Source organism: Ictidomys tridecemlineatus, chromosome 10 (genome assembly GCF_052094955.1).
Source record: "Ictidomys tridecemlineatus isolate mIctTri1 chromosome 10, mIctTri1.hap1, whole genome shotgun sequence".
NCBI classification, from domain to species: Eukaryota; Metazoa; Chordata; class Mammalia; order Rodentia; family Sciuridae; genus Ictidomys; species Ictidomys tridecemlineatus.
This window is the reverse complement of record NC_135486.1, coordinates 114,684,698-114,756,786: the sequence shown is the minus strand read 5'-3', so window position 1 is coordinate 114,756,786 and position 72,089 is coordinate 114,684,698. Positions and strand designations below refer to the sequence as shown.

Genomic DNA, 72,089 nt, shown 5'->3' with positions numbered 1-72,089 from the left:
TCACTCTTCCTGCTAAGGATTGCTTTAGCTATTCTGGGTCTCTTATTTTTCCAGATGAATTTCATGATTGCTTTTTCTATTTCTTTGAGGAATACCATTGTGATTTTGATTGGAATTGCCTTAAATCTGAATAGTGCTTTTGGTGGTATGGTCATTTTGATAATATTAATTCTGCCTATCCAAGAGCAAGGTAGATATTTCTATCTTCTAAGGTCTTCTGTGATTTTCTTTCTTTAGGGTTCTGTAGTTTTTATTTGTGTAGATCTTCTACCTCTTTCTTTTATTTGATTCCCAAGTATCTTAATTTTTTTTTGAAATTATTGTAAATGGGTAGTTTTCTTTCTCAGAAGTTTTGTCACTGATATATACAAATGCTTCTGATTTATGGGTGTTGATTTTATATCCTGCTACTTTCCTGAATTCATTTACTAGTTCTAGAAGCTTTATGATGGAGCATTTTGGGTCTTCTAGGTATAGAATCATATCGTGAGCAGATAGTGCTAATTAAGTTCTTCTTTTCCTATACATATCCCTTTACTTTCTTTTGACTCTCTAATTGCTGTGGTCAGTGTTTTAAGAACTATGTTGAATATAACTGGTGAAAGAGTTCATCCCTGTCTTGTTCCAGTTTTTGGAGGGAATGCTTTTAATTTTTCTCCATTTAGGATGATGTTGGCCTGAGGCTTAGCATAGATAGCCTTTATGATGTTGAGATATGTTCTTGTTATCCCTAGTTTTTCTACTGTTTTGAACATGAAGTGATGCTGTATTTTGTCAAATGCTTTTTCTGCACATATTGAAATGATCATATGATTTTAATCCTTGAGTCTATTGTGGTCATGATTATATTTATTTATTTCCATACGTTGAATGAACCTTGCATCCCTGGGATGAATCCACTTGATCATGGTGCACAATCTTTTTGACATGTTTTTGCATTCAATTTGCCAGAATTTTATTGAGAATTTTTGCATCTATGTTCGTTAAAAACATAGATGCAAAAATTGATAGATGCAAACATAGATGCAAAAGATATTGCTGTCTTTGCCTGGTTTTGGTATTAGGGTTATATTGGCCTCAGAAATGGGTTTGGAAGTGCTGCAATGATAGTCTTTCTAAATATGGTGCTGGAACAACTGGACAGTCACAGGTCAACAAAATGAGACAAAACAGAACCTCATCTTGTTTAACAATGAACACGACATAGATCATAGATTTAAATGCAAGCATAAAAGTACAAATTTTAGAAGAGAAACAAGAAAAACAGAAGTCAGAAGTAAAGAATTTTCAGATATTATGCTTAAACCACAAAGTAATATTAATATATTAGTCTCCTCCAAATAAAACAATATTTGCTTTTATGAAGACCCTGTTAAATGGAAAAGACAAGATACACATAAGGACTCTGAAAGACTAGTAAGACAGAGCCTTGGGGAACACTTTGTCTGGACTAAGATGACAGTTACATGAATCTATCCACAGTAGCAAATTTGCAGACATACATAGGCACACATGCAGGAGGCACACAAAAAAAAAAAAAACTGGTGAAATCTAAATACGTTCTGTGAATTGTATCAATGTCAATTTCTAGTTACTATAATGAGAGAAATAGACTATATCCATAGATAAGCAATGTGCTAATAATTGCTGGAATGCAGGAGAAATTGTATATAAAACCTTTCTATACATTTTTTGGAGAAATTCTCTTTGAAGGTATAATCATTTTAAGACATAAATTTAATTTAAAAAATTATTTTAAAAAAATAATGCTTACAGCTGATTTGTGAAAACAAACCATCACTGTTTTGATCATCTCTGTATCTGCAATAACCAACACAGACTGTGGATCATCACACAACCGGTAATCAGAAAGACAAGCTGATTAAAGCTAATAAGCCAGATTCTGCAGTTAGAGCTACCCCCAGGAATCCAGACTGATGATCCTTAATCCATATGCCTAACTGTATAATGCACAGTGATACTAGATACAAGGTCAAATTAGGGTATGATACACAGTGAGATTCTGGCCATAAAAACTACTCTGATTTTCATAAAATGAAGGTCATATAGCTGAAGTAGGGAAGAGATATTTAAAGACAAAAAAAAATTCTTCATAAGGAGAGCCTGGTCAGATAAGTCTAAATGGTGCATATGTATTTTCTATTCCATTCGCAACAATTTTTGTATTTTAAAATATTTCATTATCAGTGGAGTTTTTAATTTGCATTTCTAATTGCTAGAGTTGTTGAACAGTTTTTCATACATTAATTGATCATTTGTATTTCTTCTTTTGAGAAGATCTGTTGAGTTCCTTTGCCATGTTATGGATTGAGATATTTGTGGGGTTTTTTTGTTGTTTGTTTGTTTGTTTGTTTTGATGTTAAGCTTATTGAGTTTGTTGTATATCCTGGAAATTAACACTATAAATGATGCAGGTGGCAAAGATTTTCTCCTCTACTCTACATTCTCGGTACATGTTCTTGATTAATCTTTTGCTGTGAAAGAGTATTGTATTAGTGAAAATTTGAAGGCAAGTAAATTATTAAGTTCTTACAAGGGCTTCAGATGCTGGGGTTGTATCAGGGGATATTCACCCTGTATGCTCTTTCCCTTCATCCACATGCCCTTTATGATCCATGCCAGATAGGCAGGATGCTGTGGCCAGCCCTGCAGTTCTTGAGGACTTGATGAGAGAAGATGAAGAGGTAGGAAGTGACAAACCTTCTCCTACTTGCTTATAGCATACAAGAACTACAATTATACCTCTGGAGCTGCTTTCACCAAACAGCATTAAGGAAAAAGCTGCTGAAATTAGCTGAATTCACTCTACCAGATCCTGAAGTACATAAGCCCATTGGGAACACAGTGGTTTTAATGTACTGGACATCCATTCTTCCTAGTCAATAGAATGATGTTGGCAAACAAATCCTGGTATACACTTCTGCTAAAAACACCTACAATTAAAAACAAATTAATCGCCCCCAAGACTTTACACTTGTAGATAAAATTAAAATAAAACAGAGGACAAATCATTTCCCAATTGGTTTATTTCCATCTCTCATCTTTTCTTTCAAATGCACATGATAAACCCCAAATTTATATAAAGGTTTTTGATTTTTAATCAAATTGACTATCTTGAAAGGAGATAAAGCCAGGCATGATGCATATATTAGAAGGGTTTGGAGTTATGCCTCCTATGCATTATTAAATGTTTTGTAAGGAAGAAAAATTGGAAAAGGGAGGATTGACTGGGCACTGGATGAAAGTTGTGACCAGGAGTTTCTGGGTCTTCGTAGACTGAGAAAAGTCAGGAGTGTGGCATTCTTGGCTTTGAGTCCTGATACCAGCTGACATATGGGACCCTTAGCAGGAGTAGGAGCCTCCAAAAGCTTTATGATAATTAGTCACCAGTCATACATCTGGACTGGCATTGTCCTCATGCAGTAGGGTGCCTTATGCCAACAAGTCTACCTGAGGAAACTTTCCAGAATACTCACTCACACATTTTTCCATATTTTCATGATATTGGGTTCATATTTCCAAAAATCCTGGAAAAAGGGAAAAAAGAAATTATATTGTTATTTTGAACATATTGAATTCTGATTCTAGTTGGTTTCAATCCTTTGGCATCAGACTTATTGTCAAATGCTGGAAAATCAGTCTGAAGCACCTATTTTAAGAAATTTGAAGGCAAAGAAGTGAAAATATAGAAAATATGTGAAATATTTGAAAAGGAGGTTTAGAGTGTATCTTGAATTTTCTTGAATTATTGGACATATTGAAGGAATATATATATATATATATATATATATATATATATATATATATATATATATATATATATATTCTATGTCACTCAGGTTGTCCTTGAATTTGTTATTCTCCTGCCTTAGACTTCAGAGTAGTTGGGACTGCAGGTATTTGCCACTGTTTGGCTAGTTATCTTTGAGTATGAATATCTGGGTTTCTGTAGCATTATTGTGTGAGTTTTTTGTTTCTGTAATTCTGCCAACTTTTGAGTTCTTCCCTCCACGTGAATGTGAGAAAACTAAAACTGAGGGAAAGTGAGTGAATTTCCTAGGGATATTCACAATGACACTTCACTTGTTTATTTTTCAGATTTTTTCACTTATCTTATGAATCCCCTACAATACTGGTAAAATTAGCAAGTTAAAGGCACAAGGGAATTTAATTTTACAAAGTCTATGTGATTGTTTTAGTTCATATTTTCACTGCTATGACCAAAAGAACTGAAAAGAACAATGTAGGGAAGGTAAAATTTATTTGGCTCACTGTTTCAGAGGTCTCATTTCGAAGACACTTGATTCTTTTGTTCTGGTCTAACATGTGGCAGAACAACATGGCAGAAAACTGTGATGGAAGAAAGCAGCTCAGGGCACAGCACCAGGGAGCAGACTGAGAACCCCACTCACCAAGGACAAAATATAAGCTCCAAAGGCAAGGCCTAGTGACCCACCTCCTCTAGCCACACCCTACCTGCTTGCAGTTATAACAGTTAATGCACTGATTACGATAAGGCTCTCATAAGACAATTACTTTATTTCTGAATTTTTTTGCAGTGTCTCACACATGAGCTTTTGGGGGACACCTCATATTTAAAACATAACAGTGGTCCTCAAACATGTTGTCGAGTGAGAACAAATGAGTGATGAATGACAAAATGGAGTCACCTTCAAGTTTTCTAGCTCAGTTTAGAAAAGAAGGGGAAATAGCACCAATACACACAGGAGTCAGCAAATTAAATACTTGCTCTAAGTTTTTGATTTCACACTTAATAATAAATATTCCTATTGGTAAGTTTCAGAGGTGATATTTTCAAGCTGCAAAGGGAGTCCCCAATAATGTGGATCTTAGCACATATCTAGTAAGTAGTTGACTGGGGAAGTATGAAAAAGAAATGATTGGTATTACAGAGGGAACAGCAGTATAGAATTCTTAGGTGGGTGTTAGGTCTTAAAATTATAGAATTAGAATGTGCTTTTTAAAAAGTCTCAGATTTTTGGGAGAGGAAATCTGAGCAGAGAGCAGCTTTTCTTCTATCTTCTGAAATAGATCTCATTAATTTTGCTTCAGGAGTCAGGCCCTGAGTCAAGCACCTAACTGGGTTAACCACAAAGTCTTGGTTAAAATTCACATTCCTTATGAAATATGTTACATTCAATTCAGTGAACTTATATTTAAAAAAAATTAAAATCATTCAATTTCTGCTGATTTTATATAAGCGATTCTGCCTTTGTTGAAAAACAAAACTCATTTTGTGCACCAATGGTAAAGAATAGAAGACATAGAGAAAAACCTATGTAAATACAGTTATTTTATACTAGAAAAAGGCTCCTAAACTTACATTGGAGGAAAGATAGCATCTTCAACAAATGGTGCTGGGAGAGCTGGAAATCCACATGTAACAAATGAAATTAAATCTCTATTGACTCAAAGCAGATCATGGACCCAAATTACTCCAGAGACCCTGCACCTAATAGAGGAAAAAGTATGTCCAAATCTTCATCATGTCAGATTAAGCCCCAACTTCCTTAACAAGAGTCCTAAACCACAAGAAATAAAATCAAAGATTAATAAATGGGATGGTCTCAAAGTAAAATGCTTCTTCTCAGCAAAACAAACAATAAATGAGGTGAACAAACAGCCTATATTTTGTGAGCAAATTTTTGCCACACACATATCATAGTACTAATCACCAGGATATATAAAGAACTCAAAACACTAAACATCAACAAACAAAGAAATAACCCAATCAATAAATGGGCTAAGAAGCTGAACAGACATTTCTCAGAAGAAGCTATATAGTTGATCAACAAATATATGAAAAATGTTCAACTTCTTTAGTAATCAGAGAAATGCAAATTAAAACTACTCTGAGATTTTATCTCATGACAGTGAATATGGCAGTTATCAAGAATACAGGCAACAATAAATATTGGCAAGGATATAGGGGAAAATGCACACTCATACATTGCTGGTGGGACTGCAAATTGGTGCAACCAATCAAGAAAGCAGTATGGAGATTCCTCAGAAAACTTGGAATGGAACCACAATTGGACTCAGATATACCACTCCCTGACCTCTACCCAAAGGACTTAAAATCAACATAATATAGTAATGCAGCCACATCAATGTTAGTAGCAGCTCAATTCACAATAGCTAAATTTTGGAAGCAACTTAGATGCCTTTAAATAGATGAATGAAAAAAGAAACTGTGGTAAATATATAAATAGAATATTACATAGCATTAAAAGAATAATATCATGGCATTTGCAAGCAATTGGATGGAGTTAGAGAATATCATGCTAAGTGAAGTAAGCCTATGCCAAAATCCAAAGGTTGAATATTCTCTCTGATAATTGGATGCTCATCCAAGACAGGGAGTGTGGAGACAATGAAAAATGGAGAAACTTTGATTGGGCAAAGGATAGGCAGGAAGGGCAGGGTGTGGAGGTCAGGAAATATGGTAGAATGAGATGAACATCATTACCCTAGATACCCTAGATACAACAATCACCTTGCAGTAGTGCAGAAAGTTCCAAAGGGAGGCAGAGGTGTTGGCCCAGGCATTCTCATCTTATTAAATAGCCCATGTGAAGATGTTCTGTATCTATAAAATGAAAGAGAAACCCAGATCACCGTGACTACAATACTATAGATAAGGGACTGGCCAATCTCTGACTGAGAAACTGGACCAGGCAGTGAGGGACATACATGTAGGTGACACATAATAATGAAAACTCCATCGGCATATTCTCTCCTTTCCAACTCCAGTTATCACTCCCTCCCAACCCCCAAACCAGATTAATTAGCTAAAAAAAGTTTAGTCTTCATGGCCCAAATTCTTAGGTTCGTATTTGGTAAACATTCCCATAAGTTAAAATTTCTGTGCTCCTGAGAGGTTCAGGCTGAAATTCTGCCAGGGCATTTTGTTTGCTATGTCTCTTTGGTCTCTTGACTCTTCCTTAATGTGCAGATTTCTAGTCTAGGTAAAAAAAAAGGTGGGGAGGGCTGATGTTTTGACATGATTTTGATGATGAAATTTTGGGTAACCAAGTCCACTCAATTACAGGGAATCCACTGGGAAAATATGGTGACATTTTTTTCTTGCAATTTGTTCACAAAATATTTATGCTTTTTCTTCTCACTATGCCATGTCCCTGGTTCAGCATCCAGCACTACTTTAAACCTGACTTCACATGGGAACTTGAAACAGTCATAGTACTCTTATTTGTATTGAATAAAAAAATGTGTCATTTTAAAAAAAAATGAGACTCCATTAGATTAACACAAATGTGAAATCTGTTGAGTGACACCCAAATCTGTTGTCAGATAATAAGATTGACTTTAGCCATAAGGAAGGATGATTTACCTTACATCCTTTAAGTGCTACTTTGAGAAATGAATGACTGAAAAATCATCTCCAGACCACTCCTCTCCTTATTGAGTGTGTTTCTCCAGCTGGAGATGGTCAAATGGCTCACAAACCCAGACATGCTCATGTTCACCAAAGTGGTCAATCACCAAGCAATTTGTTTATTGCCTCCATACATGAGTATTTAGAGCAGAGGATACCATACATTAACTCTCTTTGTAAGAAAATCTATGAAGGCTGGTACCCTCTTGGGCTGAATAGTCAGCAACTCAGATGTGTCAAGTTGAACAGCCCCATTCCTGGGTATTCTGGATCCTAAAACCCCTGACTTTCCACAGCATTACTCAAATATGAGAGAATAGAAAAAGAATAAAAGGTGAAGAAGATATTTCTGCCAGCTTCTTTAATCATGAAACATCCAGTTCTCTATAGGTGGCCCCATAGTGGCAGAGAAGGAGAATGTGGCAAGTTAAATGGCTAAATAGATCTGCATTTCTATTTACTACATGGAAGAACCTTCCAAAGTTCAGGTACAGTCCTGTTGACACAACAGAAAATACGCAACATAAATTAAGAACCAATGATGAGTTCCAAACAGTTGCAATAAAAACTTGATGCTACATCTTTAGAGGAGAATGTTGAAGGCAGTAGGTTTCTTACACTTCTGTACAAATCATGTAACTAAATACACGAAAATTAAGCTACATCAATTTATTAGAAAATGTTATTGAAGAGAGGATTATGTCACCATAACACCCTGAATTAACACCTTTACTTTCAGAGAATTGAAACTGAATCTACATTTTTCTTTTTCATGCTATTGTGATTCTCTACTCTTAAGAGTGAAATTCAGACTGACGTCCAATATAACTGGCATGGAATCTCTCCTACACACACATCAAAGTAATGTCTCTCCCTCTACTTCAAGATATCATGATCTAATTATTAAGAGCATTTTTCTACTAGATGATATTTATTCATGTTTTCATGCTGCAGAACAGAGAAAAAAAACTATAAAATCAAATTGGCTTTGGGGTGTTTTTAAGGCTTCTTGCAGATTTCATATTGGGGAAAATACATCTCTTTACTGATGTTAATCAATATAAAGCAAGTATAAGATTTCTTAAAATTTCTGTTAGGTGTCCTCTGCTCTAAATACTCATCCTTTGGAAAGAAACAGTATTGTGTATTGCATAGTGTAAGAATTGTAGTAGTTGTAGGAGGGAGGGAGTGCCAGGAGTGGTTCACAGAAAACAGGAATTTGTGCAGTTAGCCTCCTGGGGAGTCTCAGGTGTAATTGGTTCATTGTATAAACAGTACTGGGGGCAGGAGGAGTAAGGAATCACCACATTCCCAGGAGCTATTTTTTTCCTTTTACATTTGTTTTGCAGAAGAAGAAAACCCAGAGGATGAAGGCAAAACCCAAGCAAACTGGTTGTCCCCGAAATTCCCAAAGCTCCAAAGGGTGAATTTTCCACTGTGCATGGTAATAACTCATTCATTAGTTGTAAATGTTTAATTCTGGTTCATTACACTAGGTGCAAACTCAGAGCCAATCAGATTATCCCCAGGAACAAACCTCACCACCAATCCCTCTACCCACAGAAATATGGATTTAGAGGTGGGTAGGAGCTCAAGCAGTCAACCTAAGATAAAGAGAAACTTTATAAGTGTTTATAGCAATTTCAATGACATCATCTTTTTGATCTTCCAAACATAAGGGAAACAGGAACCTGATTAGGCCTCCAACTCCAGGGTTCCAGAGGAGAGGAGCCTAGACAGCAATTAGCAGTGAAATTCAGACAGAAGTCCAATATAACCTGTATGGACTTCTGTCTGAATTTCACTCCTAATTACTGTCTAGCCTACTCTCCTCTGGAGTTGGGGGCCTTATCAGGTTGGTGCTTCTAATGTTGCTCCTCATAGGTAGAGGAGCACAAGGCTGATAGCTAGGAGGACTCAGGTCTCTATGGAAGAATTTGGGATCAGATCCATCACCACTTTCCTTCAACACTTCTGTCTTCTGAATTTTCCTTTCAGCTCTGGGGGATGCTGTTTGGAGAAATGTGCCTGCAGAGCATCCCTTCTGTGCCAAGCTGTGCAATGCCAGTTTATGTGCTGGGAAATAAGGTGGGGCAAGAATTTCAGCCAGAGGAAAGGCCACTCTCTGCATTTCCTGATATTGGAGGGTCAGGTGCCCTCTTTACAGTTGGCAAAAAAATCATTCACTGTCTTACTTGGACCTTTTATAATAGGATCTTCAAGAAGTTACCTTTGGTAAATGCAGTGACTCTGGGGTCAACAGCTGTTCAATGAGTAACTAAAATCAGGATAAAGCTTGGTGTTCTGCCTTCATTGGTTATCACTTACTAACTTAACATTTTTGACTGCGCAGCTCTGCACATAGACATGTTAATCATTTAAGGAGTGCTCATCTAAAAACTGGAAATACCACATTTAGTAACCCAAATTTACCTAATCTATCTGATACCCCCTTGAAAACTGAGGCAAAATGGAGGGCACATTCTATCATCAGCTTTTACAGTACCTTGTTTCAGAGACCTGGTGTGATGGCTAGAAGTTTTCAGTCATTGTTCAATTCCTTCCAGAAATGACAGAGCATTATAGACAGATCACAATGAGGAGACTCTTCCCTCAATAGGAGCAATCATTTTATGGGACCTATAATGCCCCTTCTAGTATTTCAGGTCTTGTATATGAACATACTGTGCAGTAAGTTAAATTTACCAACTTCAAGAGATAAGGACTTCTCATAGTGCTAGAACTGATATAATGATCCACCAGACTACAGTTTGGCCAAGACTACTCAAAAATGCATACTTTTTCCCCACTTCTGCAATTCTTCTATTTAAACTTTCAGGTCATGTCAGCACCCTGAAGATATGCCTAAAACATGTATTCCCATTGTGGCTGGCATTAAATTTCTTTTCTTGATTTTCACAATTACCATTTGGGTTTGTTTTGGAAGGTACATAGCCAGACCTGGCTTTTGTACCTTGCCTGTAACTCCTGTAATACTTTTAGTTTATATATTGTGGGAAATCAATAAATCACTGTGTAACTGGTAATGTCATAGGTTATTTGATATCATAAGAAACCAAAGCAAAGCCACTAGCATTAAAACTCCTTATTTTGTCTCTGCAAAATAGCTGCTGTTGTTAAAAACAGACTTTCATCAAAATAAAATGTTTCATCAAACATTCTTAAATCTTTTCCCACACAGTTTTGTCTGCCTAGTATGATTTTGTGCCTCATAAAAGATTCCTGCTTAGCCTACAAAACAAATCTCTTATAGCATCTATTTGGTACATAGAGTCTTTCCTTATTTATCTCAAACAGTAGAACAATTTATATTCTGCCTTTAATCCCCAAGACTCTGGAGGCTGAGGCAGGAGGATTGCACATTCAAACCAGCCTCAGAAATTCAGTGAGGTCCTAAGCAATATAGATAGAATCTGTCTCAAAATAAAACATATAAAGGGAAGAGTAATAGAATGAATCACACATTATTACTCTATGCAAATGATTACACAACCCATGTATCTCTACATAGTGTACAGCAAGTAGATTCATTCTGCGATCCTTCTTACCTCATATCCCCTCCCCTCCCTTCACTCCTTTCTGCCTAATCCAAAGTAATTCTATTATTCCCTAACACCAGAACTTTATTGTGTATTTGCATTCGCATATCGGAGAAAACATTCACCCTTTGGTTTTTCTGGGATTGGCTTAGCACAATATTTTCCAGCTCCATTCATTTACTGAAAAATGTCATAATTTCATTCCCTTAGGCGGAGTAATATTCCGTTGTGTATATATATATAACACATTTTCTTCATCCATTTGTCTGTTGAAGGGCACCAAGTTGGTTCACTGTTTAGCTATAAATCTCTGCTCTAAGTACTTGGTTAAGTAGAAACTCAGCCCCAGATATCATGATGATTTGAGAAAGGCACACATAAACAGGCAATTTCAGGATGCCAAATAAAGTAATCATAGTGGAATGAGAAACAGCATCCTAGCAATCTTGAATGGTGGATCTTCTTTCTTGCCACGGGATGATCCATCCCATTGTTTTTCGTCAGCACATGTGACATCTCTTTGAGAAGCCTGTTCTTACTTTCACTGGCAAGTATATTACTCATGGTCTTGGTTTATGTTTCACATTGAAAAAATCAGAGGTCATAATCTTAAATATGCAAAAATAAAAAGGAAAGAAATGAAAGAAAGGAGAAAGATGATTTTGTGTAACTCAGTTCTCAAATGCCCTTTCTTCAAAGTAGGGACTATATTCATCATGTCAGTTTTGGGGGGCAGGCAGTATCTAAGCTTTGTGGCTGGGAGATGAAATGGCCAAATCCTCTGGCCTTTGTGTTTGTGTTGGTGAGGAGAGAATCAGGTCTAGGGACATTCCCTCTTGGCACAGGAGAAAGTACGTACCTCACCCCAGTTTCACTGCAGGGTGACTGGGCTGCAGGCCTGCATGTGTAATGCATGGCTCAGATCAGGATTTAGGATTTAGGATCTGAGCCATGCATCACACAAAAGCCAGGCAGAACCTTGGCCTTCATAAAGTTTAACTTTTCCTGGGGGAAATAGACACTAAACAGCAACAACAAAAATTCCACTAATACAGATTTTGAATTACAAATTGGGATAAATTCTGTGAAGTAGAAGAATTCTTTACTGAAGCTTGCAGCGGGATTTGATTCATTCATTGTTTTTCTTTTTCCTCAAATCACTCCTCCTTTGAAAAATATAAAAACAACAGAATCAATGGGACTAGAGGCATGGAAACTGTGAGGCATTGGTTGTGCCTGGATCTCTTTCCTCACAAGGGAGAAATTGACCTAAAAGGTCCAAAATCCTTGTTATCTCAATATCAAGACCCACTCAGCACTACATGCCTATCTCATGCTTGGCATGAAACACACACCTCTCTCATTATTCTAATTATCTTCTATGTTATAGTCCCCAAATTTCTCCAGTTCATGCAGAAACCAAGGGATCCTATGATCAGGATGCATAAAAGGTGAAATAATCTGGAACTGAAAGATGACACACCTGCCACAGATGTCCTGAGCTATAAAATCTATGGTCTCTCAATTGGGAGTGCAATAAAAAGGCACCACATACAGGAATCAATAACTCAGGAAAGAATAGCTATCATTTATTTACTTATCTATATTTTTTATTTGGTCTTTTTAGATATACATGACTGTAGAGTGTGTTTTGACATTACACATACATGAAGTGTAATTTTTTAATTACAATAACATTCTTGTGGTTGTACATGATGTGGAGTTTAATTGGTCTTGTATTAATATATGAACATAGGAAGGTGATATTCAATTGGTTCTAATGTCTTTCCTAGTGTTCTTTTTTGTTCTAATAACTTCTGCTTCATTAACTGGCACAATCCATCCAACAACTCTATGAGATTTTTGTGGTTATAGTCATTATTTTATGAATGAGTAAACTAAATCTCACAATGTTTAACTCACCCACCCATGGTTACCTAGCTAATTACTACCAGAGTCACTGTTATAATTTAAATCATCTAACTCTAGTGCCCAGGGTCTTAAACTTGCAACTTGGGCTCACCCTTACCTTCTGCCACACAGGATGAGTTAAGGGAATGGAATTTGGCCCAGATCTTCTGAAAGTGTTGTGCCCAGAGCTCTGTCTCCTACAAATGCACAAGTTGAAGATACCATTTTAGCTCCATGGGGGACATCCTATCTCCCCTCCTCACTGTGGAAGAGGAAACCTTATGAAGACTTTGAGGTTAAGAGTAAGAAGACTTCATCATGGCTGCTCACTTCCTACTCCATCCCTGAGCCTTTATTCTTTTGAAAATAACTAATAAGTGAACAGAGTACCTTACAGTTTAGAAAGCTCATTTACATGTCTCTTAATGATGGATCCTATTTCTACTCTGTGAGACAACTAGTGTTGGGTTGTTTTAATTCCCCTGTTGTTGAGGCAATTTATTCCTGAAGTGGGGCCCTGGAGCCAGAACTTGTGATTCTAAATTCTGCTGAAGGTACAAGGGATTCTCTCAAAAACCTGGTTGATGTGTCAGTCTCACATAGGTTATATATTTCTTTCCACACCTTCCAGAATATTCCCAACATAGTTATAAAATGGTGCAGAAATGCTTGTGAACACAAATCCACAGACAGCCTTTACTTTATTACTAAATGTGAATTCACTGAATTTCTGGAGTCAGCAGACAGTCAGAGGTAGAAAGAGTTCAGTCATTTCATAATCTGAATCATTTTGGAAGTCAGGAAAGCAGGAAGAAAATGAGGACAAAGCTAATAAATCAAAGAGAAATCAGAATTCATGAAAGAGAAAGTGAATAAGGAGAAGATGAGCATCATGGGGTCATGTTGAAAAGGACTACAAAGCCGGCACACTCTCCCCTCCACATGGGACAGTGAGCTTCTAACTTTCTTGATGGGACTGCAGGCTGGTCTTATCCAGGGAATGCCCTGCTCACCACCAGGCAGATCCTTGTAAAATGTGTCTTTAAATATTTATTTATTGATTTTTGTACTCAGACTTAAGTAGGATAGGACCTCACTAAGTTGCTAAGGCTGGCTTTAGACTTGTGATCCTCCTGCCTCAGCCTCCTGAGTCACTTGGATTACAGGAGTGTACCACAATGCCCAGCTAACATTTCTCTTGTACTAAAATCTTTCAAAATGCTATCAACACCTATAGAATAAAATAAAATTGCCTTCAGCAACACCTGATTCTTCTTCACCAGGACACACAGACCTCTTTAGTCTTGTTTCACTCTATACTTCCATTAGATGTTTTAAGGGATTGTTATCATTTATCACATCCCAAGCTCCCTAAAAATGACATGTTCTTGTTTTCCTTTGTCTGTACTGGCTAGTCTTCTCTTGAAATGACCCAACATGTTTTTCAAAAAGTGAATTCCTATCCAACTTTCAGGAGTCACACAGGGCATCATCTAACCCAACTAACCCCTTCCACTGACTCATCAGAGAGGTTTTTAAGAGTCCACTTCTGCCCACTCATACTTCCTATAAAGAAACTCTGAGTTTCTATCAGAACAGGATTCCAATTAAAATTGATGTGCATGGGAGGCTTTAAAAAATGCAGATACCATAATCTTCCCCACTCCAGACCCTAGTAATTTCTCTGTCCCTCCCATTGTCCTTCCCTCTGTTACCTTTCTCTATTCTATTAGTCTTATTTCTATTTACTTTTTGAAAATTAGTGCTTTATATTTATAATGAAATAACAATAAATCACTAAGTCAAACTCAATATAAGAATTGTAACTTTTATTCACAAGCTGGCGGGCCAAGAGAAGGCCAAGAGAAGTCTTCACTACTTGACCCACTCCAGGGTTGAAGCACACCTGGAGTGTTTTATAGTTGAAAACCACAGGTCACTACATTAAACCTAAGTGGCTGTTTCTATGATTCAAAACCATACACATAAATCATAAGCTCTAAAATCATAAGCAGAAGGGGAAATTGATCAAAACAACCATAAATGAGTACAATTGAAAGAATGGTTTACTAATATCTAGACAATTATTCTATGTGGATAGGGTGCATTGCCAAGAAAAATGGGAACCAAAAAGAGAATGATTTTACATTGTATAAGAAGAAGAGAAATATTTGCATCTCTAAGCAGAGTGTGCTAAGCAGGATCAGGATGGCAGTGACAGGGTTTTCTCCTGGGAAAGGCATTTCTTATATGAAATGGAGTCTCAGAGTAAAATGGAGTTTGTCTGGTTAAGGCATATATATATAATATAACTTTCAGGAGTCACACAAGGCATCATATATATATATATATATATATAAACTTGATTCACAAATTATGTTGCTTTATTAAATCTGGCCTTAGAACACAGTCTGAAGAAGAGAAAAAAAAACATGATTAACTTTTTATTTTGTTTTTTAGTTTTATCTTTAGAAGGTGGTTGGAGTCTCTTTGTCTGTCCATTCTTTTGCAGGAGATATTTTTGTTGTCTTGACTCAGGTGAGATAAATCCACTCTGTGAATTCATTTACCTTCATGGCCATTGGTGTAGTCAAGATTAGTGAATAATTTCCCATCCAGCTAGATGTTAATACTTTGTAAAACAATTTGACATAAACAAATTCATAGTCTTTGTTCTCTTTAATAATGAAATTAATAAGACTAAAAACATGCTTAGTTTGTGTAATAGCTATCTTGAATTATAACCATAATTCTTATACATTTTCTTACTCTTTGAGATCCTAGTAATCTTTAAAACAAGTATGACTCTTCTAAACATAGCTTTAAATGAGCTGAAGTCCAGCCCATTATTCTAATATGTAGTAGGTGGAAGGCAGAGTTTTATCTCAGATAAGGCAGGGCTTGACAAATTTGAGGTAAAGTGTTTTAGGTCTGAGGCTGATTTTGCCTTCTTCTTAAATGTCATTTTATTAAGTTTGTATATATTATTTCCTGAGTCTATATGAACATTAGTTAACACAATATAACTTTACATTTAAAACATGGATCAGAGAAAGGCTAAGGGGGCTGCTAGCTTTCCTTTTGTGTGGGTAGGTGGCAAAATGTTTTTATGTTTTACAATATTACCTTTAAACACATCAGACTCTCATTATTTTTAAAAGTGCATTGAAATTTCAATTATAACGTGAAGAGTAACTGAAAATTTTATATATAACCTATTGAAAAAGGTTACTTTATCTGATTGTAAAATATTAAATGACATAAATAAATATCAACTCAATTTGTTATTTCTATATGCATCTGAGACTTTTGTTACAGATAATTTTAGTTTAGAGAACATCAATATGGCAAAGTGGTCTCTTAAGCTTTACATTTTACTAATTTTGACTTTTACAATACAGTTTAGAATCCAGAGTAAAGTAACAATAATCACAGGTCTGCATGGGTTTACAAAAACCAAAGGATATCCTTAAATTTCTTCTACATTTAGAAAACAGTGTTAATAATCAGAAACTGATTGGTGAAAGTAAAGAGATATAGGAGAGATCTCTTGGGACAACATGTGGAGGAGGTAGAGCAGACCAACCCAGCCCCACACATGTAGGAGGTGGACCAGACAGATCTCAGCCCCATGAGCAGAAGAAGAGCAGACTGACCCCAGCCAGACACACAGAGGAGGAGGAACCTGACCCCAGCCAAATGTGGATAGGAGGAGGAGACTGACCTCAGCTAGACACATGGAGGAGGAGGAGGAGATTGACCACAGCTACATGTGTGGAAGAGGAGATCAACCATGCACATGTGGAGGAAAAGACCAAACCACATCTACCAATGCATGGCTCTTCTGGCTTGCTTCCATCTAGAGACAACAGCCAAGACCTGGAAGACCATCACCAAGGTCCTGGATTGGTTACACCAGAGGTATCCTTGCTAGCCTACTTCTCTTGATACCTCTTTCACTCTCCCTATGACTTAATACCTCTGTATTCTTACCTTCTACCTCACAACTCCCACATCCTATATCCTCCACTTTGTTCATAATTCAAAACTATAGACCCTTATGCAAAACTACTATTTTTAATGTGGATACTAATTGGATACATTATTTCTGTTTAATGTGTCAAAACTACAATTATATAAATAGGAGTTATATAGTTTAAGACTGTATTTTTTTGTTTGGATGCTGTAAATATTAATATACTCCTTAAAATTGATGTATTAGTAACCATTACAAGATTATAGAGTAGAAACTTTAATACCTCAGATCTGTACTGCTATAGAGGAAGACCATAAACAACATTAAAAAAAATACAAGGGAAGAAAGTGCCCCCAAACCAACCAGATGGTACAATAATAGAATACATTGACAAAACAGTAGAAGAAATGTCAGAGAAGGACTTCAAAACATACATAATTAAAGTGATCTTCAAGTCACAGAATAATATAAGACAGCAAATACAGGAGACAATAGATCACTCCAACAAAGAAATAAGAGACAAATACAGGTAGCCAAAGATTACATCAAGAAACATAGAGATTATGGGGGAAAAAAACAGAATACTCAAAATGAAGGAATCAGTAAACCAAATTATAAATTCAATAGAAAGCATCACCAACAGACTAGACCACTTGAAAAACAGAACCTCAGGTGATGAAGACAAAACATATAATCATGAAGATACAGTTGACTCTGCAGAGAAAGATAGAAAGAAACTCTCAATAGAACATCCAAGATTAATGAGATAACATGAAAAGATCAAATTTAAGTGTTATAATAATAGATGAAGGAACAGAGATACAAACCAAAGGAATGCACAATAATTTAATGATATAATATGAGAAAATTTACCAAAACTAAAGAATGGAATGGAAAATCAAATACAAGAGGCTTATAGGACCCCAGATGTACAAAATTACAGCAGACCCACACCAAGATACATTAGAATGAGAATGACTAGCATAGAGAATAAAAGTAAAATCTTAAATGCTGTGAGAGAAAAAAAAATAAATTACATATGAAACCAATGTGGATCTCAACTGGTTTCTCAACCCAGACCCTCAAAGGTAGGAGTTTTTGGAATAAATTATTTCAAGATGTAAAATAAAATGGATGCCAACAAAGAATTTTACACCCAGCAAAATTAAGTTTTAGATTTAAAGATGAAATTAAAACCTTCCATGATAACAAACATTGAAAGAATTCACAACTAGAAAGCCTGAGCTACAGAGCATTCTCAACAAAATATTCCATGAGAACGAAGTTAAAAAAAAAAAAGTGGAAACCAGCAAAGGGAGAAACTACACTAGAGTAATATTCAACCAAAGGAGAAACTAAATCAAATTAAAAACCAGAAGCAAAATGACAGGGAATACAAATCATATCTCAATAATAACCTTAAATGTTAATGTCCTAAACTTATCAATCAAAAGACCTAGACTGGCAGATTGGATTAAGAAGCAAGACCCAACAATATGCTCATCTCCTCCATGGGCATACTTTCCTCTTACCTCATGAGCTCTCTCCTCAAGTTCTCATAGAGTAAGGAACCTGAAGACATCAGTGGTCCGCTTAGACCTACAGATTTATGTACACTCATGGCATATTGTATAGTTGAAAGTGAGTAAGTGAGCAAATATCAGAAAACTTGCCTCCAGAGTTCCCACTCAGCATGGAGAGAGGGAGAACTGCCACCTCTACACAAGGACATGGCAAGTTCAACACTTGCCCTGAGTTTTCACTTCGGAAAGTTAAGAATATATCTTTCCATTGTTAAAATGCAATTGTTAATTTTAACTATAAAAAAGTAGGTCACAGAAATGTGGATTTTGGGACACATCTACTGAAAAGTTCATTTGGGATAAATGGAGAGGAAATTATTGCTTTTTCAGAGAGAAAATGCATGGAGTCCTTCACTGGAACAAACAAAATCATCTGAATGTGTCAGAGATTTGGACTGTGAACCTGAGGCAAACACTAGGCTCCAAAGAAATGAGGTTAGAGCCCCAGGGAAATCCTGGGTATACTCTGTGAAGCCAAAACACAGTTTCTGAAACCCCAGCACTTATTCCCAAGGAGCAGCATCTAAATGGAACTAAGTGGATATTTGCAACCAGGAGAAACAAAATGGGATCTTACCTTGCAGTAAGCCAGAATAGTTTCCCCAAACAACAGAGGTTTTGGTCCCAGAATTCCCATCTCCTTTAAAAGTCCACACAAGGAGATCTCATAGCTATACGTTAGAAGAGAAAGCCAAGTCACAGGAATTGTGAAAGTATGTGGGGCTGCCCTGTCACAGACTCAGGAACCAGAGCAGTCAAGCCAGGGAGGTGACATGTAGGTGATAAAATGACAGCAAAATCCCCAAAGCAATAATTGCATTCACTCAGCCTCTCCTCCTCCACCTCCACTGAGGGACCTGTTGGAACTCATGATTACCTAAAAGAACCTGAATTCTTTATGATCCCATCCTAAAATGAAGAGTTGATAAACATCCTCAAACTACAGTGTCCCTGAGAGCTTCAGACTGAAATTCTGCCAGGGCATTTGATTTGCCTATGTCGATTGGTGAAATAGATTATTCCATGAAGTTATGATTCTCATTCATATAACAACAATTGAAATAGATTATTTTCTTTTCCTCGAATGATAAGATTTTGCTTAATTGCATCTTCTCAACATCACAAAGTCATGAGCACCTGTGGTAACATCACTCTTACAATTTGTTCTGAGGGTTTTATAATTTTTCTTTTCTCTGAAGCATGCTCCTATTTTAGGGTCTTCCCTTAGATCTGTCTTCCCAGAAAGATCTGGGATTGCTCACAGTGCTCTTATTTGCATAGAATGACAACTGGGTCCAAGGCTTCCCATGACATCAGAGAAATCTGAACACCTTCAGAGATACCCAAATTGCTGTCGTCAGACACTCCATATGATTTGACATGTAGGGAAGGCTGATTTTCCACATTTCACCTGAGTGGCACTGGGAACAAAAATGGGTTACCAAGGAGCCAATGTTGAGGCCATTCCTCTCCTCATGAAATCTACAACCAATGATGCTTGCATGGTCAGCACAGTGCCAGCCATGATCACACTTATAAAGAGGGTCAGTTACAAAGCCATTCATTTGCTGCCTCTGTCCATCAACTACCTCTGTATGAAACCCATTAGGGCTGATGCTCCTTAGGGAAGGCCTGCCTGCAACTCATCTTTGATATGTCATGTCCTGAAACCCACAGCTGTGGGTTCTGTATCCCGCAAACCTCTTACTCCAATGTGGCCGACATGGGGCAAATGTAAGAAAGAAGAGAGAGGTAAGAGGCTGCCAGCAACCGGTGAAGCCTGTAGCTGTTATTCCCAGAAGTTTGGTCACAGAGTGACAAATGGGGAAGGTATGATAAGTTCTATGTGTATGAAAGGAATGTTCCCCAAGAGACATTTCAGTTACAATAGAGGCGCCATTTGAAGTTCGTTTCTTCCTGTTCATAGCAAGAGATGCACTGTGCAATATCAAACGAGAAACCTTGATGTGTTTCAGATGGTTAAATTAACATCTTCTTCTCCAGAGATGAGCCTTTAAAGTAGACAGGTGTCATTTTTATTCTGTAAAAATCTAGTAACTCTTGTAAAATATCATAAAATTTATTTCAGGAAAAGACTTGTATTTGAAGGATCCACAGGCATTCCTCAGCAAGGCCCTGCTGGGTTCTGGAATTCCCCCTTCATATTTCCAACAGCTATCTCTGCTCTAAAAGTTCAACATTGAGAGGTAAATAGTTCTGCATATTGCACGGTGTAGAAATTGAGTTCTAGGAGGGAATGGAGGTCCCAGGTGAAGATCACAGAAAAGAGGGAGGGTGGAATGTGACGCTCTTACTAGGTATGGGGTGCACTGTGGAGCTTTTTATAAATGATGATGGGGATTAGGAGGGAGGAGAACAGGAAACACCAATATCCACAAGACAGCCACACATCTATTCCAGCAGACATAATGGAGAAGGTAAAGGTAATAAGACAAATCTCCAAATAACCCAGTTGCACCCAGAATTCCCAAAGGGAATAGAGAAAGGGGTGATGTTCCTACTGAACATGGCAGTCAGGGATTTTTTTATATATCTAATTTGCCTCCATTGTATTCTGGATCATTGGTCTGGGTCTAAAATTCAGTTAATCAGATCATCTCAGGAACTATTTTTGTCAATAACCCCCATAGACACAGGAATAGGAAGTTGAGGGAAGGGATAGAAACTCAAGCAGATATTAAGGATCTAGTTAAGATTAACAGGAGCTTATGCATTTTGAGCATTTTCTCTTTTGACCATCCAAAAAATAAGGCCCTGATAACCACCCCAATTCCAGGGTTACAGAGGAGAATGGCCTGGACAGCTACTCACAGACAGAAGAACACCAGGCTGATTGTGAAGAGGATCCAGGTCTCCATGGGGAAGTGGGGGATCAGGTCTATCACAGCGTCCCACAGGCAATTCTCTATGCTGATTTTTCCTGTCAGCTGAAGATGAAAACCTTTAGGGCTTCCCTATGCACGGCTGTCCCTTCAGAGCTTCCCTTCTGTGCCCAGATGTATTTGGTGAGGCCAGCCTGCATTTTTTACATTACGGAAGAGGATATGGAGATAGTATGTTGGCCAGGAGTAGGGCCACCTTTGCCCCACCTGAAGTTGGAGGGGTTGAATGCCCTCTGCACTCTGGCAGTTGGAAAAAGGTCATAAACACCCCTACTCTGACCTCCTCTGAGTGCATGTTCTGTGTAAAATCAATAAGCAATTTTCTTAGTGTTGTCCTAATGCCAAACATCTTTTACTCATATTAGATATTTAAGTGAGCCCACTGATATTAAATTTGCTGACTTGCTCTTCTCTCCATTGCTCCCCTCATTCCAAAATACTTGAATTCAATCTAACAATTCACATCTACAGATCATTACCCAAGTAGTTTCCTCAGCCTAAATGACTCTGTGCCCCATAGAAGGCTCCTAATCACACTTCAAAACACTCTCAGGCACAAAATCATTCTAGTAGAAAGTTTCCACAGCAGTGGCCTCCAACAAATAAAATTGTGTCTTCCTTTGGATAATTTCTACCTGTCTCCCCCACCTCCATTTATATTATTGTCCTCTCTATGCTCTGCCTCCCTTGGGGACTTCTATAATAGTTCCCTCACCAGATTGTGAGATCATCAAAGAAAATGGGTATCATTCACTGTTATGTCCCTAGTCCCTAGAAGAATACTTAAAATACAGAGTTGGCATCCAGAATCTTTGGTTGAGTTGAATTGAGTGTGATGCCTGGGCACCTGCATGTCTTCCCTTGTAAGACTTTGGCATCCACTCTACCTACCTAACAAAAGGTATCACCTATGCTTCATCCTTTATCCCTGTAAGTTCAGGTGGATCAGAGCCGGGATTGGCTGTATTCAAGCTCTCTTTTGCCTGCTTCTCGCAGCCAAACCGCTATGACTCAGCACTAACGATCCCGCTGAAACAACTGGTCAGCCCTTCTGATCCTATGGAAGTAAATGCCAACCAATCCTTCAAAGGCAGTGGCCACAGGATTAAAACGGGGCTTGGGAGAGACAATCAGGACCCACCCGTTGCATTGGTCACCCATCAAAGGGAACGAACTGTCACCATTTGCATGGGATACCACCATGGTGAAGAACTGACGTCACCTAAACGTGGCAGAGGAGATAACTTCATTGAAACCAGCGGCAACAGGTATGTAATCACCTAGCCTTCTCTCTTCACACAGCGGGGAAACCTTAAGGGCTCCTCCCAGCTCTCCTGTGATCGCAACAGCCAGAACGAGGGAGTAAGGAGTGGCACGGGACTTGCAGCGTGGAACTCCCAGCTACCACTCCCACCAGTGCTGACAACTGAGGTCTCTTGCACCAGCTACCAGGAGCATGGCTACCGGAGGGCAAGCAAATTCGCTGGGGGTACTCAGCCCCAAGCTCTACAAACTTAGGGTCCGAGGGAATGGTAAACAGGGAGAGTGTGCCCAGGCGTTCATGAAAACAGAGCTCCCAGGAGCAACAGACCTGGCGTGTAGCCAATATTGTGGTGAGCGTCACCAGTGAGCGCGGCCTGACTTGAGGAAAAGAGGGAAAGTGACTAGACACAAGAGAAGGCCCTAGGCACCCAGGATTGGAGACCCACCCAGTCTTGGAGGAAGAGCTGTTGCACAGTGATTAGTTTCCGCCTATTGAGAGGACAAGCTTGTCCCAGTGGGAACAGCTCCACCTACTGGAAGAAAAGTTAATCAAATTCTAAGACTGCATTTATTAATTTTTTCTTAATTTGGTTTTTTTTTATTTTCATTTTTTGTTGTTGTTTTGCAAATTTTTTTAAATTTTTAAATTTTTTTAATTATTTTATTGTTTTTAAATTTTAACTTTCATTTTATTATTACTTGTCTTTTCATTTCTTTTCAATTCTCTTATTCCCCCTTCCTTGAATTCTATCTGCTTACTCTCATTCTCTTTAATGACTTCTCCCCTTCCCTTCTAATATCTTTTCTCTCAAGCATCAAATAAATTTATAGGAGTAAACAGTAACTCAGCAGTCAAACAGAACAAGAAGTAACATAAGCACCATGAAAAAGGAAGGAAGAAAAGGAGTACAAAAAATGCAGGACAGCCTAAATATTCAGGAGGACCTAGAGCCATCAGAAAAATGGTCATATAAGGAACTCAAGGAATACCTTACACAGATGGAATGGAACCTTAAAGAGGATACGAGGCAGCAAATTCAAACAGTGAAAGAATGCATTGAAAATGAATTACATAAACAGATAAAATAAGAAGTTAAGCATTTTTATCAGGAGATACAGATTATAAAAAAATAATAATTCTAGAAATGAAAAAACTATAAACCAAATTAAAAACTCAAATGAGTGTATCACTAACAGAGTGGAGAAAGTAGAAGCCAGAACGTCAGATAATGAAGACAAAATATTTAATCTTGAAAAGAGTTTAGCCAACTCAGAAAGGCTGGTTAAAAATGATGAGAAAAACATCCAAGAGATATGGGATAACATAAAAAAGACAAATTTAAGAGTCATCAGGATAGTGGAAGGCACAGAGATTCAAACCAAGGGAATGAGTAACCTGCTGAATGAAATAATTACAGAAAATTTTCCAGAAATAAAAAAGAAAACGAATATACAAATTGTAGATGCATACAGTACACCAAGCACACAAAATCACAGTAGACCAATGACAAGACACATTGTTATGAAGATATCCAATATATAAAACAAAGAGAAAATATTAAAAGCTACAAGAGAAAAGAGGCAGATTACATTCAAGAGTAAACCAATAAGGTTAAAAACAAATTTTTTATCACAGACATTGAAAGCAAGAAGATCCTAGAACAACATATTTCAAACACTTAAAGACAATGGATGCCAACCAAGAATTCTGTATCCATCAAAATTAAGCTTTAGGTATGACAACGAAATAAAAATGTTTCATGATAAACAAAAGCTAAAAGAATTTGCAGCCAGAAAACCAGTATTGCAAAGTGTCTTGAGCAAAACACTACACGAGGAAGAAATAAGAAACAGTAACTAAAACCATCAATGAGAAGTGCCTCGAGAAAGATAGAGGAGAGGGGGAAAGCTAATCATGAAGAAACAAACTAAATTTAAAAAAAAGATAAATAATCAAACATGGCAGGAAGTACAAACCATATATAAATAGTAACTCTAAACGTTAATGGCTTAAACTCTCCAATAAAGCGACATAGGCTGGTAACATGGATTAAAAAAACAAATCCAACAATATGCTGCCTCCAGGAGACACATCTGATTGGAAAAGACATACACAGGCTCAAGGTGAAAGGTTGGGAAAAAATATACCATGCACAGGATCCTCATAAGCAAGCAGGTGTGGCCATCCTCATATCCAATAAAATTGACTTTAAGACAAAGCTAATCAAAAGGGATAAGTAAGGACATTATATACTGTTAAAATGAACCATTCACCAATAAGACATAACAATTATCAATATTTATGCACCAAATAATGGTGCTGCGACGTTCATAAAACAAATTCTCCTCAAGTTCAAGAATCAAATAGACCACAACACAATAATTATGGGTGACTTCAACACACCTCTCTCACCATTGGACAGATCCTGCAAACAAAAGTTGAATAAAGAACTCAATATCACAATCAATAACCTAGACTCAACTGACATATATAAAATATATCAACCATCATCAAGTGGATATACATTTTTCTAAGCAGCACATGGATCTTTCTCAAATGTAGACCATATATTATGCCATAGGGCAACCCTCAGTAAATATAAAGGGGTGGAGATAATACCATGCATTTTATCTGATTATAATGGAATGATCAATGATAAAAGAAGAAAGGAAAAATCCTACAGCACATGGAAAATGAACAATATGATACTGAATGATCAATGGGTTACAGAAGACATAAAGGAGGAAATCAAAAAATTCTTAGAGATACAGACCCTTAGCCATGCTAATGAAGACAAGAAGAGAGAGAACTCAAATTACTAACATACGGGATGAAAAAGGCAATATCACCACAGATGCTACAGAAATACAGAAGACAATTAGATATTACTTTGAAAACCTATATTCCAATAAAATAGAAGATAGTGAAGACATCAACAAATTTCTGAAGTCATACAATTTGCCCAGACTGAGTCAGGAGGATACACAATTTGAACAGACCAATATCAATGGATGAAATAGAAGAAGCAATCAAATGACTACCAACCAAGAAAAGCCCAGGACTGGTTTTACAAAACCTTTAAAGAAGAATTAACACCAATACTTTTCAAATTATTTCAGGAAATATAAAAAGAGGGAGCGCTTCCAAATTCATTCTAAGAGGCCAACATCACCCTTATTCTGAAACCAGACATAGACACCTCAAAGAAAGAAAACTACAGACCAATATCTCTGATGAACCTACATGCAAAAATCCTCAATAAAATTCTGGCAAATCGGATACAAAGGCACATCAAAAAAATGAAGAGGTATTCATCCCTGGGATGCAAGGATGGTTCAATATACGGAAATTGATAAATGTTATTCACCACATCAATAAACTTACAGATAAGAACCATATGATCATCTCTATAGATGCAAAAAAAGCATTCAAAAAAGTACAGCATCCCTTTATGTTCAAGACATTAGAAAAACTAGGGATAACAGGAACTTACCTTGACATTGTAAAAGCTATCTATGCTAAGCCTCAGGCTAGCACCATTCTGAATGGAGAAAAATTGAAGGCATTCCCTCTAAAATATGGAACAAGACAGGGATGCCCTCTATCACCACTTCTATTTAATATAGTTCTCGAAACACTGGCCAGAGCAATTAGACAGACGAAAGAAAGTAAAGGCATAAAAATAGGAAAATAAGAACTTAAATTATCACTATTTGCAGAAGACATGATTCTATACCTAGAAGACCCAAAAGGATCTACAAAGAAACTACTAGAACTAATAAATGAATTCAGCAAAGTGGCAGGATATAAAAACAACAAAAATAAATCAAAGGCATGTCTGTATATCAGCGACAAAACTTCTGAAATGGAAATGAGGAAAAACACTCCATTCACAATATCCTCAAAAAAATAAAATAAAATACTTGGGAATCAACCTAACAAAAGACGTGAAAGATTTATACAATGAAAAATACAGAACCCTATAGAGAGAAGTAGAAGGAGATCTTAGAAGATGGAAAAATATACCCTGTTCATAAATAGGCAGAACTAACATCATCAAAATGGGAATATTACCAAAAGTTCTCTATAGGTTTAATAAAATGCCAATCAAAATCCCAATGGCATTGCTTGTAGAAATAGAGAAAGCAATCATGAAATTCATATGGAAAAATAAAAGACCCAGAATAGCAAAAGCAATTTTAAGCAGGAAGTGTGAATCAGGCGGTATAGCGATCCCAGATTTCAAACTATATTACAGAGCAATAGTAACAAAAATAGCATTGTACTGGTACCAAAACAGGCAGGTGGACAAATGGTACAGAATAGAGGACCCAGAGACTAATCCACAAAGTTACAACTATCTTATATTTGATAAAGGGGCTAAAAGCAAGCAATGGAAGAAGGATAGCATCTTCAACAAATGGTGTTGGGAAAACTGGAAATCCATATGCAACAATATGAAACTGAATCCCCTCCTTTCGCCATGCACAAAAGTTAACTCAAAATGGATCATGGACCTTGATATCAAATCAGAGACTCTGCATCTGATAGAAGAAAATGTTGGCTCCAATCTACATATTGTGGGGTCAGGCTCCAAATTTCTTAATAGGACACCCATAGCTCAAGAATTAATAACAAGAATCAATATATGGGACTTACTTAAACTGAAAAGTTTTTTCTAAGCAAGAGAAACAATAAGAGAGGTAAATAGGGAGCCTACTCCTCACATTTCAGATAGAGCCCTAATTTGCAGAGTATACAAAGAACTCAAAAATTAGACAATAATATAACAAATAACCCAATAAAAAAATGGGCCAAGGACCTGAACAGGCACTTCTCAGTGGAGGACATACAATCAATCAATAAGTATATGAAAAAATGCTCACCATCTCTAACAGTCACAGAAATGTAAATCAAAACCACCCTAAGATATCATCTCACTCCAGTAAGATTGGCAACCATTATAAAGTCAAACAACAACAAGTGCTGGCGAGGATGTGGGAAAAAGGGTACTCTTGTACATTGCTGGTGGGACTGCAAATTGGTGCAGCCAATTTAGAAACCAGTATGGAGATTCCTGGGAAAGCTGGGAATGGAACTATCATTTGACCCAGCTATTGCCCTTCTCGGACTATTCCCTGAAGACCTTAAAAGAGCATACTACAGGGATACTGCCACATCGATGTTCATAGCAGCACAATTCACAAGAGCTAGACTGTGGAACCAACCTAGATGCCCTTCAATAGATGAATGGATAAAAAAATTGTGGCATTAATACACCATGGAGTATTATGCAGCACTAAAAAATGACAAAATCATGGAATTTGCAGGGAAATAGATGGCACTAGAGCAGATTATGATTAGTGAAGCTAGCCATTCCCTAAAAAACAAATGCCAAATGTCTTCTTTGATATAATGAGAGAAACTAAGAACAGAGAAGGGAGGAAGAGCAGGAAGAAAAGATTAACATTAAACAGAGACTTGAGATGGGATGGAAAGGGAGACAAAAGGGAAATTGCATGGAAATGAAGGGAGACCCTTATTGCTATACAAAATTACATATAAGAGGTTGTGAGGGGAATGGGAAAATAAACAAGGAGAGAAATGAATTACAGTAGATGGGGTAGAGACAGAAGATGGGAGGAAAGGGGAGGGGGGATAGTAGACGATAGGAAAGGTAGCAGAATACAACAGTCACTAATATGCCATTATGTAAAACTGTGGATGTGTAACCGACGTGATTCTGCAAACTGCACTTGGGGTAAAAATTGGGAGTTCATAACCGACTTGAATCTAATGTATGAAATATGATATGTCAAGAGCTTTTTAATGTTTTGAACAACCAATAAAAAATAAAATTAAATTAAAAAAAAGGAATATTAAAAAAATGTTCAGGTAGATCCAGCAGGGTTGTGTTGACAAAAGGTTCTTGAAGAAGGGACTGGACATTGTTGAGATGGAGTTGACACCTGAGTGAGCACCATCAATTCATGGTGCTTTTTGGGAAGTCCATCGAAGGTGTCTGCCACAGAAAGGAATTCAGATTGATTTTTGAACAAAGAATGGTCCTGTCTCTCTGGCATAATGAGAAAATGGACAGAAAAGAAGAACGATTTCTGTGGCCACTTGAACCGCAAACACTTTAGCTACCAATAGTGTGGAATATGTCATTACAGGCAGCATATACAGCACCTTATAATCCAAAAAATATGATTCTAGGTTAGGTGAGGGGTCCATGGGTCAGAGACAGTGGTTCCAGTTTTTGATGAATGGTGGTTACTCAATGGGTGATGAAGAGACCTGGGAAACTGGACAGGGGACATAGTGTAATTGATATCTCTGTCACTTGTGAGCTTCCACCACATCTCCAATGGTAGAGACCCCACAAGTGAGTGTTTGGAAATTACACAAGCTCATTATTATCATTCTGGCTTAGATCCTGAATAAATTTATTCTGAAAAATAAAACACGATTCATGGCAAGGAAAAAAACCTTCATAGTTCTTAATACACAACAAAATTGAAGACACTTGAGCTGCACTTAGCATGTCTCTTCCTTTTTATCATTTCTCATCATTGTCAGACTTTCCAAAGAATACTATAGGTTATGCATGGCCTATACTTAGTTCCTTCCCCATATTGGTAATTGGAAAAGAATTATGTACACATTCAGTCTGAACTCCTTTTAGTGCTTATTCTGTGGGAAGTAAATAAACACCTCAATCAGTGTTATTGGTAAGTTCAATGGTTACAGATCACCACTTCCATTTCATCTTATTATTCTGAGTTTAAGTATATGGGCTGCTGAACAGTGGCCTATGTAGGTGGACATCTCAATACTAAATATCGTCCACCTGCTTTCTTTGTTTTGGAGCTTATCAAGCAGCACGAAATGTTGACGATCATAGTTTGTCACATTTGAGTCAAAGGTTTCTTTAGGAGACACTACATAGACACTACAGCTGCTCATTTAAAGTGTAATAAGGAAACACATCTATTTATGCATGCATTGATTCAAGGCCAAGGGGAGGTGTTGTACCAGGTAGAGTGTCCTGGCACACAGTCTCTTTACCCAGGAATAGCCTCAAGTGAGCAGAAGACACATAAATGGGCTCAGATAGAGCCATACCTGTGGTATTCCTGTGGAATGTCTGAAAAAAATGACACTCTGCAGAGAGGTGATTAAGGCTAGATATGGCAGAGATCTTTACAGGCAAGGAAAAGTACAGGAAAGAAAAGCTGGAAGACAATCACCAGGCATGGTGTGATTTATAGCTCAGAAAATTTTTACACATGCCTGACTTCTCTCCTTGACATTAATGGACTCTGTTTCATAGAGTTAGGGTACTATCCCTGGTTCTCAGAGGTTGAAACTGAGGCTCAGTGACTGCAAATGGTTTCACAACAGCTGTGGATCACAACAAAGTAGAATAGATCAAGCTAACATGAAAGGAGTTTGAAAAGTCTTCTGTTGCTTGTCATTTCTCAGTACTTTCCATTCCCTGACAGGGTGAACATCTGACATAGCCAGATCCATGACTGCAACAGCTAATCAGTTGAGATTCAGTTTCTATCCCATAGTTATTTACAAGCAGCACCCCGTGGCATTTTCAGAAGTAAGAACACCTCTCCCCACCTTCTCTCTCTCTCTCTCCCTCCCTCCCTTTCTCCCTCAGTGGGATAAAGAGGGAGAAAAATCAGAGAGATACTGAAGGTATTGATGAGTAGGATCGTCCTCTATGATTCCCACCAGGGGGGTTCACAGAATGCATTCAAACAAGGTCAGAGTTTCATCTCATAACCACTGGCAAGTTAACCTCAATGCCTTCCTTATTCTTTTTGGAAATAAATTCCCTGTGGAAATTCATGTTTTCATTTTCCTCTAAAGCATATATTTACAAATACTGTGCCATTACCAAGTCCAATGTGACAGTTCCTCTGTCATTGTCATTTTAGGCTCTAAACAGGGTGCTTAGACTTTATAGCAAAAGCAATAGCTATCATTACATGGGATGAAATGTAGTCAGAACTATTTCCCAACTGATGTAAATGGTCTTACTCTACAGGGGATAATAATAAGAGACATGTTCTTTGTGCCATTTGATTCCCCAGAAACAATGTCTTCGAACACAAAAAGTTTGCAAACTGACAATTTATTTGAACATAAACGGGAAGCACCCAAACCACCCCTTGTCTCTCATCTACTCTTTGCTGTACTGAAGCATCTCCATGTAGTTTTAGAGGTCTGCTCTAAGTGCTGAGATTACAAAGATGACAAAGATTCAGATATTCTGGCCAAAAATAATTGCAAATAAACAGATAACTATAGCAACCATCCAATTATAATATGTGTCTTTGTCAACATTGAATATCTGAATTTCTGTCTCAGTGTTCTTCATATAATCAATGTGGAGTCTCATATAATATTCTCAGGGCATTAGGCTCAGATTCCATCACTGGATTCAGAGTATTGTAAAGATCTTCATGAATCTAATATTATCCTTTACATTCTTAGCCCAAGTCTCTCCTCTTATGGGAAACCTGTCCTGATTTCCACTGTTTAAGTGTGGGCTTTCATTGCAGGGAGGCAGTGGTGTGCGGAAATGATTTGAGTGTTAGATTCAATTTCACAATTTCTAAACTTGACTGTGCAAATAAAGAAAGTAATTTTTTAAATGGAAACTAATTTTTTTTCTGTGTTCTCAAGAGCCTACACTTCTCAGTAGGGGAAAATTGACTAGGCCTATTTGGGAAACCAGGTTCTATCTAGTTTGATTGCTGAAGGAGGGGAGAAACCAACTCTTGGGGGCCTCATGGTTGGATGTTGTAGGTAAAGTGGCAGGTCCAATGACATTTTCTCCTGGCATTGGAGGAGGTGTGTTCCTCACCTCAGTGTCACTGTGAATTGTCTTGGTTGAATGCCTGATGTGTTTGGGACATGCAGCAGCACTGCATATAAAGGTCAGAATTATTGCTCTCATGGAGTTTAACATGAAACAGGAAAAGATGCTAATCCTACAAGCACAAACAAATATTGAATTAGAAATGGAACTAATATATGATTCAGCATCCCACTTCTGGATATTTATCTAGATGAAATATAATGTGTCATAGAGGCATGTGTACTCTTATGTTTATTGCAATATTATTCATGATAACCAAGAATAAAATCAACTTAAGTGTCCATGAAATAGTGAATGCATAAAATAAAAGGTGGGATGTATACAAGAGATAACACTATTCAGCCTTACAAATGAAGAATTTCTATTATTTGGGACAGCATGGATGTGACTGAATGGCATCATTTCTTTACAAAATATCCTGCCTCAAATTCTTCATTTTCGTAATAAAATACAGATTTATAGAGAAATTGGTAGTGAGACATATGGTCATTACTGTAACTAAACTGAAAAAAATGGAAGCATTTTTAGAATTGCAAAATGCCCATAGGTTGGGAGAGTTGGGAAACAGCCAGATCAAAACATACATGGAATTTCAGGAAAAAAAGAAGGAGAAATAGTAACAGTATTGAGGTAAAATCATTTCAGGAATCCAGATACCATAGACACAAATCTATCACTCATACACCTGACCATGGGAATACATCTATATTCTTCTAAGTCTAAACCTTTCAACTACTTGTTCTTAGTCAGAGAAAGTAAGAGGTGACTGAGACTGGCATCCAGCTGGAAGATGTCACCATTCCAACAAAGTCAGCAAGGATGACATGTGTCCAATAGCTTTTTACAACACCATCTCACTAGCAAAATTGTGGTCGAATATTAAACAAAAACCTCAGGTGACCACAAAAACCTCAGAAAGTGTAGACAACAACCAGTTCAGGTAGGGTAAGAATGGGAATTTGTGCCACCCAGGAACATGCTGTTAGGGATTGCTTTAGAACCTGTCACTAAAAGTCAAGATTTCATTTACAATTTGTCACAGATGATATATATCATAGCGAGTCCTAAAAGACAGACCTTGACTGCCACCAATTACAATATGTATCTAATGTTTTTCTACCTTGTAGATATAATTCTGGTTGACTATTAACTAACAACCTCAACTTACACTTAAACCTTAGGAAGTTCATATTGTAATCACCCTAATCAGGCCCATTGTGATTGTGAAATCACCAGACTGATTAACTCGTCACCATACAAGATACCAGTTTGGGTCCAAATTCCACTTGTCATGAAGAACAGTTATAACTCAAATCTTATTTGCCACGGAGAAGGCCCTGTAACCCTGCAGAATTATAAATGGTTCACAGCCATTAAATTTTCTAGGAATTTAATCATTAAAACCTAATGGTAATGAATTATTTTAGCAATAACAAAGTCAGAAAGTTTCAGATACTATACCAGAAAAAGAGAAGGGCTGCATAGCCTGCTGTGACTACTATAATGAAATAGATAGTATTTATTTTGCTAAACATTAACATGAAACCATATAAAAATATCCAGAATTTTGGAAAAGTAAGTGAGGTGACCAAGACTGGCAGCTAGCTGGAAGATGTCACAATTCCAGCAAAGTCTGCAAGGATGACATGTATCCAATAGCTTCTTACAACACTATCTCACTAGCAAAATTGAGGTTGAATATTAAACAATAACCTCAGGTAACCACAAGAACCTCAGAAAGTAAGTATATAAACAACAATAAAAAATAAATATATGAACAACACTAAAAATACTCTATAAAATAGTTATTTTTGTTGGTATGTCTTTGCTCCTTTGTGTTATAGGTTATCAAAGCTAAAGGATAAAATAAAGATAATTCATGTTAAGTGAAATAATCCAGTCCCAAAACACTAAAGTACAAAGGTTCTCTCTGCTAGGGGTAAGGTAATCCAAAGTAAGGCAAGTAAGGTGGAGATTAAAAAAAATACAAGAAGAAAAAGAGAGAGGGAACGAAAGAAGGGAGAGGTAATTTCATCAAAAAATGGGAGTTCATAATCTGCTTGAATCAAATGTATGAAATATTATATGTCAAGAGCTTTGTAATGTTTTGAACAACTAATAAACAATAGAGGAAAGTTCAGTAGAGTAAATGGAGGGGTTGAGGAGGAAGAAGAAAAGACATAAAAGGGAAGAAGAGTGAAAATAATCTCATTAAACATGGAATGAGCATGCATGGCTGTGGCACAGTGGGTTGCAGCATCACATGTTTCCACAAGATATTAATAAAAAAACTATAAATGGATTTCTTATGGGATGATTTGAAAATTCTGTCAGTCTGACCCAATTTTGCTCAGACAATTCACCCTGAGCAGAATTGGCCCCCATTTCTGCATGAGCCCATTCACACAGAATCTGAAATTGCCACCCTTACCAACTTGCTCCCTTACAACAATGTCCTTAACTGTAGAACTAATGCACGCTTGCTTTCTGACTATGCACAAAAAGGTGCCAATACTGAGAACCTGGTGCTTTCCACTTTATAAAATGAATGTACTAATGATTGTACTTGCCTCTTTGCCTCCCTACTTTGTGCTTTTTTTTGTATGTTTTTAACCTGCCTCCGACCAGCACTTAATATCTTGGACTTCAGAACTGGCAGCTTTGTGCTCCCTTGGCCCTGGCCAGAATAAGTCCTTTGCCTTTACTTCGAAAAGACACAGAGTTTTATTTGGGATTTAGAGTAGTGCCTTAAAATTTGGAGGCCCCAGAGAGATATTGGCTGTAGTTCTAGGCCACCTGAGACCCCAATGCCACAAATACAGAGATATGATCTTGGAACAACATATATCAAGTTCTGAAAAAAATGAGTGCCAATCAAGAATCTTGTATCCAGCAAAATTAAACTTTAGATTTGAAGATGAAATAAAAACCTTCCATGATAAACAAAAGTTAAAATAATTTTTAGCTAGAAAATTGGCTCTACAAAACATCCTTGGCAAAATATTCCATGAAGAGGAAATGAAAAACAACAATGAAAATCAGCAGAGGCAGGTAGTGCCCTATAGGAAAATCTAATCAAAGAAGAAAATCAAGTCAAGTTAAATAACCAAAATAAACAAACATGGCTGGGAATACCATGTCTCAATAATAACCCTGAATTTTAATGGCTTGAACTCACCAATCAAAAGACATAGGCTTGCACACTGTATTAAAATAAAGAACAATATGCTGCTTACAGGAAACTCATCTGATAGGAAAAGACATTCACAGACTGAAGGAGAAAGGTTGGAGAAAATTATACCACTCACATGGGCTGCAGAAGCAAGCAGGGGTGTCCATTCTCATGTTAAATAAAGTAGACTTCAAGCCAAAGTTAATCAAAAGGGATAAATATGGACATTACCTTCTGCTGAAGGGAACCATACACCAACAAGACATAACAATCATAAATATATATGCCCCCAAACAATGGTGCAGCTATGTTCATCAAACAAACTCTTCTCAAGTTCAAATTGAACACAACACAATAATTTTGGGTGACTTTATCACACCTCTCTCAGCACGGGATATATCTTCCAAACAAAAATTGAATAAGGAAACTCTAGAACTCAATAATACAATCAATAACTTAGACTTAACTGACATATATAGAATTTTTCAACCTGCATCAAACAGATACACTTTCTTCTCAGCAACACATGCATTCTTCTCCAAAATAGACCATATAATATACCACAAAGCAACTCTTAGCAAATACAAAAAAGTAGAGATACAATCATGCATCTTATCAGATCGTAATGAAATAAAATTGGAAATCAAAAAAAAATAAAAAATAAATATTTTTCCATCACCTTGGAACTAAACAATATGATATGGAATTAACAATGGGTTGCAGAAGACAACAAGGAGGAGATTAAAAAAAATCTAAGAGGTAAATGAGAACATAGACAAAACATATCAAAATTCAGGACACTATGAAAGCAGTACTAAGAGGAAGGTTCATTGCATAGAGTTAATTCCTTAAAAGAAAAAAAAAGCTAACAAATAAATGACCTCACATTACATCTTAATTCTCTAGAAAAACAGGAACAAATCAGCAGCAAAAGCAGTAGAAGGAAAGAAATAATTAAAATTAGAGCTGAAATCAATGAAATCAAAATGAAAGAAACAATTGAAAAAATTGACAAAACAAAAAGTTGTTTCTTTGAAAAAATAAATAAAATTGACAGGCCCTTAGTTATGCTAATGAAGAGAAATAGAGAGAAAACTCAAATTACCAGCATTCATGATGAAAAAGGTAATATCACAACAGACACTACAGAAATACAGGGGAAAATTAGAAATTATTTTGAAAACTTATACTCCATTAAAATAAAAGACATTGAAGGCATTGATGAATTTCTTTTTTTTAAATTGTTTTTAGTTGTCAATGGATCTTTTTATTTATTTGTATGTGGTGCTGAGAATCAAACCCTGTAATTCAGGTATGCTAGGCAAGCAGTCTACCACTGAGCTACAACACCAGCCCCAATAAATTTCTTAAGTAATACGATTTGCACAATTGAATCAGGAAGATATACACAATTTAAACAGACCAATATCAAGTGATGAAATAGAAGACGCCATCAGAAGCTTACCAACCAAGAAAAGCCCAGGACCAGATGGATACACAATTCTACAAGACCTTTAAAGAAGAACTAATACCAATACCCTTCAATTTATTTCAGGAAGTAGAAAAAAGTTAAATTTTTTTAGAGAAAAATTTCACCTATTGTATCAGTCATCCACCTCATGCTTTGAATACAGTCTTTGGCTGCTTTGCTACTGAGGCTTATTTTAAAATGGACAGGATTTTATTTTCCTCTTCTACCTCTCTGTCTTCGTAACCTGGGGGTGGGGAACAAGATTATATTTTTCCCATCCTAGGCCGAGTAATCCATCTGTCTTTGAGCATACACCCACCACTGGAACAAAGTAATTCAGATTTCAGGACTTGTGCCATAAGAATAGCTATCTCCCAAATTAACAGGTGAATCCAACCTCTCACAGGGAACACCTGAAATGGATTATGTCTTTAAAAATCCTCTGTTATTTGTTGAGTCAGAGCACTTGCCTAGCATATATGAGGCACTGCTTTCAGTTCTTAGCACCACATAAAAATAAACATAAAATAGAGGCATTCTGTCCATCTACCACTACAAAAAAAAGTAAACAAACAAAAAAAAACCCAAACCCTTTGTTCTCCCTGATGGGCAGAATCACAGCCTCTGGGACAGGAGTCCTCTGTTCTTCTCCTTCCCCAGTAGAACAATAAAACTTTCTTCTTTTCTCAAAACCATTTCTTTTATTGAATTGACCTCAGGGACAAGACTGAGCTTTCAGTAACACTATTGTTGCTTGAGGTACATTCTCTGTGTGTGTTGGGCACAGTGATGCACATCTGTAATTCCAGGGGCTCTGGAGGATAAGGCAGGAGGATCATGTGTTTGAAGGTTTCAAGGCAGATTCTTAGCAAGGCTGTAAGCAATATAGTGAGAGCTTGCCTCAAAATAAAAAAAATAAAATGTGCTGAGGATGTGACTGGATGTTTAAGCAACCTTAGGCTCAATCACTGCTACTAAAAAAAAATGGTGTGGTGTGTGTGTGTGTGTGTGTGTGTGTGTGTGTGTGTGTGTGTGTGTGTGTGTTAATGCATTTGTGTTTCTAGGCAAATATGTGTTTGTGTGCATGTGTATGATGTCCTTTACTCTGTACTTCTAGTTGAGAAACCACTTTAAAATTTGAAAATTAGGATATCATTGGCAGATGTCTTCTTTAAGGCCCAGTCTATTCTGCTGTCTTTTTGCTTCATCCTGCCCTCAAGAGTTCTTGGTTGATGGCTGGACTTTAGGGTCTGGGGGACTCTTAGTGATATGCAAGATAAAGAGGATAATGTGGAGGTGGCATGTTTTTGAAAATACAAGAGAATCATAGAGGTAGAGAGAGGCAGGTGATCCTTGGGGTCCTGTGATTTGAAGGGCATTTACTGACCCCCTTCTCCAGTCAGATGAGGAATTAGAGCTAAGCATACTCACGTTCTCACACAACCAACTTCGCAAGTCCTGTGGATTCTGCTTTCATAACTTACAAAGTAGGAGGGAGTTAAGGGATAAAGGACATATCATGACATGGTTTGGCACTGTAGTGTTCCCAAAGGCTCAAGGGTTAACAGCTTGGTTCCCAATGCATCCATGTACAGAGGTGGAGATTTGGGGAAGGTGGTGTAATCATCAGCTTCCCTAATCTCATCTGTGAATTATCCATAGATGGATTCACAATTGTATGGCATTATCAGAAGGCGGTAGAGAGGACAGGGATAGGGCCTAGTTCGAGTTAGGTAACCCGGTGCTGATCCTGGAAGATCTAATCAAATTCCTGGCCCCTACCTTGCCATCCTTATGCTTCCCAGTCACCACGAGGTGAGCAATTTTGCTCCATGGTGCACTTCTGCCATGGCAATTTGCCTCACCACAGCTCAGAATCAATGGATCCAAGTGACTATGGACTGAAATCTCTTAAACTATGAGTCCAAATATATCTTTTCTTCTTTATTTAATATTTCACAGTTATTTTTTTCTCTTATGGTTTTAAAATTTTTATTTGTGCATTATAATTAGATAGATGAGTGATTTTTATTTTGTTATATTCATATATGCACATAGCATACATTGTCGATTTCATCCTCATATCTCTCCCTTTTCTCCCCATTTTCCATCCACCAATTCCATTTCTCTACTGGTCCCTCTTCTGTTTACTTGAGTTCCCTTTCTTTACTTTTTTCTCTCTAGTTTCCATATATTATAAAAAACATATAATCCTTGGCTTTCTGAATCTGGCTTATCTTACTTAGTATAATGTTCTCTGTTATGGTTTAGGAGTGTAGTGTTCCCCAAAGGTTGAGGTGTGAGAATGCAAGAAGGTATGGAGGAGAAATGTTTGGGTTATATAGTATATCTTAACCTAATCAGTGAATTAGTTCCTGATTGGATTAATTGAGTGGAGGAGAATGTAGGCAAGTGGAGTTGGGCTGGAGGAAGTGATTCATTGGGGGTATGGCTTTGGGGTATATATTTGTATCTGGTAAGTGAATACTGGTCTCTCTTTCTCTCTCTCTCTCTCTCTCTCTCTCTCTCTCTCTCTCTCTCTCTCTCTCTCTCTTTTTACTGATCATCATGAGAGCTGGTTCCCTCTGCCACAAATTTCCACCATGATGTTATGCCTCACCTTGAGCCCCAAAGAATGGAGCTGGCCTTCTCTGAACTAAGACATCTGAAACCGTGAGCCCTTAGATAAACTTTTCCTCCCCATACAATTCTACTATCTGGGACCTTTAGTCACAGAAGAAAAAAACTGACTAAATCATTCTTTATTTCTGTTAATTTTCTTGCAAATGGCATAACTCTATTTGTGTTTATGGCTGAGTAAAACTCCACTGATTACATATAGCATATTTTACTTATCCAGTTGATGGACACCTAGGTTGGTTCTATAACTTAGTAATTGTGAAGAATGCTACTGTAAATATGGATATGCATATGTTGCTATAGTATGCTAATTAATTCTGATGGATAAATATGAGAAATGTTATAGCTGGGTCATATATTGGTTTAATTTCTCATCTCTTGTCACATCAACCCAAACCTGACAATATAGGTCACCTATGTCAAACACTGCTGGGGAGTTCAACAAAGGGCACTGGAGAGTTCAACAAAGGATAGTCATGAGGGCAGTCTTCTGGCACATAATGTTTTCCTGCACATGCACAGCAAAAATTTAGCATGTAAATATCTTTGTGTGTGATGATATTACCTTCTATGGAATTAAGTTCATGAGGAACATGCCTCTCTCTCTCTCCCTCTCTCTTTCTTGTGTGTGTGTGTGTGTGTGTGTGTGTGTGTGTTTGTGTGTGTGTGTGTATGTGTGTGTGTGTGTGTGTGTGTGTGATGACTTTTCCCTGTGTTGCCTGGCCTTCCTTGAATTTCTGCGCTCAAGAAATCCTCCTGCCTCATCCTCTTGAAAAGCTGGAAATACAGATGTTTGCCACCCTGCCTGTCTAGAGCATGGCTTCTTTGATTGCCCTTTGCGGAACAAGAACCTTTGCATAGGTTGGGCCCCAGCACTGGATGCGTTTTTCATCTCAAGGAATGACTAAACCATTTTTGTTGGTACAAATCTCAACAGTCCAACCAGGATCAGAGCTATAAAAGACAGGGTGAAAATCATAATAGCCCTAGTTATTTCATCATAAGAGCCAAATACATTATTTGAAGGAAGATGAAATTATATTAGTTCCTTAGAGGTTTTATATACAGAAAATATAAAAAAGATTTTGGATTATGGTAAGATTATTACTGAGCCTAACCCTGGGAGCTACCTTGATCCTAGCTGGCTGGATTTAGATGCTTGCCCACATAATAAATAGACAAAAGATGGTAAAATGAGTATTGAACTTGATGCAGTTCCATCAACTCAGGAGAAAGCGGTTAGATTGCTTCTCCGTACCTATCCAACAGACACAATTATAATTTACAGAAACAAAAGCCATGTGATAGACATGTGTATATTTGGTTGATCTGAAGGGGAAGCAATCTGGAAAAAAAAGGCAAGAAATGCACAGATGCAGATTTAGTTAGTCTGTGTTGTTTGAGAAGGAAGGAAATCCCCATTTCCATTTTTTTTGGTGCCTGTCAGGGTGGGAGGTGGAAGCCCCAAGGTCCTCCCGCTTCTACTCTCAGCATGAGGAAGTCATTCCCAATTTCATTGGGGTGCCTCCTAATTCAGTCTTTTTCAAGGCTGTTAATTGTCAATAGTTATCAAATGACACTGTAATCTTTCCTTGTTTGAAAGCATGCAAGAGATGTGAGAAGGGTTGGTAAAGGATGAGTATCAGTTGGTGCAGAGTAAGAAGAAAAAGAGAAGGAAGCACACAAGAGTTGAATGTCTTATTATTCTGTTATGTTTGAGAACTTGGAGACTTTGTTACCTAATCCTCCATTTCTCAGGCTAATCAGATAAAGAATTTGAATCAGAGTTGAGATAATGAGCTTATATAATTTTCAAACACTCAGACCTGGCATCACTCACATCAGGAATCTATTGAGAGTCTCACAAGTGACAATTGTTGTAAGACTTCTCCTAAATCAGCTCCCAAGGTCTGCTCTCCACCCACAACCACCCATTTACCAAAAAGCAGAAAGCCACCTGCTCAGACACCTCTTGGTCTAATGAAAAATCTAGGATCATCTTTTTGGAGTTCTGGTGCTGGATGTGCTATCTGTTGTGATATTGGCCATGAGATGGATGGGTAGAGATTTGTGGTTCACCTGGCCATGCAGGATGCTGTTCCCTTCTTCCTTTCACACCCATTGATCATGGACATGCATTATTTTCAGAGACAGAGGCTATTTTTTCTCTAAAATCTACTTACTGGCGACTGCATGGATCTCTTACTGGCTACACAGAAAGTAGTCTAATGTGCTTCGAATGTGGCTATGGCCCAAACAAGACAAATCATCTTTCTGTATTAATAAACAAGGAAGATGAAGTGGTCAGCAAAGACACACAGGGAAAGAACTTGAAGAGACTGAGTAGTCTCACCTGACTCAATGACCAAACGTCCCAGATACCAGCTCTTTGTAAAGAGCTCTGCTAGGACTAGGGGCATAATAGTGGATAGTACAGAGATCCTGATCCAGAGAAGTTCACATTCTGGAAAGTTAAACAAAGGTGGAATCCAAAAATGTTGTAGGTCAGTTAAGAGAACAACAACAAAAGAAATGTGTTCCAGGAATACGAGAAGTTGTCCAGGGGAGGAAGTGGCTCCATGTGAAGAGATGGTGTTGAAAGCCTTTACCAGATGAAGTTTTGACTGAGCTGGGTTTTGACAGATGATTAAGAGTCTTCTGGGCTGGGGCTGTGACTCAGTGGTAGAGGGCTTGCCTAGCATGTGTGAGACCCTGGGTTTGATTCTCAGCACTGCATATAAATAAATAAATGAATAAATAAATAAATAAATAAATAAAATTTTCATCAACAACTAAAAAGTATTTTTTAAAAAGTCTTTTATGGGGCATGAGGGCATTGTAAGCAGAGGAAAGTGCATGAGCAGTTATTTAGATATAACCTTTTTGGGGAGAATTCAAGGATTTTGTAATGAGAACATCCATGGAGAAAGAAAATGGAGTAGAAGACATTTAATTCTAATGTTTCACTTGAGTTTCTGATAAGAAGCAATAACCTTTGGGCATAATGATAACACTGATCAAAGTTGTTTTAAAAAAAATATTTATTTTTTAATTGTAGGTAGGCATAATATCTTTATTTCATTTTTATGTGGTGCTGAAGTTTGAACGCAGTGTCTCATGAGCACTCTACCACTGAGCCACAACCCCAGCACCATTGAAGTTTTTATAGATAATTTTTTATAAAATCTGAACTCAAAGATCAAAATAGGCATGTCCCCATATCTCACTGCCAACTGCCAAGGTGGAGAGGGCACCTGGCTTATTCAACAGTGGCTGGAGCACCAATAGTTGTTTTCTATTGGTCGAACACTGAGCCCCACCTCCTTTTCCAGCATATAAATATGCCAGTCTGACTTCATTGAATCACACCTGCTTACAGAAGGCAAGCTTGGCACTTCTAGATCACATATCTGAAAGGAAAGTCGTGATGGACCTGATCCCAAACTTTTCCATGGAAACCTGAGTTCTCCTGGAAATCAGCCTGGTGCTCCTCTATCTGTGAGTAACTGTCCCAGTTTCTCTTCTCTTCAAACCACCCATTTCTGTGACCAGCAGATTTAGTGATATGATTTGATTTGGAGGAAGAACTTTGGAGTGAGTCTAAGTTTGAACCCAGATTAATCAACCAGAAGAGTTCAGTAGATGAAGATTACAAACAACTGGACACCTTCTGAAAAGTGATGCACCCTCTGCAAACTTTCAGAATTCTGGGGGTATAGAGGGATCTTCACAAGTTTGGGTGTCATTGTTTATCTTTAGTGTTCTATGTGCACTGCAAGAGATGTGTAGGAGCTTCTCTCCTGTGGAACAGGTGGTTCCTGCTCCTTTTCCCCATGACCCAGCACCATTTGTAAAATACACCAAGTGCATCCCAGGTACTACCACAGGCTCAGATTCAGTTCTTCCCTCTGTTCTCTTCCCTTTCACTGGAACAGCCCTCCCTCTAAAAAATCAAATCCTGCACTGTGCAATATGCAAGTACTTCCGAATGATAAAACTATTGAGCAAAGACCTGGGAGAAATTTGAAACTTTTATGCCTTAAGTTAGCATCAGTGTAGAGATTTTTTTCTCCCTTGATTTGAAATCTAATGACAACTTCAAGAGACAGAAGTTTCCAAGCCCATTTTGCATTTTAATATTTGCTTATGAAATTCCAGTACATGAGCATGAATAAAACCATCTAGTAGAAGAATTCCTTTAAATAGTTGGAATCCTGGTTTGGGGTTGTGGCTCACTGGTAGAGACCTCATCTGGCATGTGTGAGGCACTGGGTTCAATCCTCAGCACCACAAAAAAATAAATAAATAAAATAAATGTATTGTGTCCGCCTACAACTATAAAAATATTTTTTAAAATAGTGGGATTCCTGGTTTCATGGAGCAGGGGAAGAGAGCAGTTTTTTTCTGACTGAGGTAGAAGACATTGCCCCAAGGAGACCTTTGACTTCTATCTTAAATCCACTTTTACAAGACTAGGTATTCATAATGATGTGAAAATAGAAAATATAAACCTGGTTGTAACAATTAAAGTAAAGGGTAGTATTCAGGCTTTTGTTGCATCTATTTTCCCTCCAGGGGCATTTTAAAATTAATGAAAATGTTTTAATTTTATTCTGCTCAATAGTACAATTTCTTTAAGGTAAGTTCCTCACATTCCTTCTGAAGGTCAAAATAGGACCCTTGGATTCTGTATTTGTGAAAACCAACCTGTTTAAAATGACCTCATCTTTTTTTGAAAAATTGAAGGAATATTAATCTAATACATACATCCATGATGTACATTGCACATGTCTTTAAATATACCTGCCCAGCTGATTATTCTTACTCAACAGTTTTCCCATATGCCAGTGTTCTTTTTTTTTCCTTTTTTTTATTGTTGGTCATTCAAAACATTACACAGTTCTTAATACATCATCTTTCACAGTTTGATACAAGTGGGTTATGAACTCCCAACTTTACCCCGTATACAGATTGCTGTATCACATCAGTTACCCTTCCATTGATTGACATATTGCTTTTCTAGTGTCTGATGTATTCTTCTGTCAGTCCTATACTCTACTATCCCCCCTCCCCTCCCCTCCCCTCCCCTTTTCTCTCTCTACCCCTTCTACTGTAAATCATTTCTTCCATTTGTATTATCTTGTCTTACCCCTCCTTTCCTCTTATATATCATTCTCACTCCCTTTCCCTCCCACCTCTCATCCCTGTTTAATATAAATCTTCTTCTCAAGCTCTTCATCCCTACCCTGTCCTTGTTTACTCCCCTTATATCAAAGGGGTCATTTGGTATTTGTTTTTTAATGATTGACTAGCTTCACTTAGCATAATCTGCTCTAATGCCATCCATTTCCCTCCAAATTCTATGATTTTGTCGTTTCTTAATGCAGAGTAATACTCCATTGTGTATAAATGCCACATTTTTTTATCCATTCATCTATTGAAGGGCATCTAGGTTGGTTCCACAATCTTGCTATTGTGAATTGTGCTGCTATGAACGTCGATGCAGCAGTGTCCCTGTAGCATGCTCTTTTTAAGTCTTTAGGGAATAGACCGAGAAGGGGAATAGCTGGGTCAAATGGTGGTTCCATTCCCAGCTTTCCAAGAAATCTCCATACTGCTTTCCAAATTGGCTGCACCAATTTGCAGTCCCACCAGCAATGAACAAGAGTGCCCTTTTCCCCGCATCCTCTCCAGCACTTATTGTTGTTTGACTTCCTAATGGCTGCCAATCTTACTGGAGTGAGATGGTATCTTAGGGTAGTTTTGATTTGCATTTCTCTGACTGCTAGCGATGGTGAGCATTTCTTCATGTACTTATTGATTGATTGTATGTCCTCCTCTGAGAAGTGTCTATTCAGGTCCTTGGCCCATTTATTGATTGGGTTATTTGTTATCTTATTGTCTAATTTTTTGAGTTCTTTGTATATTGTGGTTATTAGGGCTCTATCTGAAGTGTGTGGATTAAAGATTTGTTCCCAGGATATAGGCTCCCTATTTATCTCTCTTATTGTTTCTTTTGCTGAGAAAAAACTTTTTAGTTTGAGTAAGTCCCATTTGTTGATTCTAGTTGTTAACTCTTGCGCCATGGGTGTCCTATTGAGGAATTTGGGGCCCGATCCCACAGTATGTAGATCGTAGTCCACTTTTTCTTCTATCAGATGCCGTGTCTCTGATTTAATATCAAGCTCCTTGATCCATTTTGCATTAACTTTTGTGCATGGCGAGAGATAGGGATTCAGATTCATTTTGATGCAAATGGATTTCCAGTTTTCCCAGCACCATTTGCTATCCTTCCTCCATTGCATGCTTTTAGCCCCTTTATCAAATATAAGGTAGTTGTAGTTTTGTGGATTGGTTACTGTGTCCTCTATTCTGTACCATTGCTGTTTTGGTACCAGTACCATGCTGTTTTTGTTACTATTGCTCTGTAGTATAGTTTGAAGTCTGGTATCGCTATACCGCCTGATTCACACTTCCTTCTTAGCATTGTTTTTGCTATTCTGGGTATTTTATTATTCCATATGAATTTCATGATTCTTTTATCTATTTCTACAAGAAATGCTGTTGGGATTTTGATTGGTATTGCATTGAACTTATAGAGAACTTTTGGTAATATCGCCATTTTGATGATGTTAGTTCTGCCTATCCATGAGTGGGGTATATTTCTCCATCTTCTAAGTTCTTCTTCTATGTCTTTCTTTAGGGTTCTGTAATTTTCATTATATAAATCTTTCACCTCTCTTGTTAGGTTGATTCCCAAGTATTTTATTTTTTGGGGGGATATTGTGAATGGAGTAGTTGTCCTCATTTCCGTTTCAGAGGATTTGTCGCTGATATACAGAAATGCCTTTGATTTATGCGTGTTGATCTTATATCCTGCCACTTTGCTGAATTCATTTATTAGCTCTAATAGCTTCTCTGTAGACCCTTTTGGGTCTGCTAGGTATAGGATCATATCATCTGCAAATAGTGATAATTTAAGTTCTTCTTTTCCTATTTTTATGCCTTTAATTTCTTTCATCTGTCTAATTGCTCTGGCCAGTGTTTCAAGGACTATGTTGAACAGAAGTGGTGAGAGAGGGCATCCCTGTCTTGTATCAGATCTTAGAGGGAATGCCTTCAATTTTTCTCCATTCAGAATGATGCTGGCCTGTGGCTTATCATATATTGCTTTTACAATGTTGAGGTATGTTCCGGTTATCCCTAATTTTTCTAGAGTTTTGAACATAAAGGGATGCTGAACCTTGTCGAATGCTTTTTCTGCATCTATCGAGATGATCATATGGTTCTTATTTTTAAGTCTATTGATGTGGTGTATAACATTTATTGATTTCCGTATATTGAACCAGCCTTGCATCCCCAGGGATGAATCCTACTTGATCATGGTGTATAATTTTTTTGATATGTATTTGAATCCGATTCGCCAGAATTTTATTGAGGATTTTTGCGTCAAGGTTCATTAGAGATATTGGTCTGTAGTTTTCTTTCTTTAAAGTGTCTTTGTCTGGTTTCGGAATCAGGGTGATGTTGACCTCGTAGAATGAATTTGGAAGTTCTCCCTCTTTTTCTATTTCCTGAAATAGCTTGAAAAGTATTGGTGTTAGTTCCTCTTTAAAGGTTTTGTAAAACTCTGCTGTATACTCATCCGGTCCTGGGCTTTTCTTAGTTGGTAATCTTTTGATGGTTTCTTCTATTTCCTCTACTGTTATTGTTCTGTTTAGGTTGTCTATATCCTCCTGACTCAATCTGGGCAGATCATAAGACTTAAGGAATTTATCTATGCCTTCACTATCTTCTATTTTATTGGAGTATAAGGATTCAAAATAATTTCTGATTATCTTCTGTATTTCCGAAGTGTCTGTTGTGATATTGCCTTTTTCATCCCGTATGTTAGTAATCTCTTACAGCAGATGAGTAAGGAAAATGTGGACCAGGGATGCAATAAAAGGCATCCAGATGGGAGTTATGAAAAAGTGGGAGAATATTCCTGTCTGCTCAGTTAAGAAGTCCCAGAGTGGGGATGGCCCCCACTGGAGGCCACTAGAGGGCCAACATGATAGCATCAAGTCAACTTCCTTAACTGACACCAGTGAGTGAAGTGACCTGGAAGAAATCTAATCTGAATGACTCAGGAGTTTTCAAACTCATGTTTGGAGACTTATATCAAATATTAACTGTAGCATTTGGAGCCTAATGATGGAACTTAACAATAATCAGCTGCTTTGAGCTAATTATTATGATTTTTGTGGTCTCTCAGGGAATGTGAGAGAGGAGATGATGAGCAGATGTAATCAGGGCCATTGGAGTTTCTGTTGTTATTTAGGGCCTACATGTTACCTGCCTGGCTTCACTGTTTCCATTCTTGAATCAGTGACCCGTGAGCCACTATGTACACACAGTCTCAATCCCTTGACCTGGATTTCTCTTTCACTTTATAGATATGGGACGTATTCACATGGATATTTTAAGAAGCTGGGAATTCCAGGGCCAACACCTTTGCCTTTTTTGGGAACTATTCTTAATTATCGATGGGTGAGTGTCATTTGAGCTCCCTGTTTTGCCTCTTTTGGTTGCAAATACTTGCTTAGTTACATAAGTAGAAATTTAGCTCCATGAAAAAAGTTTTGAGATTTCAAGCTTCAGGAACTGTGTGAGGGCCCATCCAAAGTGCAGTCAGGTTTACCCTGGGGCTCTGTTTACAACTCCTCATAGTGTCAGGTTCACTTCGGTTAATGAGCTCAGGACTCTGGCACATCAACAGTGTAAACTGTGGACTTTATGTTCAGACTATGAGCATCCTCACAGTGTTTTCTTTTTATCCTCAGGGCAGATTCTAGGAAGATACACTAATATCTCTGGGATGCTTTATTTGCACAGTTAAAATATTACAAATGAAACTTAGCACGAGGAAGATTAATTGCTTAGTTTCTATGATGAAAACTCACAGCCAGTGTCTAACTATCTGTGTACTATATGCAGAGAGGTAGCATCTCCCCTCTTTCAAGTTAAGCCCCAAAACAGGAAGGCAAATCCCCTTTTATTTGCTCACTATGTCATTTACTTACTCAACAACATGATTGTGACAACATAAATCTCCTAGGCTAAAAGAGTTTGCTGGCATCTTTACTCCCTAATTCTACCAGAATTCTACCAGAAAACATGAGATAAATTAAAATCATACTTGATGAGGAGATAAAAAATCATGAATGGCCCTGGGATGCACTCATTTTTCCTCACCCTGTGATTCCTCATGTGCCTATTGAAGTGATAATTCAGAAGGTCGCAGTATTTCTGAGACAACACAAGCAGACAAAGAAATAATGCAGAAGAGAAGCATGTTGTATTCATTGATAATGGTAATTGGTAGATTATGTATAATACTTAGAGAAAATTCAAGTGACTTTACATGTTTCATTTCAAATATTGCATATTTTCTCTTTTCTCCTCAGAAGCCTATGAATAAGAGCTTGTCTCTAACCACCTGTTAGGAACATCAAGCCTGATTTCATGGGATTTGGGTCATTTGATGCAATGTCAGTACATTTGCAACAATAATGTAATTTCATTTTATTCTTCTTCCTAGGGTATGTCTAATTTTGACACAGAATGTTATAAAAAGTATGGAAAAACATTGGGGTGAATATTCTGGAAATTTCTCTTTGGTAGACTTGTTATGATGTGGTGTCCCAACACATGAGAACAACATCAGCCCAGAACTTTTGGGATGCAACCCTCTGTGCTGCAAAGTCCTTGGAGGATTGTCCTGCCAGTGATCCTGCATGTCACCAGGAGTCTGGGTCTACAGTCTGACTTAGGTTGAGAATGTTACATGTTTTGGCTTTTATCCTACTTTTGATGACCCAGAGTCTCCAGCCTTACTTTGTGTCCAATGTCTGGCTATTTCTATCTTCCTCAATTTTCTTTCTTTTTTCATCCTTTAGATGAATAAAATGTATTATTTGAGAAGTTTTTTTTAAAAAAAATCATGGGCTTATAAATCTATGACATCATCTCTTTTGTCCACTGATTTCCTTTTAATTTAAAGACAAAATTCCCTCATTTAAATTTCAGATTCAATGTATGCTTTTGAACAAAAGCCTGGGAGGTACTCTCAATCAGATGGGAAATCATTTTTGCTCAGCTTTTTTCATTTCCTTAACTTTCTTTCTTCTTTTTAATTGTTATAATTATTGTTGCTCATATGCCATTTTTTAAGTTTTCAGTGTTGACTTTTCAATGAAGCATTTCTTCCTCTCCTTCATCCATTTGATGTTAAGACCAGACATAGGATGTAGTTCCACCAGTGAGTTCCTTGGTGGATTGATGGGGTTTGTATTGGAGGGTGGCCTCAGTTAACTATAGCAACTATTCCCTTTCAGAGCTGGTGGAGGTTTGATGGGAGCCATAGATGAGGTGTAATCATTTTGCTCTACACTAAAAATAGTGGTAAAAGACTTTGACTTTTCATCTCCATCTTCTCTCATCAATCCCCAGAAAGCCACAGGGCAGGCCAGAGTGTTCTGCTCAGTTGATATGGCCCATAGATACCATGTGATCCAAGGACACAACATGCCACACTGGATCTCCAAAGGCCCCATTTCAGCTACCACTTGCAAAACTTAGTAATTGTGAGATGTTAGTCAATTATCTGCCTTCAATTTTTCACAAACCTATATTTTTCCATGTAAAAAGTTGTGGAGAGTATGGGCTGAGGCTGTAGCTCAGTGGAAGAGCGCCTGCATAGAACAATGAGGCACTGGGTTTGATCCTTAGCACCACATAAAAATAGACAAATAAAGGCTTCTGTCCACCTGTAATTAAAAAATAACTCAATAAGTAAATAAATAAACAGATAAATGAGTTATGGAAAGTACCATAGGCAATACTATTGTATTCATCGTCTAGATTTAACCATTGTTCCAATGCTATTTCTAATTATGATCTCTTAGAAGTTGTATTTTGTCTCTAAGTTTCTCTTCCTACCTACTTTACCTACATTAACCTTTATGCTATTAAGAATCCAGTGGCTTATATGGTCAGAATACCCAAACAGAACTTCATGTTGCTATGTATTGTAGGAGTAGGCAGGTAGAATAGGTAACATCAGGATCAAAGTCGGGATTCCTGCTGCAGAATCTGGCCTATTCGATTTAATTAGCTTTGCTTTCCCAACACAGCCTGTTTAATGGTTCACAACCTGTTTTGGCTACTACAGGGCCCAGCATTATCAAAACAGTGCTTATCAAAGAATATTATTCTTTGTTCACCAACTGGCGGGTAAGCACTCACTTTTCAACATTATAACATTTATTCATATTTTTAAGTTTTTATTTGTTCTTTTTAGTTATACATGACTCTATAATATATTTTGACATATTATACATACATGAAGTACAACATCCATCCTTGTGTTTGTGCATAATGTGGAGTTTCACTAGTTGTGTATTCACATATGAACATAGGAAAGTTGTGTCTGATTAATTCTACAGTCTTTCCTATTCCCACCCCCTCACCCTTCCCTTTGTTCCCCTTTGTCTAATCCAAAGTAATATTTTTAATTAATTTATTTATTTTATTTATCAACTCAGTTTTTATCCTGAGATATTTACAGATTCAGAGGGCATTCCTTGTCAAAAAATTACCAGGCAGTTTCATGTATAATATATTCTATTTTATCCAATGAAAATTTCTTACATGACTATAAATTTATTAAGTTCTTGTTCCTATATTAACATGAAATTGATACAATCTAGGCTTTTTATTTTCATTTTTCCCCTTTTGTGTGCCTATATGAATGAGTGTGCAGCTCTGTCCAAATGTATCACATGCCTAAATTTGTGTAGATTTAGATTATTTTTAATGTGTTTTCACCAATTTTCATTAACCTTAGAAATGTGCCTGATTTCTTGTGTGTTGACCACATTGGACAAAGTTGCACCTATAAATAGGGAAAATCCCATCTGTATTTCTTTTATTTATTTGTTTTTCTTTTCCTCTGACATCAGCTGGGAGTTCCAGTGTGAGGTTGAATAATAGCCATGAGAGTGAACATTTCTTTTGAAGAATATAGACTTTCATCTTCCAAAGTTTACCCCAATTTTAGATGAGGCTAATGTGTGTGTGTGTGTGTGTGTGTGTGTATTCCATACAATCTCTATCTTCACTTTTTAAAAACTTTGATGGCTAGAGATATAGCTCAGTTGGTAGAGTGCTTGCCTTGCAGGCACGAGACCTGGGGTTAAAACCAAAATTTAAAAACTTTGATTAACATATGAAAATTGTGTATGATAATTGGATTTGCTGCAATCTTCAATACATACATATATTGCATATTACTCAAATCCAGCCTCTATTTACTTGCCTTCTACATACTCCTTTCCAACATGTATAAATCACTAATCTACACTCAGATGAACGTTTTTTACTTGTCTTTCTGTGTATGACTGAGCAGACGTTGTTGAATTATTTCCTGATGCTTGGGAGAAAGCATTCAGTTTGCCTCCAGTACATACATTGTTAGCTGAAAATCGTTTTTTGTAGAATCTCTGGTAAGTTGAAGAAGCTTCCCTCTGCTGCTAATCCCCTAAATGTTAACAGTGAATGAGTGCTGGAAGCATACATTTTTTGGCAGTAGTGGGGTACTGGGGATTGAACTCAGGGACACTACACCACTGAGCCAAATTTCGGGTCCTATGTTGTACTTTATTTAGAGACACTGTCTCACTGAGTTACTTAGCACCTCAACACTTCTGGGATGGCTTTGAACTTGTGATCTTCCTGTCTCAGATTCCTGAGCTGCTGGGATTACAGGCATTCACCACTGTGCCTGGATGGAAACATACATTTTAACACAAAAATATATTTTAGATGACTGAACTAAATTTCAAGGGTTTTACTTTGGAAGTCTAGCACCCAGGTGAAAATAGAATTATCTTCCTTTTCTCCTCTGTCCTTTTAGAAAATACTGAAATAACTTCCATTAAAAACTTGTGTTTTTTTTCCTGTATTACACTTATATTCCAAATCCTTTAAGTTTGAAATATTATTATTTTTAAAATTATCATACCTAGGCAGCCTTTTATCAAGACACTTATGCCTTAAGTGCATGTAAAGACAGAACTGATCTTAGGTAACATACAGTTGACCAAGTACTTCTGGTATCTGTCACCAATCCATTTCTGCTCTGCATAGCCCTGGAGTTTGTACTATGTCTTCTTAGGTCTTATTCCTGTCTATTCCCCTGGAAAAAGTTTCCAACCAAGTGGAAATTTTGCATCTAAACAAAGGTTGGAATATAAAGTCCAAAAGCAGTGTGAGGTACCTGGGTATCTCTTTCAAACTCTCAGGAGGTTATGTCACTTGGTATAAATATTATTTAGTGTCTGACATAGGGCCAACTACCTAATAGGCAGCCGCTAAACTATTTTTTAATAAATGATACTTATTTAACAAATTTTGCAACTGTGGAGACCTCAAAATTTATGTAGGAAAAAATCTCTTTTCCTTTGGGTGCTAGAATCTTGGTCCAAAGGGATTTATGAAAAAGCCATCTCCTTGTCTGAGGATGAAGAGTGGAAGAGAATAAGAACACTGCTATCTCCAACCTTCACCAGTGGAAAACTTAAGGAGGTAAGGAGGAATTATCATTGAAAACTTAGAGAATAAACCTAGGGATGGGAATAAAATGAGATAGATAGTAGTCCATTTTAAAGGAATAGTTCTCTGAATTTGAACTTCCTAAAAATGTTCTTTTGTCTTTATGTTTTAGAAGAGAAATAGTAAGATTCATTATAAATGTCTCATACTTCTTTATCCTGGGAAAACCATAACTTTGGGGACTGAGTATCTCACTTAAGTATGGATGATTTTGTGTTTTGTGCGTAGATGCTCCCCATCATTTACCAGTATGGAGATATGCTGGTGAAAAACATGAGACTGGAATCAGAGAAGGGCAAGTTTATCAACTTGAAAGAATAAGTAGCAGGGCAGCTCTGGCATTTTAAGTTCCACCAGGAGCCCCTTCAACTGCCTGCCACAGAACTGAATTCCAAATGTTGAACTAGTGCAATGAGCAGACAAAGCAAGTGTTTGGAGTCACAACTCCAACTGTTCATCCAAGAAGGTGCTTCTCCCAGGAGGAGACAGGGCAGCTGGGGGGGAAAGAATCTCTCTTGTATCCACCAAGGTTTGTTTGGCTGCAAACATTTGTGACTTTGGATATACTAGAAGACAAAATACTGTCAAGGTGAAGATCACCTTTTATGAGTCCTCTAGGAAGACTTAGTTATTCCTCCCTTGTCCTGATGAAGCTCAGTTTGTACACAACTATCATTATTCACATTCTATTTGTGCTACTGTAGTGTGTCTGATTATGGATCTTATCCCTGTGTGGGTGAGCTTCTTGAGTTCAGAGGAGAGTCTTACTCACCTCACTGTCCCCATCACTTCTGGAACAAGGGCAGTTCCTCATTTTAAACTCATAAAGGCTTCATAGTAAGTGTGAAGGGATCATAAACTCATCTGATAGTTCAGCATATAACTGTGAGTGTGTGGCTCTCTGCTTGTCTTGCCTGGGTATGTGAACTTACTCCTATTTCTTGCTGCATGTGTAGTGAAAGTATTGGGAAGAGGCACTGGTTTTATCTTTCCATATCATATCTTTCTCTATTCAGCATCTTTGGGGCTTCCAGCATGAATGTGATCACTGCTACATCATTTGGAGTGAACATCGATTCCCTCAACAACCCACAAGATCCCTTTGTGTAGAAAGTCAAGAAGCTCTTAAAATTTAATTTCTTTGACCCTTTGCTTTTCAATAAATATGTGGAATACCATGTTATTTGTTTCCTTTCTTTATTTCAATAAGATCATTATTGATACTTAATTAATAATCTTTTAATTACCCCACTTAATTATACAATTAAATTGTTTTCAGTACAAAGATATATTCAGCCATCACTTGTGACCATTTGTCAACTCAGAAGCAGGCTACCATTTCATTATCAACTCTCTATTCCCCAAGCCTAAGCAACCATGGATCTATTTTCTGACTATAGATTTTCTGATACTGTGAATTTTCTTTTTTTTTCAAGATATAGAGATAAAGAGAGAGGGGGGGGAGAGAGAGAGAGAGAGAGAGAGAGAGAGAGAGAGAGAGAGAGAGAGAGAGAATTTTTAAATATTTATTTTTTAATTTTCGGTGGACACAACATCTTTATTTTATGTGGTACTGAGGATCAAATCCATCACCCCACGCATACCAGGTGAGCACATTACCACTTGAGCCACATCCCCAGCCTCTGTGAATTTGTATTAATAAATCCTACAATATGGATTTGTATGGCTTTGCATGTCTGACTTCTTTCATTTATCATTGTATTTTCAAGTTCTTCCATCCTGAAGCATGTGTGAGTACTTCATTTTTTAAAAAAATATTTATTTATTTGTTCTAATAAATTATAGATGACAGCAGAATGCATTCCACTATATAAAACACAAAGGAAGCACAACTTTTCACTTCTGTACTTGTACAAGAAGTAGATTCAAACCATTTGTGTCATCACACATGTTCCTAGGGTAATGAAGTCCATCTTATTCCACCATCAATCCTACACCAGTGTCCTCTCCATTTCCCTTGCCCTATCCAAAGTTCCTCCATTCTTTGAATGACCCCCCACCCACCTTGACAGGTCGAGCTCTTCTTTGTATGTAGGCTTTTGATGGTGTCTTCTATTTGCTTGCTTGAAATTGATCTAATTAACTTGTGTATATTACCTTCATTCAGTTTGGATAGATCATGACTCTAGAAATTTGTTGATGTCTTTGATATTTTCTATTTAACTGGAGTATAAATTTTTTAAATAGTTTTTAATTATCTTCTATATTTCAGATGTGTCCATCATGATATTTCCGTTTTATCACAGATTTTAGTAATTTAAGTTTTCTCTCTCTTTATTAGTGTGGCTAAGGGTTTATGAATTTTATTTATTTTTTGAAAGAACAAACTTTTTGTTTTGTCAATTTTTTCAATTGTTTCTTTTGATTCAGTTTCATTGATTTCAGCTCTGATTTTAATTATTCCGTATTCTACTACTTTTTTGTGTTGATTGTTCTCTTTGGGGGGGGCTTTAAGATGCAATTTTAGGTCCTTTATTTATTGACTTTATCTTCTTTAAAGAAATTAACTCCATGTAAGTAACTTTCCTCTGAGTACCATCTTTATAATGTTCCAGAGATTTCAATATGTTGTATCATTGGTCTCATTTACCTCTAAGAATTTTTGAATCTCCTCTCTGATGTTTTATGCTATCTCTTGCTTATTAAGTAGCCTATTATTTAGTCTCCATGTGTTGGAGTAGCTTCTGTTTTTCATTTTATCATTAATTTCTAATTTTATTCCATTGTAATCTGATGGCATTCAGGGTAGTATCTCTATTTGTACTTGCTAAGAGTTGCTTTGTGGCATAATATATGGCCTATTTTAGAGAAGGATCCATGTGCTGCTGAGAAGAAAGTGTATTCACTCATTGATGGATGAAATATTTTCTGTATGTCTGGTTTTTTTAATTTTATTCTTGCAATTTTTGTATGTCTGTTAAATATAAGTTATTGATTGTATTATTGCGTTCTATAGTTTCTTTGTTTAGCTTTTGTTTGGGAGGTCTATCCAGTGGTGACTGTGTTGTGTTAAAGTCACCTAGTATTATTGTATTGTGGTCTATTTTACTAGAGTTTGATGAATGTAGATGGCCATTACATTTGTCCTTTTCTTGTTAGCCCATAATTCATTGTTTGGTGCTTAAGTATTTATAATTGTTATTTCTTGTTTATTTCATTCAATCTTGTTGATAAATGGTTTTTTAAGCAGTATAAAATGTCCTTCTTTATTCCTTATGATTTACTTTATCTTGATGTCTATTTTATTTGATATGAGGATGAAAACCTGTGCTTGTTTACACAGTCAACGTGAGTAGTATATTTATTCCCAACCTTTCACCTTCGGTTTGTGGTTGTCTTTTCCTATGAGATAAGCCTCTTGAAGCCAGCATGTTGTTGGTTTTTTAAAAAAATCCAATCTTTCAGTCTATGTCTTTTGATTGATGAGTTTAGGCCATTAACATTCAGAGTTATTATTGAAACATGGTTCATGTTTCCAGTCATTTTGCTTAATTTTGGTTTGTAACTTGACTTGGTTTCTCCTTTGATTGTCTTTTCCTTTAGTGTACCTCCTCCCTTTGCTAATTTTCATGCTTGTTTTTTATTTTTGTTCATGGAATATTTTGCTAAGGATGTATTCTGTAGTCCAGGCTTTCTAGTTTTAAATTCTTTCATTTTTTGTTTATTATGGAGGGTTTTCACTTTATCATGAAATTTAAACCTTAATTTTGCTGGATGTAAGATTCTTGATTGGCATCCATTTTCTTTTAGAGTTTGGTATATATTGTTCCTGGACCCTCTAGTTTTGAAGGTCTGGGTTTAGAAATCAGCAGAGATCCTAATTGATTTCCTCCTATATGTAATCTGATTCTTTTCTCTTGTGGCTTTTAAATTTTTTTCCTTATTCTGTATGTTAGGCATTTTCATTGTTATGTGCCTTGGTGTAGAATCTGTCGTGATTTTGAACACTTGTTGTCCTGTAAGCCTTTTGTATTTGATTGTCCAATTCATTATTCAGGTTTGGAAAAGTTACTGATATTATTTTATTGAATAAACTGTTCATTTCTTTGTTTTGGAACTCTATGCCTTCTTCTATCTCAATAATTCTTACATTTGGCCTTTTCATAATTCATGAATGTTCTGCTCATGGTTTCTTACCATCTTCACTGTGTGGTCAACTTTACTTTCAAGATTATATATTTTGTCTTCATTGTCTGAGGTCCTATCTTTCAAGTGATCTAGTCTGTTGGTGATGATTTCTATGGAGTTTTTAATTTGATTTATTTTTTCCTTATTTCAATGATTTCTTTTTTTTTTAGAATCTCTATCACCTTATGAAGTAATCTTTTGCTTCCTGTATTTGGCTGTGTAGCTCTTTATTAAAATGAACTTTTGTTGCCTTTTTTTGCTTTCTTATATCATCCTTTAATTCACAGAACATTTTAATTACATACTTCCTGAACTCCTCTTGGACATCTCTTCTGTTGTGCTGGCCATTGGTTCTAGTAATGTATCTTGATTTCTTTGTGGCTCTTTCTTCCCTTGTTTTTTCACATTGTTTTTGTGTCTTTCCTTTTAGCAGTGTATATCTAAGGTACTATAGTTTATATCAATAGACTTATAGTGTCCCTGCAGAATTCCATGACCTTTCCTTTAAGGGGGAGATCAATATTAACATATGCCAATGCAAAAAAAATATTCAGGCTTAATTAAACAAAAGAGCTTCTATTGAGATGTTTACAGTTTTGTCACAACAGACAGAAAGGGTGAGTTTGATTATTATTCACAATGTAAACAGTAGGTTGCAAAAGGACCTACAGTTCATAATGGTGGGCAAAGAGAGAATGGGGGGGTTTAGGATGAGATGTTAAGAAAGTAGGAGGTGAGGATATAGAGTTATTAGATCTTAGGAAGCATAAAAGAGGAATCAAAAGATGTTAGCTAGTAGCAGGAGAAAAGACAGAAAGAGATTTTGGGGAGATAGATAAGTGGCGAGAGAGAGAGAGAGAGAGAGAGAGAGAGAGAGAGAGAGAGAGAGAGAGAGGAGAATAACAAATTGTTTTGTTGAGATTTTTGCATCCATAATTATAAGATATATCAGTTTGTAGTTCTCCTGTGTTATCTTTGTGTTAAATTTTAGGATTAGGTTAACACGGGCATTTTAGGATCTTTTACAAGTGTTCACTATATTCTATACTTAGAAAATACTAGGTATTTCTATGAATGTTTGTAAAGAGGTAAAGAATTGGTATTAGTTCTTTTAATGTCTGGTAGAATTGTCCATGGAATATCTGGACCTGAACTTCACTTTTTAAAAATTCTTAATTTCTAATTTAGTCTCATCACATGATGTATGTCAATATATATTTTGTTTTACTTTTTGTGTCAGTTTCTGTTGTTTGTGTCTTTTTAGGAATTTGTCTATTTCATTTATGTAATTTGTATAATTGTTATAATAATCTGATTGTTACAACATCTTTATAATTCTTTCTATGTTTATAATGTCAGTGTTTCCCCAGTTTTCATTTTGAATGCTGCTAACTGTAGCCTTTCTATTTCTGGGTCAGTGTAGCTACTATTTTGTGAATTTTGTTGTTTTTTTTTCAAAGAATTGCATTTGTTATTTATTTATTTATTTATTTATTCATTTTTATTTGTTGTTCAAAACATTACATAACTCATGGCATATCATCTTTTATGCATTTGACTCAAGTGGGTTATGAACTCTCATTTTTACCCCAAATACAAGTTGCAGAATCACATGGGTTACATATCCACATTTTTCTATAATGCCCTATTAGTGACTGTCATCATCTTTTTTTCATGATTTATTATGTAAAATTTGATCATTAATTTGTGATACTTGTTTTTATTTAATAGATAAGAATTTCCCTCTGAGCAATAATGGCTTTTTCTCCATTTTATAAGTTCGATATATTATGCCTCCTTTTTTTTTCAAAGCTATATCTATTTCACTCTATTTCTTCTTTTATCCAGTGTTAATTCAGGAATATATTGATCAATTTGCTCATACTATAAGTTTCCCAATTTTCTTTCTAATAATGCTTTCTTGATTTCTCCTGTGGTGCTCAGGGAACACATGTTCTGTTGGCCGCATCCTGACTGCGTTTTCTTGAAGAGCATGATTAACTGCAGCCTCAGACTAAAGCCTAGTTTTATCCAAAGACACTCTATTCCAGTACATGAAGGGAAAAGTGGTCAGAGTTTTCATCTTGCTCCTTTGGTCACTCCACACAGGCACAAGGGGCCACTGATCTCACTGGTTTGGTGGTGGCCGTATACATGACATCCTCTTGCTCCGCCAGTGGCCTAGAGCCCAATCAGTGGTCCTAACAGGAAGAGTTCCTCTTTAGAAACCCTGTGACTTCCACTTTTCTAATAGGTAGAAAAGATGTAATTGCTCCAGGTAAATTTTACATTTTTCAATGAAGTGTTCTTTGTTTTTTCTTTCCCCTACAGTAATATTTCCATTCCTTACTCCAATTTATGAGGCAATGAATATCTCTCTGTTTCCAAAGGATGTCACAAATGTTTTAAAAAAAGCTATAAAGAGAATGAAAGAAAGTCGCCTTCAAGAGAAACAACAGGTAAAATCCGGTGGTGGTTACAGAGGAGGTTCATTTTTGATAATTTATTTGCCTATGGGTGTATGACTTCCATACTTCTTTGTATATTTTTAAAAGGTAGATGAAGAACTCTTGGTTGAGAATAGTAGAGGGTTCTCATTTGGGAGGAATAAAGAATTCAGCATCTGGTAATTGAGGTACAAGAATGAATCAGAGAGGGAACTAAATTAGAGTAAGATGTATTCCATGCTTTTATAATTATGTCAAAATGGACTCTACTCTCATATAACTAAAAAGAACTAATAAAAAAGACTTAAATAAATAAAATTATATATTCCAAATACTGAAAAAATAATGAATCAGAGAGAGAGCACTTACAATTAAATAATGGGCATAAAATTTAGTTTGTCAAGGCATAAATATTGCTGATAGAAAAAGCCCAAAATCTGTGAAAAAAAAAAAGGAGTCCTTGTAAATTGTTGACTAGAATTCAAATTAGGGCAGCCTTTATGGAAAACTGTGAGGAGGGCCCTCAGAAATCAAGTGCAGACCCACTGTATAATCCAGCAATCTCACTACTAGGTGTATAACCACAGGAAATGAAATCAGTATGTCAAAGAGACATCTGCACTCCCATGTTTATTGCAGCACTATGTTAAAATTGGTCTTATTAATTGAGCCTAATAGATTTTGAAAACATCCACCATCAGGAAATGATAAATGCAATTAAAGATGTTTCTAAACTGACATAAACATCAAATAGCATATACATATATCAAAGTAATCAGGTACCTTGTTAATATGTGTATAGCTTAATGTTCTTATATATCAGTTGAAATGATTTTTTTAAATAGAGAAAAAATGTTTTATCATATCCCTTCTCTTCAATAGGTAAAATTTCAACATAAACATTATTTTCCTGGTGCTGTAATTTCATCAGATTTTATATGGTCAAGAATCATTGCATTTCCAAACCTCTCACTTTACAAACTCTCCACAGAAGGCATCCTCAGGGTAGCTGGCACTGTCTGGACCCTCATGGAGAAGGCATGGGGGTTTTTTAGGTGAAGCTTTTTCCTCATGTCCAAAGGCCATCACAAGGATGTGTGCAGGCCAGTGAGCCAGGATGGGCCCTCCAGGTGTCAGTACAAAGTTCATACCTTCAAGCATGGTGGGATCTTTCAAGATGCTTTCCCAAAATCTGATTATGAGCTCCAAAAATATCAGGAGACTAATATATGGCATCTTTGATGAAGAATTAAGGTAGTAAAACAAAATATTGAAGTCCAGGATTTCTTCCTAAGCAAAAAAAATGTAACAGGAGATAAAGCCAGCCACTCTCTGGCCGGGAGTCTATGTTCAGAATCTACAGGAGCTCACAAGTAGGAAGAGCAAAGACCAGTAGCTATAGGACACCACAGCCAGTTTTCACTCAGGGAAACATCCTACTCTTCAGTTTGTATATGGATGTTTTTCTTCACTGATGACTTAGGAAACTCCAGCTGGACTTCTGTACTTAAAGAAGTCATAGTCTCAGAAGGGAAGATAAGTTCTCCACTATTAACTTATTTCTGACTTCATAATTGTTCTTCTATCTTTGAAATCTCTCTGTTTCTAGCATTGGGTGGATTTTCTTCAGCTTATGATAAATTCTCAGAATTCCAAAGATTTGGAGTCTCATAAAGGTAAACAAGGTTGCTACCTCATCTACTGATGGGGAAATTCAGAGGAAAGGATTGTTCAGGAAATGTGCAGGAGATTTTCCAGGAAGAAAAGCATTTCTACCTAGTTGCAGAAAGTGCATGCTTGGATATCATATACAGTATCCTGAGGAACTTTCAAGAGAAGCACACCTAAAGCCATGTTGAAATGTTGAAACTGATATAAACAAGTATTTCTTTTACTAGCATGGTATTTGAATTCAGCTTATTTTCTTACTATTTTTATTTTGATGTTCAATTCCCCCATATTTGTCCACTGGAATCCTCTTCATGTAGGCTCCTGAGTCCTCTATTATTCTTGTCATGTTTTTAATAATTGTTTTAAAGGTAGCTTCTGTTTATTTTGGCCATAGCAATATTGAACAGAAAACATAGAGGTTCTCCATATAGTCATGAATATACTGCTTCACTCCTAATATCCACCACCAGAGAGTTCTATTTATCACAGTTCAGGAAACGTCTACCATTCACAGTCCATAGATTTTCTTAGGGTTTGCTCTTGGTCTTGTACATTCTATGCCATGTATCCACATTATAGTAGCATACAGTGTATTCTGTGCCCTTTTCATTTATTTTCTAAGTATTTTCTTGCTTTCTGATTTAAGATATTCTAGGTTTCTGCTCTGTTTCTCGTGACAGCTTTATTTTTTTTGTTTTCATAATTAATGGAATTTAGAAATCAAAATTTGTGATCATCTTGTGGATTTTTGCTTATAGATACTCTCAGTAGACAACATTATTAACATGAAATACTTCTACATGCAACAGAGGAAAGAAATATTTCTGTATCTACTCACATCCAGTGATATAAACTATTTTTCTCTCTCATTCAAAAATTTTTTTCCAGTTTATTGCTTATTTCTGTAATACTCAAATACTCCCATTGCATTTTTAATTTGAGGTACCTAGTGCCTTGACAACCATCTTAAGAAAGTCCTGAATGTTAAGCAATTAATTCTAGAGATGAGGACTAGACAGCCTACCAGTATACATATTTTTTAAAAGATATTTTTGTTTTTTAGTTGTAGGTGCACATAATAATTTTATTTTATTTTTATATGGTGCTGAGGACCAAACCCAGTGCCTCAACGTGTGCTAGGTGAGTGTTCTACCACTGAGCTACAACCCTAGACTCAGTGTACATATTTTTATGTTCACATGTACATATTATCTATCTATCTATCTATCTATCTATCTATCTATCTATCTATCTATCTATCTATCTATCTGCTTAACTATCTATCTATCCATCCATCCGTTCGTCTATCCTGTATGTATTTACACATTTCAATTCAGCTTTCTGTGATGAAGGAAACAGTCTGTAGTTTAACTCTTCAATAAAATAACCACCAAACACATGTGCCTTCTTAGCACTTGACATGTGGCTAGTGCCACTGAGGAACTGTTTAAAATTTAAACATTCACATGTGGCTAGTAGCTACGAATGTAAACAGCCGAAATCCAAATCTTAATTGTTTTTGGTGCAGGGGAGAGGGTTACCTGGAATTGAACTCAGGGGAACTCAACCACTGAGCCACATCCCCAGCCCTACTTTGTATTTTATTAGAGACAGGATCTCACAGAGTTGCATAGTGCCTCACTGTTGCTGATGTTGGCTTTGAACTCCTGATCCTCTTGCCTCAGACTCCCACTGGGATTACTGGTGTGTGCCACTGCACCTGGCCTGAACCTTGACTTTATAGTCCTATTTCATGGGGTTCACACTCACTGGGATAAAAGATTTGATAATTAAATATTCTCATGACATCATCATAGAAAACCATCATCAATAAATCTGAACTCTGTAGACCTTTCAAACACTTGTTTTATGTATTCTTTTTTTTATATTGAATTGCATGTTTGGCACAGGGACCATGTTTATTTCAGGGCCCAGGTATCTAAAACTCCATATTGATCATACTGTGTATCTTAGATAGAAATGGTATCTCTTGAAATTATCTATCTTTGGTGGTGCTGAGAATGGCACAGTTAGTAGCTAAGTCCAAGAGTAGTATAGACCTCAGGAAAACTGGATTAAAAAAGTTTTCCTTTGTCTCCCATATCAGATAGACACGGAAGTGAAAAACCACTCTGAGAATGCCTCTGAATTGCTTTTGGGTTTTAATGGGATTTCTCTTCATCTAAACTTCTGATGTTGTGATTTGCTGGATTTACCTAAGTTGTGTTTCCTCTTCCATTAGCCCTATCTGATCTGGAGCTTGTGGCTCAATCAATTATCTTCATTTTTGCTGGCTATGAGACCACTAGCAGTGCTCTTTCCTTTATTTTGTATGAACTGGCCACCCATCCTGATGTCCAGACCAAACTGCAGCAGGAGATTGATGTGGCTTTGCTTAATAAGGTGAGAAGATGGTACCTGAAGAGGGAGGAGAGAGGGAGAGGCAGAGCTTCAACAAGACTCTCTTCTCATCACTTCCTAGGAGGCTTTGACCAAATTATATACATTGATTCTTTTCACCAGCTCTATTTGGAAAGGATCTGAAGAGACAAATGAAGGAGCAAACAGTAGTTTTGGGAAAATTCTATTCTCAAAACTACAAGGAATTTTTAAAAGAGTGTAGTTTCAGTCGTATCCATTACCAGTTACCATGATGACACCTAGGAAGTGTAAGCATGTGTCACTCAAGTGTCCAGATCATTGGCTTTGCTGATCTGTGGCATGAGCTCCTGCCTGGCTTACTGCTGAGTGAGCCCGGGCTTGGTGGGCAGGCCGACTCTGCTCTGCTCCACACATCTTCACACTCTAGTCATGTATTATAGAGAAGCATCCAGGGGAGGAGTCAGGTTTTCTGGCTCCTGAGCCAAATTCTTTACTTCTACCTTGTATCCTCTCCAATGTCATACCAGGCATTAGCCACATGTTGTGCCTGCTGTTCTCTGCCTAAACAGGAAGTCTAATGAGTTTATTGGATATGAAGACACCAGGTCTCTGGGTCTGACATGGCTGGTTTGGCAGTGAAGTGGGCACAAAGCCTCTTCTTCAGAGCTCACAATGAAACCATGAAGAACAGCCAGGAGACTGGTCTAGCAATAAGGGGTGGGGCTGAGAGTGGCTTTCTATCCTCCTTAGAGTGTCCTCTGAAACTGAAATTGTTTGACACAGTTCCATCAAATCTTAACCTTCTTTCGGTGGTACTGGGATAAAAGTTACCAGTTTCTCCCAACATTTTTTAAATGATGTAGTGTTATCTCTAAGTTATATATATATATATATATATATATATATATATATATATATATATATATATACATACATACACATATACACACACACATACACACACACACACACACACACACACACACACACACACACACATATATATATATATATATTCAAAGCAGGGTTATTCAAGAAAAAACTGATATATAATGGGTTATTTTCTCTTATCTATTTTCTTGAAATAGGCATGTGACTTTTCGAGAGAAAGGTAACAGTGACTTTCACATATTTTGCCTGAGTGTAATTGTCGTATTCTATTAATTACTTTTCCTCACATGAGGAAAAATTGTACATGATGATGCTGAGGATATTATACACTGAATTCGGGATTGTTCCATAGGACTCTTATGTTCATAACTACTCTGCACTTCTCAATGGGCCATGGACATGGTTTTCAAATGGGCATGATTTTTATTACAATGCTTAGTCAATTGTAAGCACTACTCTTCTTCACCATTCTGTTATTTCTGGGACCGCCTAACACTTTAATAAAACTATGTAGATTGAGTTTAAAGTTAGTTTAAAACATGAATTTCCAAAAATCTCTTTATTTCTCTTCAGGCATCTGCTACCTATCATACCGTGTTACAGATGGAGTACTTGGACATGGTGGTGAATGAAACTCTCAGATTGTACCAAATTGCTGGCAGACTTGAGAGGGTCTGTAAGAAAGATGTTGAAATTAATGGAGTGCCCATTAGGAAGGGGACAGTGGTGATGATATCAAGCTTTGTTCTTCATCGAGACCCACAGCAATGGCCAGAGCCTGAGGAGTTCTGCCCTGAAAGGTACAGGGCCTCTGGGAAAGGGAAGCACCTTGGGCTAGGGTTGTCCAAGCATGTCTTTGTATTTCTTATCATAGATGACAAACAGGTAGCTATGTAATTATTTTTATATATGTCTTTGTATTTTAGTCAGTTTTCTTGTTATAAATATAACACTTTCTTGCAAAATGATATGAATTTGTGACAAGGAACAAAATGAATGCTATGTCCATTCACTATGCTAAATTCTTTTTAAAAATTTTCAAATTGTTTTTTAAAAAATAAATGACAACAAAATGCATCACAATTTTTAGTACACATATGTAACACAATTTCTTATATCTATGTTTGTATATAAAGTATTTTGCACCAATTTATGTTTTCATACCTGTACTGTAGATAATGATGTCCATCGCATTCCACCATCCTTGCTAATCCCCTGCCTCCTCTCTTCCCCTCCCACCCCTCTGCCCTATCTAGAGTTTTTCTATTCCTCCCATGCTACCCCTCTCTACCCCACTATGAGTCAGCCTCCTTATATCAGAGAAAACATTCAGCATTTGTTTTTTTGGAATTGGCTAACTTCACTTAGCATTATCTTCTCCAGCACTATCCATTTACCTGCAAATGCCTTGATTTTATTCTCTTTTAATGCTGAGTAAAATTCCAATGTGTATATATGCCACATTTTTTAATCTATTTATCTACTGAAGGGCATCTAGGTTGGATCCACAATTTATCTATTGTGAATTGTGCTGCTATAAACATTGATGTGGCTGTGTCCCTGTAGCATGTTTATACCTTTTAGGTATAAACCAAGGAGAGAGATATCTTGGTCAAATGGTGGTTCCATTCCCAGATTTCCAAGGAATCTCCATTCTGCTTGCCATATTGGCTGCACCAATTTACAGTCCCACCAGCAATGTATGAGTGTACTTGTCCCCCCACATCCTTACCAACACTTATAATGGCATCATAATAGCTGCTATTCTGACTGGAGTGAGATGATATCTTAGAGTAGTTTTGATTTGCATTTCTCTAATAGCTAGAGATAATGAGAATTTTTTCATATATTTGTTGATTACTTGTATATCCTCTTTTGAGAAGTGTCTGTTAAGGTTCTTGGCCCATATATTGATTGGGTTATTTGTTTTTATTGGTACTTCGCTTTTAGTTCTTTATATACCCTAGAAATTGATGTCCTATCTAATGTGTGAGGGGTAAAAATTTGTTCCCGAGCTGTAGGCTCTTTATTCACCTCACAAATTGTTTCTTTTGCTGAGAAGAAAGTTTTTAGTTTGTTAAATTCTTTAAATAATCATGAATTAATAATATGATCATGTTCTCATAAACAGATTTCTAGGCATATATAGATATTTTTGCTAAACTAGATTGTATCATATTTGATTTTTGCTAGAACCTGATAATATATACATTCAACCTCTGCACGTATGATTTTTTTTTTTTTTTTGCGGGGTACCAGGAGTTGAACTCATGGGTGGTCCACCACTGAGCCACATCAGAAGCCCTATTTTGTATTTTATTACAGATAAGGTTTTGCTGAGTTGTTTAGGGCCTCACTAAATTGGTGAAGCTGGCTTTGAACTTGGGATACTGCTGTCTCCACCTCCCAAGTTGCTGGGATTACAGGTGTGTGCCATGCTCAGCATGTATGTATGGTTTTTGCATCTATAATTTCAACTAACTTATAAATGTTTTTTCTTGTCAGTTTTCCATAAACAGTGTAATACAATAAGTATTTATGTAGTACTTAAATATTATTAGTTATTATAAGCAATCCAGAGATGATTTAAAATATATTTCAGGATGTGCATAGGTTATACAAGTATGTCTCTGTTATTTCTATAAGAGACTTGATCACACAGGATTTTGTTTATTCCGATGCTAAAACTAATTCTCCTCAGATATGGCACCATGACTCTGTTTGTGTATATGCATGTGTGTGTGTGTGGTGAGTGTGTGTGTGTTGTGTATATCTGTGTTCATGTGTTTTAAATTTTATAGCATGTGCCATAACTGACATAATCACTATCTCATTTCATTGTATGTATTCACTCTTATACTCCTTATATTTTATGTGTGTTTTGTTTTCTTTACTGTCTCAATTTACCATGATTTCCTTTGAAACAGCATTTATCTCATCTCAAAAGACTGAAAGATCCTATAGGCTAAGGAGGAGAAAGGTGGAAAACTCCTATAGGCTAAAGAAGAGAAAGGTAGAAAAACTCCACAGCTTAAAATTTCTCATAGCAAAACTACAGCTGGATTTCAATGACCAGCCCATGAAATCATTTTTTACACTATTGCTTGGGGATGTCTAAGGCACAAACTGAAACAAGTAACTGTTGTGGTTTTAATATTTTTTTGACTTCTCATCTATTGTGGAACCAGGTTCAGTAAGAATAACAAGCACAGCATCAATCCTCACATGTACATGCCCTTTGGAAATGGACCTCGAAACTGCATGGGCATGAGGTTTGCTCTCATGAACATAAAATTTGCTCTTGTCAAAGTAATGCAGACCTTTTCCTTCCAAACTTATAAGAAAACACAGGTCAGTAGCTTTTCATATACATAATGTTTTATTTGAAGATGTTTTACCAAATATAGGGGCTGAGTCACAGAAAAATATATGCTCATTCATCATTTAATTCTTAGATCTATAGTCTAGTGAGTCTCTTTTGCATCATCTTTGAGATTTAGAGTTTTTCACCATGGGGGCTCTAAATCTATGGCTTAATGAAGATCAAAGTGTAAAAAACATATAGACTCAATGCAGATTAGTGTGACATGTGTATGTATGGACTGTGAACTTGAACACAGTGTAGATTCAGCTCCATGTCTCCTGGAGAGACCCTGTGCATAATCATGAGGTGTGGTGACCACAGAGTTCTCATGTTTGAGGGAAATTCTCCTTACCAGAACTTACAAAACCTCCCTATCTCAGGCCTTGTACAGGATAAATATTTATGAAATAATCTTTCAGATAAAAGAATAATTTTACTATCCAATCATGACACACCTTAGAAAATGAGTAGAACGAATTCAAACTACATGATACTAAAAATAGTTTTTCTGTTTGTGGAGCATCACTGGGCTTAATATATCTTCTCTACTTTTCTGATTTGGTTCCTTGTGTTTCATTCATTGCTTCTCCATGTGCTTGTCTATACTTTACAGATTCCCCTGAAATTAACTGATCAAGGACTTCTTCAACCTGAAAATCCCATTTTAAAGGCTGTGTGCAGAGATGGATCAATAAGTGGAGCCAGAATTTCCCTAAGGATTAGTGCATTGTTGTCCTCAGAGCCTGGGGACCACATCAGAAAACAAATATTTATTTTGTGAAGAAAACTCAAAATGAAGAGAGACTCTTTATTCCTCAATTGATGAATGAGAAGAGATGCTAGACCTTTGCTGAGCTTGCTAGGGTCTGTGCAAAGTATTATGTATTTTCTGATGGAAAGGAGGTGCCCACTTCAGTTCCAGATGTGAAGACTCACCCTTTCTGGGTCTAATGGGCTCTCTCCTCTCACTGCCAGTCAGTCCTGGCAGCTCCTCCTGAGCTCTGAATAGAGAATCAACAATTATCACCAAATATTTCAATAATTTTTAATTAGAATGAGGGTGGTTGTGGTGGCTTTTGTAGTGACATTGATATATGATGTGTTTTTTGAAATATGTTGTCATAAATTTTATAATGAGAAAGTCAATAAACATATCCTTATAGATGTTTATCTGAAGCATTTGTTTCTATTTAAGTATTGAAATAAACTATACTATATATAGTACTGAATCAGTTAGAGTCAAAATTCAATCTTTTGATCATCACAATCAGTGAATACATGGAGCTTTTTCAGAAATTCAAATTAAATAGTAAGATAGAGTTAATCCATTGTGAATTTACCCATTGCTGGAAAAGAATATTCATAGTGGCCTTGTGTCATTTTTGAAGCACAAAATTTGTAACACTCTACTGAGGTAGGTATTACTATATCTCTAGCTTAGATTTCATACTCCTATCCTATCTCCCTTGTTGATTCTGGAAAGCAAGAAACAAATGTGTAGTCCATCTTCAACACCTAAGTTGATAACAAGCAGAAGGAGCATTGAATTAGAAAGTGGTTGATAGTCAATTGTTTCTATAGCACTGCTCCTCAGATTCAACTGGTATCAGGAGCTACACAGGATTTTTCCATCTTATATCCTGTCCCTTCTCTTCCTTCCCTTTACTTCTCCTTATCTTCTTGAATAATTCACTCCTAATGCCATTAGATGTGGTCCAGCAGTGTGAGGGCACACTTTGTGGTGGAGGACTGAATAATGGTGGCTTCAAGTCATATATGAGATACAATTGGGAAGGTGCCCTCAGAAGGGACAGCCTGGCCTGTGTATGGAAGCCCAAGGAATCTGAGATGGGCTCCAAAGAGAGAGGTAGACTGTCATAAATACTCATTGACAAAACAGGGTAAAAAACACCTAGGTGAGCTAAGGAGGGCATGTGGGGTTAGAATAGGATAAATGGAATTTAGTTGTATAAAAAAGAGATTGTTTAAATAAGTAAATACATCAAGGACAATGAAATCCAGTTTTCATAGAAAATGTTGGTGAAGTGACTCTCTGGTTCAAGAAAGAAAATTGGGATGCGACGTGTTAAGTAGGACTGAAATGGAATGTATCACTGTGAATTCATGCTTTTCCAGATAGAAAAATAGAGAAACAAGTGTGTGTGTGTGTGTTTGAGTGTTTGAATGTAGAAAATTAAATTCATACTTGTCTGCACTAATGGGACTGGGTAACAGTGACATTTTAATAGGAAGACCAGTGTATTAGTCTTGGTGACCAGATGATGGAACAAAAATACCATATTTCACTATAGGAAGCAGGGCTGGTTAGACAAAAGGCTGATTCCAGGTTAAAATTTGTGAAAGTCCAAGGTGAGCCTTTTTGTGCAAAATGCAAGAAAACATTCACAAAAGGGTGGAAGAAATCCCAGGTCCACCCAGCCGACAGACAGACTTAGAACAGAACTCAGGCCTAACCCCACCTCCATATTGGGCCTCTATAAGCATCACCATAACCTTTCTCATATAGTAGTCTCCACCGTGGGAGAACAGGTAGGGCTTGGAGGCAGCTGCATCTCAGAACAGGCAGCTCAAAGCCACTGTAAGGCCCACTATTTAGCCCCATCTCTGAAAGTAGTTGCATCCATCTTAAGACAACCCCACAGCTATCTTGAGTTATCTCCACTATTGCCACCATCATATTTAGTTGCAGTAGCATTATCACGGAACATTGGCTGGGGGCCAGAAGTCCAAAACCAAGGTGAGGTACAAGTAATCTTCAGGGAAACTATAATATTATAGGCTAAAAACTGTAATAACACAGATTTGCACTGCAAAAAAGGAAGACACATACACAACATGAAAAAACAAGGGAGAAAATTTCCCCAAACACACAAAGATACTATAATAATAGAATCCATGGACAGTACAGTTGATGAAATGTCAGACAAGGAATTAACAATATACATAATTAAAATGACCTACAAAGTAAAGAATGATCTAATTGAGAAAATACAGGCAACATTGATCACACCAACAAAGAGATAAGGGGGCAAATATAGGTAGCAAAAGAGTACTTCAAGAAAGAGATTCTGAAAATAAAATCAGAAATCAAGGAAACAATAAACAAACAAGCAAACACTTAACAGAAAGCATAAACATCAGATTGGATCACTTGGAAGACAGAATGTTAGATAATGAAGAAAAAAATATACAATCCTGAGAGTAAATCTGAGCACAGTGAAGACGTTAAGAAAGCATAAAGAGAACACCCAATAATTTTCGGATAACATCAAAAGACCAAATCTAAGATTTATTGGGATAAAGGAAGGGACAAAGATTCAAACCAAAGGAATGCACAATCTCTTCAATGAAATAATATCAAAAATTTCCCAAGTATGAATAATAAATTGGAAAATCAAATACAAGAGGTCTATAGGAAACCAAAATTTCAACAAATCTACATTAAGATGCATTATAATGAAAAGGTCTAGCATACAGAGTAAGGATAAAAATTTAAAAGCCACAGAGAAAGGAATGAAATCACATATAGGAAAACCAAATTAGGATCTCTGCAAATTTTTCAATCCAGACCCTGAAAGCTAGAAGATCCTGCAAAAATATATACCAAGCTATGAAAGAAAATGGATGCCAACCAAGAATCATATTCAGCAAAATTAAGCTTTAGATTTGATGATGAAATAAAAATCTTCCATGACAAACGTAAGTTAAAAGAATTTACAAATAGAAAGACTGCACTACAGAACATCCTTGGCAAAATATTCCATGAGAAGAAAATTAAAAACAGCAATGAAAATCAGCAAAGGGAGTTATTACACTAAAGGAAAAATCAGCCAAAAGAGAAACCAAGTCAATTTAAATACCAAAAATAAACATAAATGACTATTATGTTTATTTTTGGTATTTTAAAATACAAATTATGTCTGAATAGTAACCCTCAATATTAATGCCCTTAACTCACCAATCAAAAGACATAGAGTGGCAGTTTGAATTTTTTTAAAAAGACCCAACATTATGCTGCATTCAAGAAGCTCATCTCATAGAAAAAAGCATCCACAGACCAAAGGTGAAAGGTTGCTAAAAACACATGCACGTGGACTGTGGAAACAAGTAGGGGTTTCCACCCTCATATCAAATAGACTTCAAGCCAAAGTTAATCAAAAGGGATAAAGAAGAGCATTTCATACTACTTAAGGAAACCATACATCAACAAGACATAAAAATTATAAATATGTATGCCCCAAGCAGTAGGGCATTTATGTTCACCAATCAAACTCTTCTCAAATTCCAGAGTCAAATAGACGACAATACAGTAATTCTGCCTGACTTTAACATGCCTCTTTCACCACTGGATAGATCTTCCAAACAAAAGATAAACAAAGAAATTATAGAATTCAATAATACAATCAATAACTTAGACTTAACAGACATATAGAGAATATTTCATTCACCAATGAGTGAATACACTTTCTTCTCAGCAGCACATAGATCCTTCTCTGAATTAGACCATATATTATGCCACAAAGCAACTCTTAGCAAATACAAAGAAGTAGAGACACTACCCTGCATTCTATCAGATTATAATGAAATAAAATTAGAAATCAACACGCAAATCAGCCCAAGGAAATGAAAAAAATGAAACGGTGTGTGACAGTTTCTAATTACTGCGTAAAAACAACATATGGAAACTT

General features: G+C 36.8%; 1 protein-coding gene and 1 long non-coding RNA gene across 4 annotated transcripts; both read left to right on the top strand.

Moving 5' to 3' along the window:
• The first annotated feature begins 42,198 nt into the window (after positions 1 to 42,198).
• On the top strand, positions 42,199 to 53,654 carry LOC144364791 (uncharacterized). Of its 3 annotated transcripts, XR_013426842.1 has the most exons (6): positions 42,199 to 42,318; positions 47,259 to 47,352; positions 48,404 to 48,635; positions 49,044 to 49,123; positions 52,337 to 52,449; positions 53,493 to 53,654. It is a non-coding gene; the product is annotated as an uncharacterized LOC144364791 (long non-coding RNA). The 3 variants fall into 3 exon arrangements; XR_013426841.1 differs by lacking the exon at positions 49,044 to 49,123; XR_013426840.1 differs by lacking the exons at positions 48,404 to 48,635; positions 49,044 to 49,123.
• A 5,436-nt stretch (positions 53,655 to 59,090) lies between these two features.
• LOC144364769 (cytochrome P450 3A9-like) lies at positions 59,091 to 68,550 on the top strand. Its single transcript, XM_078023767.1, has 5 exons — positions 59,091 to 60,748; positions 62,986 to 63,146; positions 64,590 to 64,816; positions 67,205 to 67,367; positions 67,994 to 68,550. Exons 1-5 carry the CDS (start codon positions 60,706 to 60,708, stop codon positions 68,159 to 68,161), a joined length of 762 nt encoding a protein of 253 aa, XP_077879893.1. The 5' UTR covers positions 59,091 to 60,705; the 3' UTR covers positions 68,162 to 68,550.
• The last annotated feature ends 3,539 nt before the right edge of the window (positions 68,551 to 72,089 follow it).

Coding starts and splice junctions, on each gene's coding strand:
- LOC144364769 (XM_078023767.1), top strand. CDS start 60,706: ATGATAAATTCTCAGAATTCCAAAGATTTGGAGTCTCATAAAG. Junction 63,147..64,589: donor ATGTGGCTTTGCTTAATAAG/GTGAGAAGATGG, acceptor ATTTCTCTTCAG/GCATCTGCTACCTATCATAC. Junction 67,368..67,993: donor AAACTTATAAGAAAACACAG/GTCAGTAGCTTT, acceptor TATACTTTACAG/ATTCCCCTGAAATTAACTGA.